General features: G+C 43.3%; 2 protein-coding genes across 2 annotated transcripts in view; both read left to right on the plus strand.

Moving 5' to 3' along the window:
• Window positions 1-28,177: 28,177 nt before the first annotated feature.
• Window positions 28,178-41,497, plus strand: FGF4 (fibroblast growth factor 4). Its single transcript, XM_033173233.1, has 3 exons — window positions 28,178-28,600; window positions 32,728-32,831; window positions 41,295-41,497. The coding sequence occupies exons 1-3, from the start codon at window positions 28,267-28,269 to the stop codon at window positions 41,385-41,387; spliced, it is 531 nt and encodes a 176-aa protein (XP_033029124.1). The 5' UTR covers window positions 28,178-28,266; the 3' UTR covers window positions 41,388-41,497.
• Window positions 41,498-71,229: 29,732 nt separating this feature from the next.
• The window catches only part of FGF19 (fibroblast growth factor 19), a 7,480-nt gene continuing 6,620 nt past the window's right edge, over window positions 71,230-72,089 (plus strand). Inside the window, exons 1-2 of the mRNA XM_033150578.1 lie at window positions 71,230-71,533; window positions 72,057-72,089. The exon at window positions 72,057-72,089 is cut by the window's right edge and continues 71 nt beyond it. Coding sequence (XP_033006469.1) covers window positions 71,299-71,533; window positions 72,057-72,089 — 268 coding nt within the window. The 5' untranslated portion in view covers window positions 71,230-71,298. The remainder of the gene's footprint in view (window positions 71,534-72,056) is intronic.

Here is a 72,089-nt window from a genome sequence, read left to right on the forward strand (position 1 = left end):
TGTTTACTAAGCGCAACTAAGAAGCTCCCTTGTACTCGATTGGGCCATTGGTCCACCTTGCTCAGCATGGCCTCTGCTGATTGGCAGCCATTCTCCAGGGCCACAGGGAGAAAGAGGCATTTCACATCACATCTACTTGAGCCTTTCAACTGGAGATGCCAGGAACTGACTCTCGGGCTCCTGCATGTGTGCTCTGCAGTCTCACACTAGAAGCTTTAGCTGCTTGAACAAATCTCTGCAGCACAGTGGCCACGAGACATCCTTCCCTTCCCTTGCACTCCCTGTCAGTGCATACCTGTGGAGAAACTGGTGGCATGCCAGCTTTTTCGGCTTGCAAACAAACCCTTTCGCTCCTGCAGTACCAGCCAGCAACCACAGAGTGTCTTAGAGCCATATGGTGACACCCTTCCCACCCCCTCTCCCACCCAGCAATCTGCCATCACTCCCCTCTGACCTGAAGTTCTCTAGATTGTTTCCAATCCTGCATTGCTAACCTCACGGAGCCAATAGTATTCCCAGTATTTTGGGGTGGTGACTCACAAGACAGTTATGAGGGCTCCTTAAGGGGCTCTCGGAAGTCTTGGTGTAAGCAACACTCTCTTTTGGCCACAGCTGTAAGCCTGAAACTTTGCACACATTTAAGATCTCTCTCTCTCTCTCTCCCTCTCCCCCTTTCTCACACTTTGAGGGTGTGCAGTTTTTCCCCTCCTTGGTTTTTCTTTCTTTGTGCACAACATCTTCAATCTTGAGGATGTGCATCAAAAACATTTTGAAAGCTGTGGGCAAGGGAAGCATGGAGTGACATTCTTAATTCCCTCCTGCTTATTTAATATACTTAATATTTAATATACTTAATATACTTATTTTTTTTCTTACTTACTTTTCCCTCCTACTTTGTACCCTGAGGATCCAAAAGGTCCACTCCTTTGCTCTCACTGCAACTGCTACTCAGCATAGAGTAACTTCTCTCAGTTAACAATCCCCAACTATTTATATTAATATGAGTTATAGGGTTATATAATTGTATGGGTGGAAGGGATCCTGAGGGTCATCTAGGCAAAGCCCTTGCAACACAGGAATCTCAGCTAAAGCACCCAGTGTTTGTCATGTTCAGAGTAGACTCACTGAAACGAATGGACATGCCTAACTTAGGTGCATTGATTTCAATGGGTCTCCTCTGAGGAAACAACCAAAGCCTCCCTGTGTATGGCTGATATACTAATCGCGGAGTGCTGTGATTGGATGTTATGACATCCCATCCAATACTCTGTCATGGCAAGGTGGGTGGGGCAATCGTCAATTCTGTGTCCCCTCCCCCTCCTCTTCTCATTGAAGTCAGTGGAAAGGAAATGGATTGCAACCCCCAAAAACATACTTAAGGGAAATCACAGGCCAAAAAAAATGCAGATAAATGAATAGTTATTGCAATTTTTAAAAATCTGTAACTCTGTGGTTGATTGTCAAGGGGTTTTTTGTTTTCTTTCTTTCTTTCTTTCTTTCTTTCTTTTTTGTTAAGGATTATTTCCACCATTAGTTGTCAAGAAGGAAATGCATTGCATCAGGTCTGGGGCTGGTGTAAAGTTGCATCATTGATCGGATGTGGATGTGGTTAGAGGCAGTACTGGATAGAGTGCAAGTGTGCTCCCTGCTTATCCAGACGGGTATGCCAGGGTGTCTTTCACCCTGGCGGCATCTCTCGGGTTTCACAAGCTTAATGGGGTTTCTAAACTATAGCCTCTCAGCTGGCAGAACTCAAGTGCAGGACTGAGCTCCTAGCCATTTAGCTCAGGAGTGTGGAATCCTATTTGGACAGCAGGTCACAGAGAACTGGGGCCACATCTGAAAGGAGAGAATGTGCTGCCCACCAGTCAGGGCCTTCTTTAGCATATGCGCCGCTGGGGTGCAAAGATCCGCCCAGCGCCCCCAAATTTAGTTTAGCCCCCAAATTAACTTTTGTTATGCTTACGTCAGACACCACCCTTTTTTAATGATTTCTCTAAATGAATTTGAACTGTAAGTGATGAAATTAAAACGCAATTTGCAATGTTTCACTCGGGGTCAGTGGCACCTTTGACACGACTGATCTCGCGCAGCTTGTATGCAGCCGGCAGGCAGGCGGCGCAAGATCAGCCATGTCAAAGGTGCTGCTGACCCCACTGCCACATAGCAGCTCAATACAATACGTAACATAACGTTCTATAAGAGTTAATTTCGCGTGCATGCCGCCGTTGTGAATGACAAGTGCCGCCACTGGTGCGGCATGTCTTTTTGTAAATGAGCGCACAAAGTCGAAAGTCCTTTAGTGAAACATTAGGTATACATTTCGGTAATACCTAGGTATATATGTATTTTGTTTTTCTAGCTTGATCCAAATTACAGTGGTACCTCGCAAGACAAATGCCTCGCACAACGAAAAACTCGCTAGACGAAAGGCATTCGCTAACGAAAGGGTGACTCACAAGACGAATTTTTCTATGGATGTGCTTCGCAAGACGAAAATTTCAATGCATTCCTATGGGAATTAAATTCCTATGCATTCCTATGCATTCCTATGGTCATGCTTCGCAAGACGAATTTTTCGCAATACGAAACGACTCGCAGAACGAATTAATTTCGTCTTGCGAGGCACCACTGTATTTATTATTTCATAACAGGTAGATAGTAGCTAAGAGCTTAGGCAGCTTCAGCAGCAGGTGCCCAGTGCCTCCCAGAATTTGGTGCCTGGGTGCCCTGCACCCTTTACACCCCTGGATAAAGATGGCCCTCCCACCAGTCAATCACCTGACATCACAAGGCACCAGGTGGATACAACTCCTGGGCTTGCATTTGGGGTCAAATTTCTATGGTATTGAATGGAAGCCACACTTGCTAGGGAACAATCAGGCGTGCCCTTGAAAGCTCCTGGTGGTTCCTTTGTAGCTGCAGCTTCACCTCTCCCACACCTGACATCATAGGACTTCAGGTGAGTGACAGGTGGGCATGAAATGGCCTTGTGGACCAAATTAGGACTCCCATGCCTACAATACTGGGGTCAGATGTAATTGCATGATAGCTGTTGCATTCTTTCTTCTCACGGGTGCAAGAGAAGAAGATGGCGTGGATCTGTTCTGTAACTTCACATTTTTGAAATGCCCAGAAGCTGCATTTGGCAGTTGAACCAGCCTGCCCACAGCTTACAATGATTTATGCTGGTGTATATGAGCCTGCTTTTAATTTGCCAGGGCATAGAGGCCATGCCACGGCAGCCGATCATACACACAATTAATTCCAACAATGACAACAGTCTATATGGAGGAGCTTGACAAATGAGAAATGCCCAACTTTTTTTTTTTTACAGTAGTGCAAATATGATACCTCTGCCTTTATATCTGCTGCATATCAGTATTTGTTCTGTTATAGAGAATGACATAAACAGCTTTTTTTCTCGTTTAAGGGGAAATTATTTGTTTAGCATGGGTTCTGACCACGATGCATTTAAACCGGGGATGGGCAACCCATATCTTGTTGGACTCACATCATTACCTGTCCATTGGCCAGGTTGGCCAAGTTTAATGTTGGAGTCCACAATGTATGGAAGCCCAATAAAACAAGAAACAAGACAACAGGCCAAAGCTCTGGAGGACTCGGTGGCATACATTCAAGATTTGCCTGGCATGGGAATTTCACTTTAGTGTCACCTGAGTGAATTAACTACACAGAAGTCCCACTGCAGCTGCTTAAGGCTGCAATCTTATACTCACTTACCTGGGAGTGAAGTCACTGGAGCTTATTTCAGAACAGGCATGTCTTGGATTGCTCTGTAAAAGTGACTAGGCTTAGGCTAACCACCCTTTTCATTGCTGCCTGGCAATCTGAGGGAATGGAGAGACAACTGGTTGGAGACTAAACATGACTGAATTCCCATGAGGACATCCCACATACTTTGAGCACTGGATCCACTGAATGTATGAAAGGAAAAATATACCTGCTCCATTTCCCCACAGCTCCGAATGTGCCCTCGCTGTGGTCCTAAATCTAATTTAAACAGGAAGATCTTAACATTCATGCGCTCATATAAATGAAGGAATGTAACCATGATGCAATTCCTTTGTGTACGTGTTCTTTACGTTGTTAAACTATCTTTGAAATGGTAGGAAAGCTTCATAACTTGTCATCTGGTGGAGCTAGGGATATCCTGTTGGGAAGCATTGCTGCCGAAGCCCAGGGAGATATGGTTACCAGGAAGGAATCCCTTGGGATTCAGTTACCATGCAGGAATTCTGTAAGACAGTATTATTAAGCAGGAATCTGTCGTGTCCAGTATACCATAAGGCAGTAATATAAGATTTTTAGAATGAAATCCTAGGGTATCTTATTTTATAAGACCTGGCACAGAAGGAACAAAGAAAGAAAAAACCCGCAATGGAAGAAGGCAGATGCTCACTTAAATTATGGAGATGGAAGGCATTCCAAATACTTAATATCCATTTCTGGCACAAAGGGAGGGGGAAAATATTTATTCAAGATCCTTATGTGCTATTTTGTTGAAAGTGAGGTGATGAAAGATAACTAATCTGTGGTCATAATATTTTCCTGGAGTTGTTGTTTCTTTTTGGAGGGATTAGTGAGACATAAAATTGATCTGTAATCATTTAAAAATTTAAAAACAATAGGCAGAGTCCCATTGCTCATCAAACCCTCCTCACTCCACACCCATGCATGTTGTTCCATGGGAAGGGAATTCTTGGTGCTGAAACCATCCCCATAGCATCAGCTCACAGCCCTCCTTCAAGTAGAGAGCAGCAGTTGTTGGCTAGCTGTGCACATCTAAGGGTGTACATAAAGGACCAACTGGATTTTATATTGACATCATCTTAATGGGGCAAAAATATGCTGAAATTGGCGCTTGTACAGAAAGAAAAAAAGAAAAGAAAGCATAACAAAAATACAGTAGAATAAATATATTTATGCACAGACGTCTCCAACTATAAATGCATTTGTCATACGTATAACCTCCAAGTACTAAAACAGGAAGAACTACAATAAAAATTGATTGTAAAAATGCATTTAGAAATTGATGTTGTCATATAAGGAATGCAATTCATACAATATATAATGATAACTTATTTTTATATATTTATACTGAAAACTCAGTAATAGGCTGGTCAGGTCACCTATTTGTATATCTATTTAATGGGATTTGTCCACTGCTTAATCGTAAAATCCTCTAAGTTTTACACAAAATAAAATATATTTTAAAATTATCTATTAAAGTCAGTTAAAAATAAAATAACTTTAAAGTCAACTGTTTAAAATTATAAAATTACATGTTCAAATACATGGCAAGTTTTCGTATCTGGATAGGTTTGCCTATAATACGAAGAAGATTTTAGAAGGCAGTACAGTGAACAACATTCTGCACTAACTGCAGTTTCTGGACCAAGTGCAAGAGAAGTCCCACATAGAGTTCATTGCAGTCCAGTCTTAAAGTCAAATCTGCATGTGATATGTTCAATCAATGCATGTGATGATCATTCCTCAGCTAATATACGAAATGTGTACTTCTTCCAGGTAATTGTTTTATTACCTGGGTGGCGCTGTGGTCTAAACCACAGAGCCTAGGGCTTGCCGATCAGAAGGTTGGCGGTTCGAATCCCTGCGACGGGGTGAGCTCCCATTGTTCCGTCCCAGCTTCTTGCCCACCTAGCAGTTCGAAAGCACGTCAAAGTGCAAATAGATAAATAGGTACCGCTTCAGCGGGAAGGTAAATGACATTTCCATGCGCTGCTCTGGTTCACCAGAAGCGGCTTAGTCATGCTGGCCACATGACCCGGAAGCTGTATGCCGGCTCCCTTGGCCAATAAAGCGAGATGAGCGCCACAACCCCAGAGTCGTCCGCAACTGGACCTAACAGTCAGGAGTACCTTTACCTAATTGTTTACTACCGGTAATTCATACAAGAACATTCACACAGTGCATCACGTAGTCCATACCTCCCCTTTCGAACTGCTAGGTTGGCAGGAGCGGGAACAGAGCAATGGGAGCTCACCACCGTCGCACAGACCCGAACTGCCGACCTTCTGATCAGCAAGTCCAAGAAGCTCAGAGGTTTACACCACAGCACCACCTACTCCCTTGAAAGCATACCAGCGTGAGTAGATAAATCGGTACCGCTGTGGCAGGAAGGTGAATGGCGTTTCCGTGCTCTCTGGCACTTGTCACGATGTCCTGTTGTGCCAGAAGCGGTTTAGTCATGATGGCCACGTGACCCAGAAAGCTGTCTGCAGACAAACGCCAGCTCCCTGGGCCTGCAGCGAGATGAGTGCCACACCCCATATTCAAGTTTGACTGGACTTATCCATCCAGGGATCCTTTACCTTTATCTTTACCTTTACCATACCTTTCCAAGTATAATAATAATTATTATTATTTATACCCCGCCCATCTGGCTGGGTTTCCCCAGCCACTCTTGGCGGCTCCCAACAGAATATTAAGAACACATTAAACACAAGCACTGCTTAAAACACTCGTTCACATGTGCTGTATGCATTTGACATGGCATGTGTGGCACTGCTTAAGTATGAGACGGTGTTGTGTGTATGAATGTGTGTGTCAGAGATGTGGCTCAAGTTTGATGTGCAGGTATGTGAGGAGGGGGAGACCCATGAATTCCACCTTGTGCTCCTTAGAAGGAAAGGGTGGAATATAGATGCCATAAATAATAATCATTAAAAGATTGAAATCCTACTTTCCCAAATTGTTCAGAGCAGAAGACAACATGATAAAAATACAATTTTTTTAAAATGCACTACATTTAGCATAACATCAACAACAGCATCAAAACAGCGGCAGAAAACAATACCAGGAACAGTATTGTCAGCTGAAAGCCCAATGGAGGAGCTCCTTCCAAAAGGCCATCAGAGAGGTCCTTTTCCTCATCTTCTGGCAGGAGACTCCATCCAAACCTGCTGCAAAGATGGCACAGGCAGCAACGCCTGAGGACTAAGGCACAACTGGCAAGTGGAAGAGAAGTCTTTAAGGGATGAGCGTGTTGGACATTGCACAAAATGCCTGTCCCTATTTCAGAACAATTGTTTTGGAAGCAATATATTTATCTGGCAGGGAAAGAAACCAAGGATAAAATATAAGATTTTGACAGACTCTAAGGAAAGAGGTGGATTCTCACTGCCAGATCTTAGGATTTATTTTGAAGCTGCAGCCTTTTGCTGGTTAAAGGATTGGTTTAAGTTAGAAAATTCAGATGTTCTGGACTTGGAAGGACATGACAATGTATTTGGTTGGCATGCTTATCTTTGGTATCATAAAGTTAAGGCCCACAAAGCTTTTAAATCTCACATTATTAGGAACGCATTGTATCAGGTTTGGAATCGGAACAAAGATTTGTTAGAGAGAAAAACTCCCAGATGGATATCACCAGTAGAGGCTAAGGCCTATAAGAGACCTAACATGCCTGCTAATTGGCCGAAATATGCTGATATACTAGAACAAGGTCAGAATTTTAAATTAAAAAGTTATGAACAATTGAAGGAGAAAGTATCTGACTGGCTGCAATATTGCCAGATAAATGAAGTTTTTAAGTTGGATAAGAAACAAGGCTTTCAGTCAGAGAAATCCAAGTTGGAAACGGAGCTGATAGAATCAAATACTAAAAATCTTTCCAGAATGTATAATTTGCTGCTAGAGTGGCATATGAAAGACGAAATGGTTAAATCGGTAATGATTGACTGGGCAAAAGATGTTGGACATAATATAATGTTGGAAGATTGGGAGAAGTTGTGGAAGGAGGGTACTAAGTTTACTGCATGCAATATGTTAAGGGAAAACATTATGAAAATGATTTACAGATGGTATTTAACTCCAGTTAAGTTAGCTAAGATGTATCATGGTTTGTGTAATAAATGCTGGAAGTGTAAGCAAGTAGAAGGTACCTTCTTTCATATGTGGTGGACGTGCCCAAAGGTAAAGGACTTCTGGGAGAAGATTTATAATGAGTTTAAAAAGGTGTTGAAAAACACATTTTGTAAGAAACCAGAGGCCTTTCTGCTGGGCATGACCAACTATGAAATCTCCAACAAAGACAGAACATTTTTTATGTATGCCACAACAGCTGCTAGGATTTTAATAGCTAAAAACTGGAAAACTGAAGAACTACCAACAGTCGAAGACTGGCAGATGAAGTTGATTGAATACATGGAACTCGCAGAACTGACCGCGAAACTCCGAGACCAGAGGGAAGGATTGGAAGAAATTCAAAGACTATTTGAAACAACGTGAAAAGATAGATATTTGAATTTAAAATCAGAGGATATATAAGGCTACAGTAATGTCAGAAATTAGATTAAGATAGGATATAAGAAGTAGATAGAAATATGTTATGTTTATTTTTATTAGGATTAAGATTAGATTAAAATGATGATTATTGTTTATAAAGATTAGGATTAGATGAGAATGATGATTTTATAATGTTATAAAGTTACTAAAGATGATTAGAAATGAACGCAGAAGAGGGGATGTGAGGAGGTCCCAAAACAATGTTAGGAATATTATAAGGATAGTTAAATAAGTGTTTGTTTGTTAAGACTTTTGTATTTTTGTGTTTTGATTTTTATGTTATCTTTTTGTAGTTTTGAGGTATTTTGTAGTGTTTTGTTGTATTTTGTTTTTTGTATGTGTTTTATTGTTAAAATTTAATAAATTCTTATAAAAAAGGAAGCAATATGGAGCATACACATACATTCTAGTAAAGGATAGTGAGGTAACTTATGCAGGACAGTAAAAAAATAGTGTGTAAGGTGGCTTTTATGTCCATCCATTTGAAGGGTGTAGATGAAAAGTTAACATAATATGCCACAGTATTCTGAAACAGAGAAAAGAAAGGCAAGGCAGGTAGCAAAAAGAGCTTTAGCGTATCCCCTCTTTATTCAGTTAGCTTGTTGCCTGAATTGTGTCTGTGTACAACATACCTTTGTTTTCTGCTTCTGAAAGCACTTTTCAAAAAACAAAGCTGAGAGGCATCAAAGGCAGGCGTTGTTGGGCAGCTGCAAAGGCTCGCACCTCTGCAGCAGGTCCTTACTGTCACTATTTGTTCACCTTCCTTCTCTGAGCGTGCAAGCCAGATGCAAGCAGATCATGGGATTGAGCCACTTCCTTTACATGGCTTGCAGTAGTGCAAATTTGGCACAAAAGGAGAAGGAAAGTGAATGGGCAGTGGAGACATCAGTGACCAGGCCATTCTGGGCTTCTTTAAACATTTCACAGGTTTGCCACTGAGCATATTCTCAACATAGATGTATAGCAAAGCCTTCCCCCCACTTTTTTTTTTTTTGGGCAGACACTGGATCATTCCTTTCACAGGAACATGAGAAGCTCCTTAATACAGTGTCAGACAATCTAGCTCACTATTGTTTACACTGACTGGGAGTGGCCCTCCAGGGTCCCGTTCCAGGTGCTCTCCCAGTCCTACCTGGAGATGCCAGGCATAGAACTTGGAACCTTCTGCATGCAAGGCAGATGTTCTAACACTGATTATGTTCCCAGATACAGAATTCAAAATTATTGTACTGTATGAAGAGACCTTCAGCTTCCATAGATTTGACAAGAGTTTGAATGCCGTACTATTCCATGAAATTATATTCCTCCCTGCCTCATACAGAATATTATTTTTTCCTCTGCATATTGGCATTGCCAAGGGGGGGATGCATGAAACAAGCCACAGTTGCAGGTACTGAACATAGTAAATAAAGAAATACAATTTTGTAGGTGAGATTCAATCCCATACCAGCAAATTATGATTGTGCATTTAAAGTGGATTTGGAGCACTTTCATAATAAACCCTAGATAGGTTTTAAAAATAGAATTAGTGGGCTTATAATGTGTGTGTGTGTGTTAGTTATGGTAACAGGTGGATAGCCGTGTTGGTCTGCCATAGTCTAAACAAAATAGAAAATTCTTTCCAGTAGCACCTTAGAGACCAACTGAGTTTGTTCTTGGTATGAGCTTTCGTGTGCATGCACACTTCTTCAGATACCTGAAGAAGTATCTGAAGAAGTATCTGAAGAAGTGTGCATGCACACGAAAGCTCATACCAAGAACAAACTCAGTTGGTCTGTAAGGTGCTACTGGAAAGAATTTTCTATTTAGTTATGGTAGTGTGTGTGTGTGTGTGTGTGTGTGTGTGTTGCTGAGTTGTAAAACCTAGAAACTAGAGCTGCCTGGAGTTACTCAGTCCAACTACTGTGCATTCTGTCTCATTCATACACCACTAACATTGCTTAAAGGGGAAAGATAAAACATGCAGAAGTTCCAATGGTAAAGGGAAAAGAGTTCATTATTTACAGTTACTTCAAGGATGGCTTTGAATTCAAAGTTTACATCACTGGAGGAAGTATCATAGCAATCTTGTGCAAGGAAGGAGAGAGAGAGAGAGAGAGAGAGAGAGAGAGAGAGAGAGAGAGAGAACACAAGAGGAAGAAGCAGAGCTTCAGTATTAGTGGGAAACAGAAACGGTCCTGGAATTTTTTGAGATAAATAAAGTGATGAGAAAATGCACAAGAAAATATAAGATTACAATTGCTTGAGATGTCATATAACCTCTCTGCAAAAACAAATCAGAACGAAAGCCCAAATAGACAGCTGATCTCTCATAGCCTCCTGACAAACTTTGTGCAAACAAACAGGACAAATGCTCACTGAAGAGGTTGCGTTGAAGTTGCCTCACGGTGTTGTAAAAACCTTGTGCAAATACGGGTAGAAAGAAAAAGGTAATGTGCCCCCTAAGTATGAATCAAGTAAGCCTGGTAATGTGCCCCCTAAGTATGAATCATTAAGGGAACAAAGTGAGTGTCTCCGTGCCAGAGGAAAAATAGGTGGGCCTCCCTCCCTGGTTAGTTAGAAAGACAAAAGGCCAGAGTTGAGAGTTGAGTCATGTGAGCTAGAAGCTGAATGCAAAAGCTGAAGACTGGAAAGGCAGAGAGAGAACCAGGCCTGATTTATGCTGGAATCCAAGGTTTGCAGCTATGGGAGAAGCAGGACCTTCTTGGGGTGTTAATGCTGTGAACCCCTCCATCTTAGGCTCAGGTTGTGTACATGTGTAAATAAAACATATATCATAAGGACACCACTGTCTCCACTGTGCCTCATTCCAAAAGGAAACATCAACCCTGGATATGCACATAGAACCCTGGAATCATGCACCAATCGGAGATAGGGGTGAGTGCAGTGCAACAATTCATATACCAGGGATGGGGAACCCATGGCCTTCTAGATGTTGTTTGTCTCCAACTTCCATCATTCCTGAGCACTGGCTGTGCTTCCTGCCTGAGGGTGATGGGAGCTGGGCTCAAGCAACAACTGAAGGGCTGTAGGATCCCCATCCCTGGTCTATACCATCAGATTCTGTTGTGGACAGCTCAGTTCACTTTTCCAGTAGACACCCACCAGAGTTGAACAGCTCTGGGTCCAGATGGGCCAGTAAATCAGGACAGTTTAGCAGGGTTTGGGACAGGGGTCTTTTCCAGACCTTTCTACTTTAGTGCTTTCCCCAGTAAATAATAAATAGCTGAAGTCTGTGGTGTTCAAGGGCAAGGGCCATAGCTCAGTGGGAGAGTACATCCATGTTCTATGTGCAAAAAGTCCCCCATTCAATCCTTGACATCTCCAGGTAAGGCTGAGAGAGACCCCCTGCATGAAACCCTAGACAGCTGTTGCCAGTGCATGCAGACAGTGCTGAAATAAATGGACCAATGAAGTAGGCAATGATCACATCTACCTCCTATGGCAAGGAGTTGATGGTGCAATGACAACAACAATAATACAAAGCAGCCCACTACCTGTGTGCATTAACGTTTGAGCACCTAGATCTTTCTTGATGGAGTAGAAGTCTGCCACAGTCTGTCCACTGCTGACAGATGTTTGGTTCAGCCGTTTCAGACTCACTCGGTTTATGAATTGCTTTCCTTGTTTTGTTTTTCAGATTCCATGGGTCACAAAAATAAAAAGAGCCCTTCTTTTGCAAATAGCAACAGATAGGAGAGAGGGAGATGATATATCAATAGCTCGCAAGCCCAACTCTGAAAGTTCCCAGGAATGAGGAGAATGAAGATTGATCTCCACGTTGGAATAGGCCTGTGTTGTTTAATGAGCAACATCAAAAGTAACCGGGCAGTGCAGAGGGCAGGAGCATTGCTGAGGTTCGAGAGGTTGCACAAGAGGGACAAAAAGCACCATCCCAGTTGCTATTTCACACAGGAAGTTTCTCAGCAACACTATATCAGCAGCCATCAGCGTCATTCCAGGATGATTTATGAAGCTGAATTCTGTCCGCAAGTTACACCTGTGCCACCCTGATGCAGGAATGGGTGGATGGATTCAGCTGACAGCAGAAGTGCGGTTTTAAGATGAACTGTCGGCCTATACATTCAAGACAAACTTTACTGCTAACTTCAGCGGGGACAGAGTTTCATCCTTAATCTTGTAAATATCTAATACTTCTGGCCTTGGGAAATTTGCACAGTATTCATTTTCTCTGTATTGCAATAGTTAGGATTGTGCCCAGATATAGGCACCTCAGCGGATGTGTTACATGTCATGATTGTGAGACAGCGATCTGGGGTTCTGTGGGCAATTTGGAAGAAGAGGAGCCATGAGGTGGTGAAGGGAAAAGTCGGATTTTGGTAGTGAACAGATGTCAGGGAGAATGGCTCCTCAACCATGGGCTAAGGCATGCAAGTCTGAACAAAACAAATCCATAACCATGGAACTTTGTATAACATGTTATTTTTCACAAATAATTATCCAACAGGCTTACCTTTCTAGTGCAGTGTATCCAAAAATTTGAAATCAATCTGAAACATGTTTGAATTGATTTTTGTTTTGTTGAAACCTGCCTTGGGACCTTATGGTAACGGGATGGTAAGAAATTAAATAGCAATAAAAATAACCAGTGCTTTTTTAAAATAGAAAAAGGGTGTTGGTATTCATCATGTAGTTGTTACAGTAAGTGCCACACTTTCAACATTTGCAAACAAACAAACAAATGTATGTGCCGGTACTGTGTATCCTTGAGTACCCTCAGAAAAAGTGTCATGTGCACTGATTAGGTAGCTCTGATGTCACAGGCACCAATTTGATAGTGCTTGTGATGTCATTGGTGACATCGGGTACAATTCTCCCCTTCACCTAATTCTGTTATTTTGTGAGGATTTAGACTTGCAAAAAAGAGAAAACCCCTCCCAAACCCATATCCTTTAGAGGCTGGTTGCATCATGGCTGTAATATTTATACCACACTCATCTGGCTGGGTTTCACCAGCCACCCTGGGTGGCTTACAGCGTATCTAAAAACATAATAAACACATCAAAAACACATAAAAACATCAAGCATTAAAAGCCTCCCGATACAGGGCTGCCTTCAGGTGTCTTATAAAAGTTGTGTATTTCTAAGATTTTTAATACACAGAAATACACAACTTTTAGAAGACACCTGATAGTACGTGCTTGGAAACGCACTGGGAGCTAATGTAGGTCTTTCAAGGCTGGTGTCATGTGGTCTCGGCAGCCACTCCCAGTCACCAGTCTATCTGCCATATTTTGGATTAATTGTAGTTTCCGGGTCACCTTCAAAGGTAGTGCCACATAGAGCGTGTTGCAGTAGTCCAAGTGGGAGATAAGCAGAGCATGCACCACTCTGGTAGGATCTCAGCCGGTGTACCAGGTGAAGCTGGTAGACAGCTGCCCTGGACACAGAATTGAGCCAGGTTATGAAACTTTGATTCCAGTTGTTCATGGTTTCAACTCTTTGTTTTCTCAGCAATAGCATGCTGTACTCCAAGTCTTAAAAGGGACGGTATACAATAATCTGTACCTTGTTCATGCTTGTGCTGCTGCCCATCAGTGCCCATACTTTCCTTACAATCCCACAGTGCACTTAGGTAATTTTTTTATTCTGAACTAAAGGGTCTCAATGGGAGCCTGTTCTTTAGATGGTTGTGTGCATTACTTCACTCACGTCAAAATGTGATAAGCTTGTCCTGCTGAGTTTTGGGACTGTCCTGCTTAGTGAGGCCCTGTCCCGAGTGCACTACTGCTACAGTCTCTTAAAATGATCATAATTTTGTCTGTACCATTTTTCCCCCTGAATGGCAAAGTAAAAGTAGGTAGCCTACTGCAGTTGCTGACACACATGCTTTCAGACTTATCCAGGTTTATTTTGCTGTTGAAATGCACCCTGTGATTTCTAGGAAGCTGAAATAGTTGACTCCTTCCTTCTCCACCCCACCCCAGAATAATCCATAAGAAGGCCTGCCCACTTATCCCATGACATTACAGAGCAGCTTACCCAGTGTTTCCTTTTCTCCTATAGATGGCACCAACATTACTAAAACTTTCGGAAAGATCTGCACATTCAAGAATGCACTGTTCCTCTCAGAATTATTTTCAGCACAATAGTATACAGCAATCTGTGGGGAAATGTGGTCATTGAAACAAGAACAAAGCTGTTGTTTTCATAATGCTTGCTCAACCCCTCCCCAGCCCAAAGGTCATAGAAACTGTAGAAATGCCCAAATGTTGTAATAATAATTTTGTACTTTTCTAAGTGCATCCCCCTGTGTAAATGCGTTGAATCAAATCAAATTCTTAATGTGCTCTACGTAGCTCATCTTTCTTCAGAGGAAATGCATTTCTTTAACAAACCTGAATCAATGGAGCTTGGAATAAGATGCAGATAGCAAGTTCAGGAGACTCTTGAGAGTCCCATGGACTGCAAGAAGATCAAACCTATCCATTCTTAAAGAAATCAGCCCTGAGTGCTCACTGGAAGGGCAGATCCTGAAGTTGAGGCTCCAGTACTTTGGCCACCTCATGAGAAGAGAAGACTCCCTAGAAAAGACCCTGGTGTTGGGAAAGATGGAGGGCACAAGGAGAAGGGGACGACAGAGGATGAGATGGTTGGACAGTGTTCTCGAAGCTACTAACATGAGTTTGGCCAAACTGTGGGAGGCAGTGAAGGATAGGCGTGCCTGGCGTGCTCTGGTCCATGGGGTCACGAAGAGTCGGACACGACTGAACGACTGAACAACAACAAAAGCAAGTTCAGGATCAGGTAAGCCTTCCAGAATCATAGTCAGGTAAGCCTTCCAGAATCATTTAATTTGTTTTCACAGCTACCCCATACAGCAGATCTTTATTGAGTCTTCTGAGCTGGAATTGAGTGTAAACTAGATGGTACTTTAATTTATATAGTCAACGACTATGTTTGTGTGTTGTCGGTTTTTTAAAATAATAATGCTAGTTGCAGGGCGTGATTTCCATTGACTTCCGCTTGTGGGAAGGGGAGGTTTGACCGTTCTCCCCTAGCCATGACAGGGGAGGACTTTGGTCATCTTTGGTAATATGGAACACTGAGCAAGGCCATTTTTTAAAATTGGTATTTATTTCATAGAATTTTTGAGTTGGAAGGGACCACGAGGGTCGTCTAGTCCAACTCCTTGCAATGCAGGAATCTTTTGCCCAACATGGGGCTCGAACCCACAACCTGGTGCCCCAAATGGACCTTTTGAATTATGGGTTTTCTCAATTTTGAGCTCCTTCGGCTCAGTGCCCTGTGTGGGGGAGCCACCCACACTGCCCTAAATCTGGCACTGGCCATGATCCCACACCCAAAGGGGCAGTGAGCTTTAGAAAGAAAGCTCCCAATGGCACAGAAACTGAAAACTGGGAACTTCCCATCCCTAGGATTAGATAAAGAAAATATCCTGATGTGTTTGCCTCTGACCGTGTCCTCCATTTGTGGTCATTGAGCTGAAAAGGTTTCCCCACACCTCTCCTAAACAATAAAAGTTGCAATTGGAAAGTCACCTTTTATATAACAGTCTGTAGTATCATCAAGATCTTAAGTCATCCAACCCTATATTGCCTGAAGTTCCATGCTTGGTTGCATGTGGTTATATGACCACTCAGCACAATATCCCCCCCCTCCCAAATTTACACCACCTTCCAAAACAAAACTCTGTCTTTTGCTTCAATCTTGATATAGCTAAATAAATCCCATGTAATCTGTTCTTTTTCAACAAACTGGGTTACCACTTTGTTTGTTTTCTGGGAGGTAGAGGGAGTGGTACATTTAAGTTATTTAAGACTCTGATGAGACTTTGGGCCTTGAAGTGCTTTTTCTGGCCATGTCTCTGAGTGGAATATTTTGTGCCTGTATATAGCATTCGGGAAATAGCACAGCAGTGACTGCGCAGTCACTGTCTGAATTCCCTAGGCAGGGAAGTTTTGCTTCATTAAAGCATCATTTGCGACGTTAGACAGTGATTTTGTTCCTGTCCTCCTATAAAGAATTGTGTGCAGAGATTTGCCCAAACTAATGCTCACATGTTCACATGTAACACTCACTGGCTCGGGGGCAAATTGCACATTACACTGCAGCCGCCTGTAATAATGCCCTGGCAGCTGCTTCAGAATTTGCATCAGAGGAGGAACAGTACCATAAAGGCTAAGATGGTGCAAACAACAACAGTAAGAATTTTATTATTTATATGCCACACATCTGACTGGGTTTCCCCATCCACTCTGGGAGGCTCCCAACATAATATTAAAAACACAACAAAACATTAAAAACTTCCCTATTCGGGGATGTCTTCAGATCTGGAAAACAGATAGCTGCTGCTCCAAGACCTGTGTATTAAAATTGTATCAGATGCTCTGAGAATGGGCAGAGCCCCTGGGAGCGAGTCATGATCAACATGAAATCTTGATCAGCGTTCTCCTGCCTTTGCTCCACACACAGCAGCCACAGTTCCCAGGCTTTACTGCAGCATGAGTGGCCTTGGATCTGTCAACCCTTTGGGCTATTGCCTGATGGGCAAGATCCAGCACTGAATTATGTAGGGTCAGCTTGTGTGGCAGGAAGGGTCTGCCTTTTAATGATAGACTGGCAAACCCCTAGTATCGTTTTAAACGCTTGCGAAAAACCTTTTTCTTTAGGCAACCCTATCCATATATGAAATGTTATTATGCACATTTGGTGGTGGTGTTTTAATAAAATGTCAATTTTATGTATATGTTGATAATTGTATTATGCCCACTGTTTTTATTGCTGACTTCAATGAATGTATTATACCATTTTATGTAAACAGTGTAGATAGATATAGATATACTAGATATAGATATAGATATAGATATAGATATAGATATAGATATAGATATAGATATACTGTAGCAGAGTCCGTGATAGAGACAGAGATATTGCTTAAGCTGTATAAACATTTTGTGAAATGTAACAATGAATGAATGAATGAATGAATGAATGAATGAATAGACTTCTGGGACCACTATCTGGAAAACAGAGTCCCTGAGAACCCAGCAGTTGGCCATCTCTGTATTACATTGTGGCTTTTCATTTCAGTCCTACATCATATTCATGGCTAATCCTCTGAGACCACTAGAAAATGGATGGGTGGGTGGGTGGATGCATAAATTTAAATGAAAGATAGTTTCATTTCATTCATAGCTGTGGCAAGAAATGTCAGCTGGAAAATCTATACCTATATCTATATTTAGCTATTGGTACTGTTCAAGATGGTTATGATTTCCATAGTTATCTCTGTATGTGTAGAGACAGATTTTACGTTAAGCTACTGTATATGGTGAAGGTTTTTTAAAAACTCAGAAGGACGCGTCATTTGCTTACAACATCAAGGTTGCTGCGTAAGTATATGAAGATGAATCATAAAACAGAGGTCACCCCATGTGGAGAATGCCACTTCTATAAGGAACTGATGCTGTACTGTAAGGTCAATTCATGAAATATTAAGAGTAATAATAAAACGAAAACTCACTGAGCTAACTTTTATTACTGTTTTCCACAACAATAACAGCAACATTCTTTTTCTTTCTTGGTGTAAAAGATCAGCAAGAGAATACATTTTATAGGCTGGCAAGAAAGCAGAATACATATTTTCATTCATTAATTTCTCAAAGAATGAAACACAAACAGTATAAGCATGAGAAATTAAAAAAAGGATCAGTGACAATGATAAAAGGAGCTAGCACATTTTTAATGGAATATGGTAATGAGCTATTGTAAAGAGTTGATGAACAGAACACACAACAAAAACCAAGGGAGGGGCAAAATCTGTCCACCAGACTAGCATTTTATGAAACATTTCCTTATTCACAGACATGGTGCATTGCTAAATATGTAAAAGATTTGGGGTGTAGATCCATAGACCCAAATGTGCGCAGGCACACATTTATAACTTAAATGCCAAAGAAAGTGAGAACCAATTTAGTTCCCATCCAAATCACACAAGATAAATTCTTCACTTACTTTGAATCTTATCCTAAATCAGTTCCTCTTTAATTCATTAGCCACAGTACTGGCAACTTCCCGACTGAACTATTGCAACGCACTCTAAGATGACTTGGAAACTTCCAAAGGACTAAAATGCAGAAACCAGATTCTTGGCTGGAGTTGCTTAGAACTCATATAATCCCTGTTTTAAAGTTGCTGCACTGATTGACAGTTCATTTTTGGACCCAATTCAAGGTGCTTTAGGTTTAAAGCCCTAAATGACTATAGCCCTGAATATCTGAAAGAAGCCCTGAATATCTGAAAGAATGCCTCCTTCTCATCAGACCCTCTTGGATGTTAAGATCAGCAAAGAGCACCCTCGTGGTAATTTTATCACCCCCAATAGTTCAAAATGAAGGCCCAGGAGAGGGCATTCTCTGTGGTGGCCCCTAAATTGTGGAATTCCCTCCCCACAAAGTCTGGCACCTTCATTATGTACAGTAGTTACCATTCTATGCTAAAGTCATGTCTCTTTACCCTGGCCTTTGACACCTGAGATATAGATATTTTAAGACTTGCCCTAATCTTGAAACTGTAATTTGCTTTAATTTGTTTTTAATAGTGTGTTTTTAAATTGCTGTTAACCCACCCTGGGACTTTAGGGTGAAGAGTGGTTAAGAAATTGAATGAATCAATGAATCAATGAATGAATGAATGGCTTAACCTCATTAATCCTGCTCCAAATCAATTCAATCCCCTTTAGATCCTGCTCCAAATCAATTCAATCCCCTTTCGATTACTTCCATTTATTAATCTGTAGTCATCTCAGTTTACTTTGCCAAATTACTATCCTACCCAGTAACACAGATCCTCCTCCCCAGTTAGAAAAAGATGTGGGGTTCATGCTCCTTTGCCCTAACAACACCTCTGACAGTGCGTATATGTCATAAAATGTGGGTCTGGAAGACAAATCCCCACCCACCCCATTTCAACAAAACAATAACAAAGGAGATCTGAAGAGCATTTTGTTTTCAGAAAACCAAACTGACTGAGAGAACAATCCACTGGGAAAGTTTGCCGGTTGAAGCACTGAAATTGTCTAGAAATTGTGCAAGGAAAACCAAGAAAATCCATTTGAATGGAACATCCCAGAGGATTGTGCCCATAATGAAGAGGAACAAACTTTAAAACATCACAGGTCACTTTTGTAGGCCAAAACCAACCAACAAATAATTCAAAAGCCTTAATTCATATTGCCCAGCAACATTTTCCTGAAGTGCTTTAGGAATAGTAGAAGAGTACATTCACATAAATGGATGTTGTGCACCAATAGTACCCATCACTTTGCTTACTTTTTCAAAAACAAGAATAGTAGAAGCCTCCTTACTGCATCTTTAGAGATCCCAGAATAGGAGAGATCTGACCCTTCTTTCAAGGTCAAGAAAAGTAGGAACCACTTTACTTCTTGTTTGAAGAACAAGAATTGATTGATATCTGTTGCCTTTTCTTTAGCCATCATTGGGAACTCAACATTTTTGTTTTTACTATACAATAAGCTGGACAGTGTTCATGGTTGGACAGTGTTCTCGAAGCGACTGGCATGAGTTTGGCCAAAGTGCGGGAGGCAGTGAAAGATAGGCGTGCCTGGCGTTCTCTGGTCCATGGGGTCACGAAGAGTCGGACACGACTGAACGACTGAACAACAATAACAAGCTATAAATTGGTGGTGGTGGTGGTGGTGGTGTGTGTGTGTTTGTATATATATATATATATATATATATATATATATATATATATACACACACACACACACACACACAACAGAATCCAAAAAGATAAACACATTTTTAATTAAAAGGCTTTTAGTTTTCTTAATTTCTTCTTACAACAGAAATGTGGGCTGGAAGGTGTTTTGACAATGACAATATAGAATACACAAGAGTAGTCACAAAACAAGGACAAACGCAGACCACAACACAGAGAATGGTTCCAGGTTAGCTGGCCTCTCCATGTTGCTCTGTCATGCTATTCCTTGCCTAAACAATTCTGTATCTTTTCACAACCTCCCTCTTTGGAGTAGATTGACTGATAGCAATTGAGTAAATATGTTCAAACTGATCTAATGAAAAGCTCACTGTGGAAACCCTTCATTTCTACCTCCCCACCCCGCACCATGTACCTAGGCCAGTGCCCACACCAACAACTTATTTAAAACAAGATCTTGAACATAGCTCACGCTGAAAGTCGGATGAACATAGATTAGAGATCTAGAGACTGCATGGAGAGGGAACCCCAGGATGATCATGTCAGCTAACTTTCCTGACTTTAGATTCAACCTTGTGCACTTACTTGGGAGTAAGCCCCACTGAACTCAGTGAGAGTCACTTCAATCAAACTGTATGGTTTCAAGTGATCCTATGTATTCTTTCTAAGTCAATTGGACTTATTTTTGAGTGTGCACACTCAGGATTAGGCTCCACCATGGTCCAGTACTTTAAACCTGTGATGCTTGGCTGTGCCTTACTTTGGCCTCATTAAGAATATTTACTTTAACTTGCTTTGGCATCATTAATAATATTTAGGATTGCTTGAAAGTCACCTCCCACAGTCCTTTGCACCTCACATATACAGAAGAACATTAGAGTAGCATCCTCCCTAATAAGACTGAAAATGTGGGCAAGGCTTTGAAATCCATTGAGACAGACCAGTCTTCCACAGTGTTGATAACTGATGTCATTTCCACAAGCACAACTTCAGTTTCACCAATGCAGAGAATGAGGTAATAGCTGCTGAGGTTGTCTATATGCATTACAATTTTTTTTATTAAAAAAAAAAGTGTGGGGGGTGGGGAGGCGGGAGAGAAAGTCCCATTAAGGCTTTGTGTATATTTAAGCACATTTTCTCCACCTTACTGCTGCCTGTTTGCTCAATGCCCCATTGTGGCTGGCTCTTGCCATACTCCATTGCCCCTGGCCGACATATTCCAGCGCACTCTCATCTGAAGGAATACGTTTTTGATCAGGGCAAGGCGTGAACAACGGCAGGCAACAAAGAAGCACAGAGATCAAATAGGGCAGTAGCATGAAAGGGAGGAAGAAAGAGAGTTTGTGTGTCCATCGACTCGGATTGTCAGCCTGTGCCTCAATGTGCCTGCGCATTTTGTAGGTGGCGCAGCCTCCTGAGGCCTAGCTGGTGAGGAGTCTCCCAGAGACACTCACTGGCCACTGGGCCCCCCAATACTGGTCTGCATTCCAGCTGGTTCTCCTCTCTCCCAGCCACACACACATCCCTCCGACATAGAGAATCAGCCAGACGTGAACGTGAGAAAGCTTGGGCAGTCGAGTCTCTTCCACTGATTGCTGCTGCTTGGTGGCTTCTGATATGATAATCATCAAAAGAGGCGTGTGCGATGAGGGGCCTGCGAGGAGGCGCAAGCCGAGGAACGGGCCCATTTGTTTGCACTGACCTAGTTACATACAAATACAGGGCGGAGGGGAATCCGTCCAACAATATACTTAACGAAAGGTTGATCTATTTATCCCGCTCGCCCCAATGAGGCAGATCAAAGGGTGGTGGGACAATGCGCTCCTTCAGTCTCGGAGTTTACAAATTGTGCCAATTTAGCATCCATTCAGCGGAGTGAATCATCAATATAAGTTAACTCAAAATATTGTCACTGAAGATAAATGCCTGTTTGTGCAAGGACGGACGGTATACCCAGTCGATACACTGTATGTCTGCATGTGATGAATAGATAGATGGAGCATAGATTAGACCTGTAAGATCAAAGCTCTAGAATAATTTATGGCTTTTATGAACTATACTCATTCTGCTCATCAAGCTCCCAAGTCCTTTTCCACACATTTTGATGGAGATGCCAAAATATTGTTGCACATCAATCTCCGAGCAGTGTGAGGTTCCAGGAGTTCCAGGCTTTCCTTGGAATGAGGGACCGCAGAGACTGTGATGTCTTTATCATATATGGTTTCTTTACACATATATACAACCTGAGTGTACAACGGAGGGGCTCACAGCATTGACACCCCAAGAAGGTCTTGCATCCCTCACAACCACAGCCTTGGATTTAAGGCTTCCGCCAGCAGCCTGCTTCTAAGCCCAGCTCTCTCTTACATAATTCCTCTCTGATTTTGTCCTTCTCAATACCAGACCTGCATTTAGAGCCATCACCAAGGAGCTGGCCTGGCTACTTCAACAATGGAATCTCTCAAATGCACAACAGTATGTAATATGTATTGGAAACACCTCTCTGCTTTGTGAAGGGAAAGGAGGACTTCTGTCCTCAGCTCCTTCTTGCAGGTGATGCCATAGCAGGGGCAGCACCAGACACTGGCAGGACAGGCATTCTCCAGAGCCCCAAGACAGCCAAAGAGAGAATAACACAAACATTTGACAGTTTGCGCACAGGATCCAGGAAGATTGAATGCAACCTAAGAGACTTCTCAGTTTCCATGTCCCACTTTTTCCAGTTTAGGAAGGGCCACTGAGAGTGCCATGTCTGTGGCTGAGCCTCTGAAATTCCCTGCCCAGGGAAACTTGCCTTGCCATTTCCTCCATGGCTTCTGTCGAAGTAGTGCAAAGACCTTTCTCTTTAGGAAGGTTTAGAAACCGAATGGAGCCACCTGACTTTTATGGCTTTTCATACTTGATTCTCTGACTGCCCTGTCAAATCTCCAGTGGTTAACTTTATATAGTGGGCTGCTGTCAGTTTTTGCTTATTGTATTTTATATAGTGGTACCTTGGGTTAAGAGCTTAATTCGTTCTGGAGGTCCGTTCTTAACCTGAAACTGTTCTTAACCTGAAGCACCACTTTAGCTAATGGGGCCTCCTGCTGCCGCCACGCTGCCACGCTGCAATTTCTGTTCTCATCCTGAAGCAAAGTTCTTAACCCGAGGTACTATTTCTGGGTTAGTGGTGTCTGTAACCTGAAGTGTCTGTAACCCGAAGTACCACTGTACTGTCCTGGTTGTTAGCTACCTTGTACTTTTAAACTTTTTTCTTCAAAGGAAAGAAGGGCTCTAATTAATGAGCTTCCTGGAGCTCTGTGTGTATTCAAGTCTCCCAATCTGATATTCAACATGGCACTTACATCAGGCAAACAATATAGAACCTCAGACTTGGTGTTTACTAGAAGCCTGGTCTACTGTGTTAGCCTGATCAACATTCAGCACTTCTAAGGATATAGGAAGCTGCCTTATGCTGAGTCAATCCAATATAGTGCCAGTACATGGTCCTCAGATGTTGCTGGACTACAACTCCCATCATCCCCAGCCAGGTTGAGAAGCTGGCAGATGTAATCCAACAACATCTGAGGCCCCAAAGTTGAAGAATAGTGGTCTGTGGTGACTGGCAACACCTCTCCAGGGTTTCATAGAATAATAGAATGGTAGAGCTGGAAGGGACCACAGGGGTTATCTAGTCCAACATAGCTAGTCAGATTATGGGAGTTGGAGTCCAGAAAACATCACAGGTTGACCATACTTGGTCTTTTCCCACACCCTTGGGGAATTATGGGGATTATGCATGGTGTGTGTGTGTGTGTGTGTGTGTGTGTGTGTGTGTGTTAATTACATTTTATATCTCACATCCCCCCACCTCAAAGGAGCTCAAGCTGGTGTACATGGTTTTCCCCTCCTCAATTTATCCTCACAACAACCCTGTGAGGCTACCTTTGAAGGTGACCCAGAAACTACAACTAATCCAGAATACGGCAGCTAGACTGGTGACCGGGAGTGGCCGCCAGGACCATATAACACTGGTCCTAATGGATCTTCATTGGCTCCCAGTGTGTTTCTGAGCACAATTCAAAGTGTTGGTGCTGACCTTTAAAGCCCTAAACGGCCTCGGCCCAGTATACCTGAAGGAGCATATCCACCCCCATCGTTCAACCCGGACACTGAGGTCCTCCTCCAAGGGTCTTCTTCTGGTTCCCTCACTGCAAGAAGAGATGTTACAGGGAACCAGGCAGAGGGCCTTCTTGGTGGTGGTGCCCGCCCTGTGGAACACCCTTCAGATCTCAAGGAAATGAACAACTATCTGACATTACAATACATTTGAAGGCAGCCCTGTATCAGGAAGTTTTAAATGTTTGATGTTTTATTATGTTCTGATATACAGTATTCTGTGAGCCCCCCAAATTATAAAAATGATGATGATGATGATGATGATGATGATGATGATGATGATGGTGTAGGTTAGATTGAGAGAACCAAACCATGTTTACCTCTTAATATTTAGAATTTCAAAACAGCAGACATATTTTTTCTTTTAAAAAAACCATACAAAGAATAAGAACAAATAAAATTCATCATAGCAACAGAAATAAACTGTGTTGAGATATTTTAAATATATATGCATCATTTTGTGCATGGACATTATTTATATATTCATTTCAGGTATTTATACACTGCGTAATATTTGGAACGTCTAAGCGGTGTACACAAAATGGCTTTTTTTTTAAAAAAAAAACCTATATAAAGAATACAAACAAAATTCATAGCAGAAACAGAAACAATCTGCGTTGGGGGATTTAAATTTTTTAACTCCAATAATTTTGGGTATGGGAATATTTTGGAGAGTATTAATCACCGGTCCTGAATGATGAAGAAAAACAACGTAAATCTGAGACTGAGCTTCATAGCAGTCAGGCTGAGCGAGGGGTGGGAGGTGGGTCGCTTTGTGCTGGGATTTAGCGAAGGTCGGCGATTTTCGCACCTAGGTGAGCTGTCATCTGGCTCTGGGCAATTCGCTTTCTCCTCTCGCATCTGTGCTGGACCAGCGGGGAACCTCGCTGGCGTGAAAGGGAGGAAAGCCTGCGGGAAGCAAGAAAGGCCTGACTCACTCACTCACACCACGCAGCGCAGCGGCCTGTCGTCTGCTGTCCATTCATTCATTCCTTCATTCATTCAGAATCGCAGAGAACACTTCTGACTCTCCCACCTGTTGCTTCTGAAGGACGAGTCCGGGCTCCCTCCCGAGCCATCCTAAGATTACCTGGGAGCAAAAATACCCATTGCTTAATTAATAATCATTATTGAATAAGAAGAAGTAATAATAGCAAAGATATATATAGCTTTAAAACGATCGATTATTATTATTGCATTGCAACAGTTTGCTTGAATGGTATTGAGGCAGACAAATAAAAAATTGAATTTCTCTGAATTTACTCGTCGAAGGTGGCATGCCTCTGAATGCCGGTTGCTGGGGGATCACCAGAGGGGAGACACTTCTTGAATTTAGCTCCTGCTTGTAGGCTTCTCACGGGCATCTGGTTGACCACGGTGAGATCGGGATGCTGGACTAGATGGGCCACTGGCATGGGCGTAGCCAAGGGGCGAGAGGGGGGGGCAGCTGCTCCCCCCCCCAATCAAGATCAAGTAAAACAATAGAAATACTCAACTAACTAATCACTTCAGTTCTGCCCCTGGCTATGCCCATAGCCACTGGGCTCGTTTTATGTACTGTACTCCCGAAAACGCACGACCAAGGAGGCTCCACTGAGTTCAATAGGGCTTACTCCCAGGCCAGGTAAAGGTGGCCTCAGGATTGCAGCCTGAGCCTCATTGAGTGCATGGGGGGGGGGGACGTACCTTCCTAGTAAACACGCCTAGGATTGTTCTAGGTACGCTGCGTTGTAGCCTAGCCCTTGAAACCTAAACACACCTCCTTTTCAGCAGGTGAACATGAAAGAAAGAGCTCGTGCACCTCTTGTTTGCAGTGGAACGTTAATGCCCTTTAGAATGAAATCCCATTGACGGTGTAGATGACGCGCGAAATAATTTGTAGAGGTTAGAATGTTCGCGCACTTGGCACTTACAACAGCCCGGTAAGGTAGGCCCGCATTCTGACGTCCACGCGGCTCGCATCGAAGCCACCTCACCTCACGAGTTCCAGATTGAGGCGGGGATCCGCAACGGTGCCTCCTTTCTGGTCCACAGCTCACTCTCTGAGCTGTACATCTACTGAATTATTTACCTCTCCAAGCCTTGTCTTGCTTCAGAGAGTCCAGGGCTGTAACTTCTACAGAGGGGGGAAGGATTGTGTATTTGTTCATTTATTAAAATCATAATATAATGGGACCACAACACAGGAAAGCCAGCCTAGTCCAAACTCTTAATCACTACTCAATCTATGATCGCACGGGAATATACAAAATCCGGCCTCCAAGAACGCCACGATCAAGGTTACACAATATATATTTTATTATCAAGTCACTCCAGAATTAAAACAGTCCGGCTTGCCCACCAGAAACCAAAGGAGGTTGCTCCGGTAATGATGCTGATGATGTTATTGCGTCATTTTTCGAATATGCTCAGCTCCGGTTTTGGCGGATCTTAGAATTTAGAAGCGCGTAAATGGAAATATAGTAATAAAAGAATGGTTTCTCCAGATATACGTTCCTCATCTTCTCAGCGTCCTGAGCGTCCTTCCTTGGAAGTAAAAACCCTCTGAAATTAAACGGGGATCCCCTTCCAAGGAAAACGTCTTTGGGCTGGTGCTGCCAGAATAGCATATATATCTATATTCTATATATATACATATAGGCAGAAAAATGACTCCGAGGAGCATATATGTAACCAGAGAACAGCTCCTCCATTGGGCTGCCAGCCTGACACTTGAAGAAGCGTCTGTGTAACCTAAAACGACCAGATACCAAAAGTATCTTTAAGATACCATTCCAATGTATCCGGGTGATCGCTCGAGAATTTGCCTCATTGCTCTTGCAAGCTGCTAGAGCGCATTTTTGGGTTCTCAGAGTGCAAGTTTAACCCAAAGTCTGGCCTTCTTCCCCACCCCCTTTCCCCGCTCTTGGTCCTCCCCCCCCCCCCCCCGTTTAAAAGGTCCCGTTCAGATTCTCGTTTTGTCTCCACTGAACCCTTTAATACCTTTTATTTTGTGCGGAGAATTTCCCTTCCTAACTTTTCTCAAGTTTGGTTTTCTCAGTGCTTCCAACGTCTCCTTTCTTGCAACAACTGTTTTGGCCTTTCATGGAGCGTTTTGTTTTATTTTTTGGTGATTGTTGTGTGTTGTTTTTTGCACACTCTAAAGCAATGTTACTTGGAAACAGCCGAAGCTTAAATTCCACAGACTTCCACAAAGTATGACATTGTTGGAAGGGAGACGGAGGCAGGCGTCTTGGGCATTCTTCTGCGCCTTTGGGGACTCGGTCGCGCTTGGCGCGCGCTTGGCAACCAGAAAAGGGAACCGCGGCGGAAAGTGCCCTGTTAACTCTTCTTTCAAAGGGGGTGTGTGGAATCCACTCTTTTTTATTATTATTATTAAAAGTGGACTTCTTCTTTTTTAAATACACTCTGCCCTTCTTCCTCTGCCCAGCTCCGCTTGGAAGTGGCGGGTGATGATCATCTTGGGGTGATCACTTCGCGTTCCGCTCAACTCAGCTGCTGCCTCCAGCGCTCGGTGGTGATGTAATAGGTGCAAGCGAGGCACATGGATCTATAAATGCCGTGGCTTGAGGGGGGTCAAGGGGCTGATGGCTGAGCAGCCGGACCAGAAGATCCCCACTCGACAGGAGCCCTCTGGGACGGAGATCAAGTTCAGAAGGAGCTGGGGCTGAGTCGATCTCCCCAACGCCCCCACCTCTCTCTCTCTCTCTCCACCACGTCGCTTCTGCCGGCGCCCCCTCCCCGGGTCTTCGCCCAGCCCCTTCCCAACGTGGCTTGCTCTCCCGTGCAACCTGACCAGAGTGTCTCCAGTTCCTTGGGGGACTGAGCTGCCTGGACTCCTTTGCCACCCTCTCTCTCTCTCGGCCCCCCCCCCCCACCGCTTTCCTCCTGTGATCTCTCCAGTCCGAAGTGGGAAGCTCTCTCTCTCTCTCTCTCTCTCTCTCTCTCTCTCTCTCTCTCTCTCTCTCTCTCTCCCTCTCTCTCTGGGCGCGCGGAGAGGGTATATTTTTAGAGCCATCGCCTCCCTGTTCGGCACCACGTGTGCTGCCCATGTTGCTCGGAATGACTGGCCCCTCTTCGGCCTGCTTGCCAGTCTTGCTCCTGGGACTGCTGTCGCCTTGGCTGGCCGGGCGCTGCATGCCCGCCTTCGCCCAGCCCCACCAGCAGCCCCAGCACAACGACACCCTGGAGTGGCGCTGGGAGACGCTCTTCTCGCGCTCCATGGCCAGGATCCCCGGGGAAAGGAGGGAGCCCAACCGCGACGGCGACTATCTGCTGGGCATCAAGAGGCTCAGGCGTCTCTATTGCAACGTCGGCATCGGCTTCCACATCCAGGTGCTGCCAGACGGCAGGATCAACGGGATCCACAACGAAAACCGGCACAGTAAGTCGCCACCTGCGCCCACCTGGCCAGAGACTGTGGCACTCTCCACGGGCGAGGGATCTGGTCGCTTTGCAAAGCCCCGCCAGCCCATTCCACAATTGCCTTCTGGGGAGTTTTGACGTTCCTTTAACGACAGGGTTAAATCTTACCACTTCAGAGCTCACCGGGCAGTTTTCTCCTGGGACCCGCTGGAGGGTGTGGGAATAATGATCATCTGATGTCATCAGTCCCTTATGTTCCAGACTGGAGCGCATTTTCTTGCATGCTGGGAGGTGGACTAGAGAGGACCCTTGGGGTCTTTTCCACCAGCTCGACAGTTCTGTAATTCTACCTAGAATCGCCCGAGCAAAGGTGCTTAGTCAAGCAATGCAAGGAAAAGGAAGGGAAAGAGCGCAGGGTCTCGGCAAAGCGGGCCTGCGCTGCTTTCGATTCCACCCAGGTGATCAAGTCCCTTTAGACCAATAATATTGACCCTGCCTCCCCAAAAGCAAATTGCAGATTCGGAAGCCAGCAACTTCGGAGATGCCTCCGTTTAAACTGGTGGAACTATAGGGAGTTTTGTCAGGTTTCTATGGTTAGAAAACACTTCTGCAGACGGAGGAGAAATATGTCAGGTGTGGCGATTTTACTGTGTGTTGCTTCATCGCATTGCGCATATGCAGCAAAATGCATGCATGTGAAGATGATCGCCCCTGTTGATTTGCCATTTTCATGCTGTTTCCCTTATAAATAAGTTTATTCCTTGGGCATTTTGTGTGTTTGGTCCAAGGGAAATTGCAAGTGTGTGAAGAGTCTCTTAATGGGATTTGTTAGGCAATTCTACCTCTATACTCAATTTCGAAGGGAAAAAAATAGTCATATATGGCAGAAGCGTATGATCAAATTATTCCATTTTTAAAGCCATTAGTCCTCATGAATGCATAGGGAGAGTGTTTAAAATACATAATGCAAAGTGCCAACTTGGGAACTATTCATTTTATCTTCTGTACAACAGCCTTCTCCAACCCGATGCCATTCAGATGTTTTGGGCTACAACTGCCACCAGCCCCAGCAAGCTCAGAGTTCGGGGGCTGGGGGGCACCAGGTTGGGGATGACTGCTGTGTAATTTAGGCAGCTATATATTCTGTGGCTGGCTGAGTTACTCTTGCTCTAGAGTGGGATACGTGAGGACTGCAATCTAAAATGTAAAAAAAAAAAAAAAAAAAAAAAAAACGCATTCCAAAATTCTGGGTTTGGTTGCATTAGGTATTTCAAATGGAGTTTAGTCTCAGAAAATAAAGCACTTTGCTCCTCCCCAGCTCTGAGTTCAGGAACTGGTTACACAGAAATAAAAAAGTTGCATCACTCCCACTGTGATCAGTATAAACTGCCTTGAAGCAATTGTTGCATCGGCTTCTAGTAATACTACTGCTGATCAAAAGGAATCAGGTGTTTTTCTCTGTCCCAATGGGAAGCCTCCTGATTTGCATTGAGAGACACTGCTCAAATAGCACCCCCCCTTCCTTTTGCAAGAGGGTTGCAAATAGTTAATTTGGGATTCCAGATCCCGCAGAAGCTCTGCCAAGAAGTTAGGGCAGTCCACTAGGAAAAGCATCTGTTAGTGACTTAACCTCATGGCCCTGTGGCTCTAATTCTAACTACGGTCCAACTGAAACAATAGCACTAAGGAGGAAAGGGTTAGAGACAGCAGCATGACAAATGTTTCACATGTCCTGAAACATATTGTTACTTATTTTAACCTGGACGATGTGGGGGATCACTGCCAACCATTAAAACATGCACACAAACACACACACAAACTCTTTAACCTTATCCGGGTGCTTTTGTGGTGCTCTGCAGTCACCTAATGAATGGGAAAGAGTTTAAAGGAGTTCTGTTCACTTAAGGAATGGAATTGCATAGGACTCCTATACTGTACAGTACACACTTACCTGGGAGCAAATCCATTCATCTCAATGGGACTGACTTCCGAGCCTGCAAGCATTGAGTTGCCAATGTAGACTGATTACTAGGCAGCAAAACTACACACATGACAACTGCCACAGAGAACCACTTTTTAATTTTTTTTATTTTGTTTTGACTATGGCAGACCAACACACGGCTACCTACCTGTCACTTCAAACCAGTCCATGTGCAGTGTTTAGCACATGGAAAGTCATTCAATGTGGCAAACCAGAAGGGGTAGTAGTTTGACCATGTCAACACAGTTCGTTCCTTTTCAGATATCTGGGTGATCGTGGGAAAAATAATAATGGGTGGTGCTGACTGGTGCATGCAGGAATAGGTGTATATGGGGAGAGGAAGACTAAATTGTGCCCCTGAGTAGAGAGTGCCCCTACCCTGCTGAAGCATAGTGCCTTGGTAAGTGTGTGTGTGTGTGTGTGTGTGTGTGTGTGTGTGTGTGTGTTTAAGGCTGCAGAATGAAGCTTGGCACCCAGAGAGTGATTCCTATTGTCCAGTATTATTGTGTCATTAGCTTGCACCCTTGCTAGATGCTGCCAGCTACTTTCTAGGAGCTGAGCCTGTATCATGTAACGGTTCTTTGCTTGCATCACCACAACTTTTCCAGTAATTTTAATATAAGTTACTTTGGCTCACTCAGTGAGAAAAGTTACAGGTGGGTAGCCGTGTTGGTCTGCCATAGTCGAAACAAAATAGAAAATTCTTTCCAGTAGCACCTTAGAGACCAACTGAGTTTGTTCTTGATATGAGCTTTCGTGTGCATGCACACTTCTTCAGAAGAAGTCTGAAGAAGTGTGCATGCACATGAAAGCTCATACCAAGAACAAACTCAGTTGGTCTCTAAGGTGCTACTGGAAATAATTTTCTATTTTGTTCAGTGAGAAAAACAATTTCTTCCTCTTATTATTAGAAGACTGATCAATAAATAGATAGATTAGAGATAGACAGTGCTTTTTTCAGAGGGGTACTCAACAGTATGTAGTACCAGCACTTTTTTTAATGGATATGTTAAAAGTGTGGTACTTACTGTAACAACTTCATGGTGAATACCGGCACCATTTTTTTTCTAGAAAAAAGCACTGGATATATTATTATTTATTAAATTTGTATACCATCCTATACCTGCAGATCTCAGGGCGTTCACAACATGAAACCACAATGTAAAAAAAAACAGAAAATACATAATAAAAACAAAAACAAAGATAACCCAATAATCCCCCTTCCACAACATATTTTTAAAAGGGTATATACAGTGGACATAGAATTATTAACAGTAGGATATCCCTCCAACCTCCTTTATCATACACTGACAGACACCCAGTTGTACATTCAAACGTTCCACCACACACACAACCATAGGAGGAAATCACATCAACCTTGCTCTATGCAGCTTACCACATGAAAGTCACCACCAAGTGGGGCAACTGAAAGTATATTCAACATAGTGGCAGTAATATAGAGAGCAAGCCTACATCTACCCATTAGATTGCCTTAAAGAAACCAAGCCTTTGGATCACAACTCATTAATTCTAGACTATCCCAAAGAGATCAAAGGAATTGCTCTGAAGCTCAGCACCTTGGAGATTGCTGCCCAAAGACATCTGTTCACAGAACATAGGATGTGCTTAGGAGTGGACTATTCCCAAACACTTACTTCTGAGTAGTCCCATTGATGACATCAGAAAATGGATTCAGAATTGTAGCATTGCATCCTCTTATCCTTTTCCAGAGGGATATCTGTGTTAGTCTCTTGGAGCAAAAACAACACAGACTGGTGGCATCTTAAAGACTAATATACAGTATTTATGATGGCATAAGCTTTCATGGACTATGGACTATGGTCTATTATTTCGTCAGATGTATGAAATGTTATTCTCAGTTGCTGGTATTTGTGATTTAAGAGAACAGTTACAGGTAGGTAGCTGTGTTGGTCTGCCATAGTCAAAACAAAATAAAATAAAAATTCCTTCCAGTAGCACCTTAGAGACCAACTAAGTTTGTTCTTGGTATGAGCTTTCGTGTGCACCAAGAACAAACTTAGTTGGTCTCTAAGGTGCTACTGGAAGGAATTTTTTTATTTTGTTTTGTTTTAAGAGAACAGGAATGGCTTACACTCAGATATATCTCTTAGCTGGCTCCCAATGCATTTTTTCCCTTCTTACAGGTTTGCTTGAAATCTCTCCTGTGGAAAGAGGAGTGGTGAGCCTCTTTGGCGTTAAAAGTGGACTCTTTGTAGCCATGAACAGTAAAGGCAAACTCTATGGAGCTGTAAGTAGTCATAAAAGTGCTCAACTACGTGTCTTTAACCCCCCTTTTAAAGTGTTGATGTGTTGTTTTGATGTAAAATGGAGTGCTCCTGAGTCTTGACCCTCTCAAAATATATTAACATGGAAACCAGTGAGAGATACCCAGCTAAGTAATGCTCAGAGTAGAGTAGTCTATTGATTTTAGTAGTTCTGCTCTAAGCAATACTAACATCGGGTATCAAACAATGATATCCCTCCCCTTTTATTTGATGAACAACACTTTAATCTGCAGGAAAATCAGCATAGAAATATTTGAATCAATGCATATTTTAATAGTCAGGTTAGGTTACTGAGCAAGTCCCAGTGGCAGCTGTTCAGTTACAGTATCTTGGATGTGGTCTATGGTAGAGAACTAGAAGTGCTTGGGTACCTCCCTTGCCAATGGAATCATAATGTTCAAGCTTAATGTGCAAAAAATAAAAATAAAAAATACAAGCACCTGGTCATCTTGTTTGGCAAGTTAAAGGGCAATTCAAAATGCATCAGTCTGTTAATATGAGGATTTACACACATTTGTTTTTTCGAGACAATAAAAAATAAATTCCAAGCTGTGTTCCAGGGACTTATTTGTGTGGTGCTATTTGCACAAACATATTTAAATAAAATAAAATAAAATAAAATAAGGATGGAACCCTATATACAGTACGCTTATCTGGGAGCAGTGCAGGTCCAAGAATCTGCCATGGGGACGAAGTAGCGGTAAAGAGAGGAGGCTGCGCTTGCTGTGTCTCAACATCATCTGATGCTCTGGCCTTCCCCCTTTTCAATTAGCCTCTGCTGGAGGCTGCACTGAGTGTGAGGTCCAGTAGAATTATCTGCCCTCTGAGAAAGCCTGTGCAGGGCAGTGACATGTCATTGGACACCAGTTCTGCGGGGAGCCACAAGCTCCCCAAAGCTACTTGATTTAGAGCATCCAAAACATCATAAAATAGCGAGCAAGCTTTTGAGTTCTCCGGAGTTTTTCTTCAACCTGGGTGTTAAGTAAAATGAGCTCAGGGAGGGAAACATGGGAGAACGAGCTGGATATGATGTTGGAGTCCCAAAGCCTGCCACTTTTACTAGTCTGAAGATGGAGTGCCAGAAGATTTTGGGATGGGGAACTTGTTGGACTCTGAACTCCCATCAGCCCCAGCTGGCATGGCAAATGGTCAAGGGGGATGGGAGTTGGAATTCAACAACATCAGGAGGGCCACAGGCTCCCCATCGCTGCTTTAGATAGTCTCAAGGAGCTCCCAGGTCGAAGTTGGTTGTGGAATTGGTGCTGCTCATCCACACCGGTTTTTGCAGGGTCTACTGAACATTGTCACCATCAAATTGCTGGCATTTTAATCTGCATTCCCCCTTACTTCAGAAAATCCAACATGGAAAAACAAGTGTGTGTGTGTATAATGGTTACTGGTGGTATGGAAGCTTATGCGTGCATTATCTCCTCCCCCCCCATAGGTACATTGCCACATGCAGGGGCGTAGCAAGGGGGGCGTAGGGGGCGGTCCGCCCCAGGTTCCATAATGGAGGGGGTGACAAATTATCAAGGAACAATTACTGCCCTACTAGGGCGGTTCATTAAAAAACTTTTTTAAAAAATGCCTGCTCCAAAGTTCTTATCTTACTATACTAGGGATTATAAAGCTATATATGAAATTTCATGCATATCAGTTAATATCTTGACCCTCCTCCACCAAAATAGCTGTTTACTTGGCTGTTTTCCTATGTCGTGAAGGCTGAAATTTCAGTTCAGCGGAGCACTTACTGTTCCCAACCCTGAGCCCAACTTCGGCTGGGGAAGGTGGGATATAAATAAAAGTTTATTATTATTATTATTATTATTATTATTATTATTAGTTGTTGTTATTATTCCTTTTTAAGAAAATATGAAATAACGTAAAACCATTTTTGCAGGGGGGGAATCAATAGGGGGGGGAGTGACAAGAAATTTTCCGCACCGGGTACTACCTGACCTTCCTACGCCTCTGGCCACATGTGGGTGGCCTCTAATGTTACGTCCTTACTTCCATTTCTTCATCATTGAGGTAGCCATTTTGTTTTCAGTGGCCCAAAGGATAGGACCATGCCAGCAATTGCTGGATGCTGAATTCACATTTCAACAAGCTAGTTAGGAAAAGCTGCTCTCTCAAGATCTCCATACAAGACATTACCTAGTAGCTGGTAATGTAGCACATACATCATGCTATAATATAATAATGATAATAATAATAATAATTCTTCAGAATGCTTGAGCAGTCAACATTCTTCAAGCAAACTAACAACGGGAAATGGACATTCTACCCACCATACCTTGACAGCACAAGCCTTAAATTTGTCTATTGTGACACATGATAACTAAGTCAGGTACTATTTGCTCTTGTGCACTAACTGGAATTTGTGGCGCACATTCACAGGTACAGAAATACCTGTGTGCATGCCCAAGATGGCTATGGATACATTGCATTATGGTCTACCCACTAATTTGGATGGCAAGCAGTGGAATAGCAATGAAGATCTATGACTGGAAAAATGGGAATGTGTTGAAGCTAACCAAACACACACAGAGAACAATTGGATCTGAATGATCCAGTTGTAGTCTGGAAGCAATCCCAATGTGGAAGCACCAAGCACCATTAATTAGCTGGGTCCTGGCAAAGTTCAAAAGAGCTTTCCTCTTGCACAGGGAGCTGCTGAAACTAAGAAGCAAGAAGTGCTGCTTCCCATATTTTGAAAATATAAAATCTAGCAATGACTCAAACCTATCTCCAGCACAGTTTCAGTCCCTTGTAAGGTGAAGTTCAGTTTCCAATTTTAATTTAAAAAGAACATGTATTGGAGTTATCTAAAGTGGGGGGGGGGACACAGTGAGCCACAGCCTGGTGAACAATTGCACCATTTGCTTATTGGTCGTTGTTTGATAAAGGGACAAAGCAAATCAGTAAATGATATTCAGACTTCAGATACACAAATATTCATCTGATCTTCTGGAGAAGGAATTAGTTGTTTGTATCTACAATTTTACCAAAAAAAATGTTTTACCAAAAAAAAAAAAACCCCCATACACAATCTTGAGAACAAATAGCCAAAGGCATTTCATTTCTTGAGCCCCACTTGGTTACTAAAAATAATACAAGTCTTGTTTATGGTCATTTCCAGCTGTCCTTCTCTTGTGGCCTCGCTGTTTGTCGAAGCTCGTGTGAGCAGGGCTTTTAGTCCAGTGATTCCGCAACAGGATCACTTTTGCATTGAGTTGTCCTAAAGGGAGCTATGGATGCAGAAAGGCTCAAGGCTTTAACCTTGGACTTCTTCTCACTTTGGGAGATATAATTGAGTGTGACGCTTCCTTTTGTTTTCTGTGTCTATAGAGATTTGTCACCAATTATATTTTCCCTTCTGCAGTATTATAACATTTTGTGTGTTTGAGCAAAGGCTATCCTTTGCTCTACATCTCAGAAAAAGCCCTTAGAGGAGCTCTGCAGCAGCAGCGGTTCAAAAGCCCTTCTATTCCTTCTAGCAGGGCTCAAAGGCAGGAACTCCTTTCCACTGTTGCTCCCCAGCAGCTGGTATTCAGTGGGTTACTGATTCCAGAAATTCCTTATAGCCATCATGGCTTGTGACTATTGAGATAGCCTGGTCTTCCATGACTGTCTCATTCTCCTTTAAAAGCAGTCTAAGCCAGTGGCCTTGTTCACCACGTCTTTGTGCTACTACATGCCATATAAGAACATTTGAATATAAAATGTCCAAACCACGGTCCACAACGCCTTAGTTCCAGTTGGAGAAAGTAGTTTGCGGATTACTGTGGTCAACAAGGGCCCTGAGATTCCACACTTTGCATTTACGTAGCGTATTGAGCGATGGCATATGTAGCCTTTGGGTTGTAGTATAAAAGTCTACATGCAGAGAAGAAGCAGGCCAGTGGAGACTTGGAATAGTGCAAGATCTTTTCTTGCAGTGTCTCTCAGAAAAAGCCAAAGCCGTGGGCTTGTAATGTATCCTCTAGCTGTGACGTTGCTGTTTGCAACATTTGCAAAACTGAAAAAGAGTCAAGAACAGCTCAAAATTAGCAAAGTGGAGGGGAGAACTAGTGAACTTGATGTGAGGGCTCAGAGGGTCTGTGTGCCAGTGACCAGGGATCTTGATTTCCCAGGAGAAGGGGCAAAATCAAACAGTGGACAAGGCTTAGAATTGTGTACCTGTCAGTAACTCTGTCTAACTTCCTGTTTTATTCTATCTTCCCATTAGGTTTAGTCATTTTCCTAATCAATGTGCTGTTCTGAACTTCAACTCTTTGCAATTTGCTTGGAGGATTCCCATCAGTTTCAGAAAATCTGTTTCTAATAAGCCAACAGTTCTGACTTTGACCCTTTGGTGGTGATCAGCATTCTATGACAGAGATACATGGGTGTTTCCCCCCTCCCCCTCCCCCCTCCCCTCCAGCGCTGGCTATTCCATATATGTTTTTTAACCTGGGAAAACACCATTCTCTCTCACTCCCCACCCAAGATAGTGCATCGATACAATAAAGATTGCACTGTGGAATGTGGTAGTGCAGGTATCATTGGGGCACCTATCAGATTTTGCCTGCGATATGTATGGAGATGTGCCCCACGACTCTTTCCCTATGCCATTTTGTAGCTTTGAAACGCCCTAATTCAGCAAGCCACAAAGCGGCTTTATTTAGGAAGAATGCTGGGAAGACAAGCAAAACTCTCCCCGCCCCTCTCCCACCCTTACCTCTTCTTTATACAACCCTTTTAGCTTACCCGGTACTCCTCCGGGGCTGAGAATTTCCCCTCTCTAGTACTAGAGTGCATAGCTCCCCTGATAAAAATCTCCCTTCAAGTCCAATCTCCCTTCTTCGAAACATCCTTAATGTAATGGAAAGATGTCTCCCTCCCACTTCATTTTTAAGGCAGCTGCCTGAGGATTTTCCATGCATGTACAGATCCTAGAGGGTTTACAGCTGCAAGTGTAAGAGGAGACTTTCTCCTGCATTTGAGTGCATGCACCCACATGCTTCAAACAGCCAATTCATTTAGGTGTGTGTGTGTGTGTGTGTAGCATTCAGCTATGCACTACTCAGAGTAGACCCATTTAAATTAATAGACCTAATTTAATCACATTTCGTAATTTCAACACATCACTCAGAGTAAATCTTAGTTGACTTTGACCCATAGATTGCTGAGATGAGGTTGGAGGTCTGACTGGGCCAAACAGTCAGAGAGCAGATTCCGTGGTGGAATCACTGTTGGGGTAGATATCCCTGGAATCATTGTTACGGTGGATTTCTGAGGTGGATACTGAGATCTACCCCCAATGTGGGTCAGAGGATAGCAGAGGCTATTTGCAGTTTGTACCGTGTTGCCGGATAGAGACATGCTACTGGAAAGCATTAGGTACTAGCAGCTGAAAGAGCATGCCAGTATCCTTAACTGCAGGCGGACTTGATGCTGTGTTTGTGCACCAAGCACAGATTAATCATCTTGTAAATCCGTATGAAGCATACAGGTAGGAATGCAGGCACCTGAATATATCCAGGTGCTGAGTCCCAGTGGTGGTGGTTTGTGTGAGCAGGAGGTATGTAAGAAGCATTTCCAGGGGGAGGGAGAAGGGATACATTGCAGTCACTGGGGTGGGCAGCTTCTGCCAACCAATGCTAGTGCTTTGTTAAGGCCAAGTGTCCAGAAATGGATCTCTTAGGCCTGGAGTACCACCAATAAAAAAATGAAAGGTTTGGAGACAATGTAGATTTTTATTTTGCTGCTTCTGACCATTTCAAATAACCAGCGTGAAGTGAGACGCTGGGCTGGGCACCAAACAAAAGATTCAGTACAGCCTCCAGTTTGGCACATTGGAAAACTGCCCAATTTGATCTCAAATGCTTTCGAGGCTGCCCAGTTTGGCTTGGGTCTGAATTTGAATTCCTATTCAGAAAAAAATGAAGTGTCAGGCCTCTCCCATTCACTATTAAGGGGATTTTAAAAAATGGTTGTAGCCTTTCCCTTTTGACAAAATTGGGTGAAAGTTTCATGCACCGTGTGTCCTCCTAAATGGATAAAGCCTTGCAGAAGAAATAGGTCTAAAGGATTGTTTTGTTGTTGTTGTTTTGGACACCTTTACTTTTTGTTTTTAAGGGAACTGTCCATATATCTTGTCTATATTTGTAGGCAGAATTGGGTAAAATTTGCAGGCAAGGTTATAATAATTTAGTAATAATTTATTATTTCTACCCCCAGCCATTCTGGGCAGCTTTCAACAGAACCTTAAAGACAGAATAAAACTTCAAACATAAAAACTTCCCTGAACAGGGCTGCCTTCAGGTGTCTTCTAAAAGTTGGGTAGTTGTTTATTTCCTTGACATCTGATGGAAGGGCGTTCCACAGGGTGGGTGCCACTACTGAGAAGGCCCTCTGCCTGGTTGCACCTTATAGTGGGGTAGGAGAACTGGGGATGGGGGGGGGTGGGAATCCCCTGTTTTGTGGGCAATTTGTGTAAAAGTAACATATGTTATTCAGTGCCATCATATAAGAAACCTACCAAATTACAGGCAAGCAGGTCTGGGGTGCATGTGCTAGGTGCATTTAAAATTGGGGGGGGGGAGGAGAGAACTTGCTTCCCTCCCTGTGGTTTTGTAGGCCACGAGATTAGTATGAAAATGGCATTTATCATAGAGGTGCCACCAGGAAAGTAACATGTAACATTTCAGAAGGATAGGTGCTGGAGGAGCTACAGAGTTACAAGGAATGGGAAGAAAAACAGCTTCAGGTTTGCATTCTTTTTAATCAGCGCCAAAGATCTCAGAAATACACTTCACAACAGATTTGACAGGCATGGATTTTGGACTGTGCCTCTCTCCCAGGCCACACCCCTCGCTTTCCCTGCTTTGTGTTCTCCTTCAGTGCTTTTCCTGGCTGGAATGTTCCCTTAAACTGTGATAATGTGATGGAGAGGTAGGGGTGTGTGTGTGTGTGTTTGTGAGTGTGTGTGTGTGTGTGTGTGTGTGTGAGAGAGAGAGAGAGAGAGAGAGAGAGAGAATCTCTGGTTTTTGTGTGGTTGCAATGTAGCCTAATGTTGCTCCACCCACTTTTGCCTATGACCACACCAACCACTGGCATGCAGCCATGCAACGTGGTTCTTGAAAAAGGTTTCCTGCCCTGGACTGAAGGGAATCCACAGCAGACCTACAGCATTTACCATCCCTGTGCGTGGATTTAGGTACCTATTCAATCAGGCTCAATCCTCTGAGATCCACAAGCCTCTCATGAGCAGCCTGCCCTAATGGCATATTCACCCACATGATAGATCGGAGAAAACAGGATGAAAACGTGTACCTAAATCCATGCACAGGGATGGCAAATGCTGTAGGTCCAAGATACGTCAATAAAATCTCCATGTGGAAGTGCTCCTAATCTGTCCATCTTGACCTGTCCATAGCTTCCCTGAGTAATTCAAGCCCCTTCGCCACGGCAAGGCAGTGATCCATGAAGGGGGCTCCTAATCTAGGCATGGATTATCTGTTTCTGGTCTATGTCAGTTTCATGCGTGTTCATTCATAAGTCTGTTCGGTCCAATTTCCTTGTCAATCTGCATATGTTTTTAAAACTCCTTTTAAAAACTGCATTGTAAAAAGTATTTTTCCCTCAGGACAGTATGTACAATTTTTTTGCACATATTTCATTTGAAAAATACATATTTCATGTATTACAACCTAAATACACATTTTATTTGCTTATTGGTACTTTTTTTTTTTTTTACCCAAGAATTGTTTTGCAAACTTCAGGAAAATGCAGACACCACAGTGCCCCTATCATGTAATGTTTAAAAATGGTGATGGGATGAAATTCTTGAGCAGTCCTCCAAGCATGATTCAAAGCCTGTGGGTTTTTTGTTTTTGTTTTTTTAAATCATGGTCTCTGTCTCTAAAGGCAATTTGAAGCCTCAGTTTTACAGTATGATACACTTGAAAAGAAACGAGAAAAAAGTAAGCTGCTAAGGTGTACCGTCCCTGCACCTGTTCTACAAAACAAACAAACAAATCTTTTCTACATCTAACTCCATGTTCTGCAAGAAAGAGCTGGTGGTCCCTGTGGCTCACGGAAATATTAATGAATGCAAAGTGGAGCATCAAATACCACTTGTGTGAAGTTAATTTTCTGTCTGCTGTGCAGCTATGAGAAGGCACAAGAGTCCTGCCCCCCCCAAAAAAGTTGGCAACCTCTAAATTCGCTTGTTTGTATACTTTGAGAAATATATTATTCTTGAAAAGTGGTATACAGGTGTGCTAAGAGAAATATAATAGCATATTATTTTTTTATATTTATTTAATTTTGTAGACCGCTTTGTTTTTCAGCAGAAATCTCTTGACTTCTGATCCCTAACAGAAAACTTCCATCGTTCTCCCTCCCTCCCTCCCTCTACCCCCAAATTCTCATTTCAGAACCATTTCAATGATGAGTGCAAATTCAAAGAGATCCTGCTCCCCAACAACTACAACGCCTATGAGTCCCAGATCTACCGGGGATGTACATAGCCCTGAGCAAAAACGGACGAACAAAGAAAGGCAACAAAGTCTCTCCCACCATGACGGTGACACATTTTCTTCCTAGGATCTGAGCGCTTGTCCCTTCAGACTTAACCTCAGGGAAGTGGGGAGACCCAAGAGGCGGAGGAGGGGAAACCTATGGTGCACTTTTCTTTTGAGAGTTTATGCAAGAGTAGATGTAAGATATTTAAATTATTTAATTCTGTATATATTGCCAGAAAGTTATTTATAGTTCTGATTTTTTAAAAAGAAATTCCTTTAAAAAAAAGAAAAAGACAAAAAAAGACAGACCCAGCATAAAACAAAATCCTCCGACTTAAGCTATTCATTGCACAATGCAACGACAGAGGACTCTTTTGCATTGTGGCTTATTTTACTTGTTTTGGGTAAGTTATCACAGGTGTGCTGCTATTATGTGTTGTTGTTTTTTAAAACGTGAAATCCGATTCCTATATTACAATGTTTTGCACTGTTCTCTGTGTTGTACAGTGTTGGCTAGTGAACATGATGATTTTTTTTAAAAGAATCCAATGATAACTGCCAGGTAGGTCTTAGTCTTTGAAGAAGGAGTGGGCAAAACCTCCCTCTTGTTCTGATGCCAACTTGTTGCAAGCAATGCACAATGCCTGACCTCCTTTTGTGCAGCATTGCTGTTTCATTGAAATGGTATCAGTTTACTTCTGGTGCAGAAAAGCTGTTTTTAGATCTGCTGCTGCTGAACTCTGAACTTCCCCGCAGTCAATCTCTTCGGAGCCCCTGAGACGCGATTCACCAAGTAATATGGGCGAATGACTCTTTTGAACTAACATGGAGGCTGCTCGGGAGCAGTGCTTGGTGAATTGTGCCCTTAGCAGACAACTCTTAAACATTGTACAATCAATTTCCAGGAATATTATTCTATTTTAACCTTCAAAACAAAAACAAAAAACTGGACAAAAGCAAACCTTTTGACCCATCAGTAACTGTGTGCTCACTTTCTTCCCCCCCACCAAGGTTCACACTATGTGAAACCAGTAGGCCACAATTAATTAGTAGCATTTAATTTTTGTAATGAAAACTACCCGTCTTTTAAATGTGATAACTCTGTTCCTCTTCCCTGCCAAATATCTGGCAATGTCTGAAGAGCATGTCATCAAAAAAAGATCTCTCTCTCTCTCTCTCTCCCTCTTTCTCAGATATGGCCAGATGACTGAAGTTTCTCTAAATCCTTATTGATGTATTGTTCCTCTACTTCCTTATTGATGTATTGTTTTTAATGCAATATTTACAAGGAGAAAATGTGCTGCTGCCTTTAAGGCTGCAATCCATAATCCACTACAGTATGTCTAAGTTACCATAGAGCACATTGTTGTAACAGAAACTGGTTTTGATGCTCTGGTTGGTAGCTGTGCTTGCTGCAAAGTGATCATCTGAGTGATCGCCAGAGATGCACGAGGGCAGTCCCTCGCTGGGAAAGGGCCTGTTAGTGGTATGCTTTGGAGATGAGTCATTCCAGTGACCACTCGTCGCCGGCACTGCTAGCAGCTTGAGATGCAGCTCTCCTACTTTCTGGCATAGCAATAGCTGATTATCCTGCACCTCCGTAATTTTGTGAGAAAGCCTTGCCAGTGGGTGGCAGCTTTCAGAAGCCAGGTTCACAGGGCTGATTCTGGGGAGGCCAAAATCTGCTTAGAGTGCAGTCAGGATATGGCAGCTGAAGGGCTCTGGGATATGGTGGAAGCCTTGCTGCACTAGCAGGACCCGGATTATGTCTTTGCTCCTGGACTCATCTGGTGCAAATGCATGGATATGCTGGCACATCTCAATGCTGGCATATCTGCTTTGCAGGTGCAAGGTCCCAAACAGCATCAAGATGTGGGAAGGGGAATGGGTGGGGCAGAACAGATGCAGACGTGGAGCCAAACTGCCTCAAATGAGGCGGCATAAGGAAAATCCCATACTGAGGATGAAATGGAGAGAGAGAAAACTACCCCCCTGCCCCTGGCATGATGGAGTAAAGGATATGGTGCATTGCTCCAGCATCAGTGCTCCCACAGCATCAGTGGACTAGAGGATTGCTCTGCCTGTTTGTTACATAGGCTTATCCCTGTGCAGTTGACCTACTGTGATGTAAATGGGTTATGGGTTGCAGCCTTAGCATTTCATTCCCTGACATAACTGATTCATGTCTACCTCACTCATTCTTGAAGCCAGTTTCCTAACACAGTCTGCATGGAAGGTGCATACATTTCTCTCTCTCTCTCTCACCCCCTCCCTGTTCATTCAGTGTTGTAATTCCCCTGTGGGAGGCGGCATCCAAAATCCCTACTCCCCCCCCCTTTCCCTATGTAGCCAGAAGTATTCCAGATAGTGTTGGTTGCATCCAATTTGAGCCTTGTCACGTTTGTGCTATCTTTACCCAGTGATTTACTTTTAGTAAGGATAATCACGGTGAAAATATTTGCAGACAGCTGTCAGGCTGCAGCACTATATGGCCATCCAGTAACCCTATATTTTTCTTTATATATTTTGTGAATGTAAACCATGTCTTTAAAGCAAAGAATGAGCAGGCAGGTTTAAGAATGGTGGCAGGGGGGTGGAGTGGCAGGGAAAAGGAAAGACTGAAACTTCTACTAAGTTTTGAGTTGATTGGATGTCTTTTTTAAATAGAAGTGAAACTTTGAAAGCAATAATACAAAGTTCTTGGAAACAACAGCTAGGAAGCCTTAGCAATAGCTCACACGGTTCTGACTTGAGACCTGCAGCCCCAGCAAATCAAGGGTTACGATGAGGCATAATTTTGGTTGCTGCAGAAGAGCAATACAGTGGTACCTCGGGTTACATATGCTTCAGGTTACAGACGCTTCAGGTTACATACCCAGAAATAGTACCTCAGGTTAAGAACTTTGCTTCAGGATAAGAACAGAAATTGTGATCTGGCAGCGCAGCAGCAGCAGGAGGTCCCATTAGCTAAAGTGGTGCTTCAGGTTAAGAACAGTTTCAGGTTAAGAACGGACCTCCAGAACGAATTAAGTTCTTAACCCGAGGTACCACTGTATCACAAATACAATATTATGCTGCTGTTACTGCAGGCAGCCTTGCTGCCACAGAAATTTATGATGGGAGTGGGCAAGCTGATTCCCTCAATCACTTTGTCTCTATAGGGCTGCTTTAGACCTCAATCCAGAAACTATTCCCACTGACTTCAGTGGGGTTTCTTTTGAGTATATATGCAAATTGAGATCGTTATGTCTTTAATCTATTGCCTAGTGCGCTCCTTCAGAGAGCCTAACAAACCTTGAGTCGCCTGCTGTTCAGTCTGCCTCGTTCCGCTTTCCTCTTTATGGCAGGGATATAGGAAGCCAACTTATATCAAATCAAACCATTTGTCCATCCAGCCTAGTATTGTCTCCCTGTGGCTGTCAGTAGTTTTGTAGGGCTTCAGATTGAGGTCTATCCCATCATCTGCTATTCAATCCTTGTAACTGGAAAAAGTCGGGGATTGAACCTGGAACCTTCTGTATGCAAAGCAAGTGATGGTCCTGGCCCACCGAGTCTCAAGGGCGGATCAAAATGGCTGAGCTTGAGGCATTGTCCTCTTTTCGGGTGGCAAATCAGTTGTGGCCATGTTGGGGATATCCGGGGGATTTTTCAAATGGAGGCACTTGTGTTTGGAGGTTTTGCCATTTGACCCATTGTGGACAAGTAGAGTAGCTGACCATGTGGGGTGAGTGAGGTTGTTGTCTCCCCTTGTTTCTTTTGTAACTTTCAAAATCTGCTGCGAGGGAGGGAGGGAGGGAGGGAGGGAGGGAGGGAGGGATGGTGGCAGCCAGAGCCCACAACCTGGCAGAGGTGGTACTGGCTTTAAAAAGTTACAAAAGAAAGGGAGGAAAGCTAAGCAACCACCCTGGTGATCCTCTTGCTCCCCGAAAAAGGTAAAGATGACTCCATGCCTCCCCTTCACATTCTTTCATTTAGCTGTGAGGTTGGCCTTTAAATGCCTCCTCCCCCAAATGAAGTAAAATAAGAATATCCCTTGACCTGGGCTGTGCATGGGAAGGGTAACCGTGCACAGTCAGGCAGGGCAACACTGGCCTAAGAAATGTGATGCCACAGCACACATTTGTTTTCCCAGCTTTCTATTTCCCCAATGGGTGCTAAAGCATTGAACTAGGAACATGGCCCGTCCCTAAGACATGCTGTGCACACGAGCTGTTGGGTTGCAACTTCTTGACTGCTGATGTGGCCGTTATGGCAGCAAAATGGCAAGTGGGACAGCAGGCCAAGGCTAGATTAAGCATCGTTCTCCAGGCTGTGCTTCTTTGAAAGTCTCCACATTGAAGGCTGTTCCAGGGTCCCTCATAGGACAGCAGAAAGATGACCATGGCTATTCCGCAGGGAAATGTGAATAATAATAATAATAATAATAATAATAATAATAATAATAATTTATTATTTATACCCCGCCCATCTGGCCGGGTCTCCCCAGCCACTTCATATAAGGGGCTATTTGAGGTGAGACATGGGAACCTGTCCCTGATTAAGCAGATTAGCAAGAGGAATAGCACCTCTCTCTTTTATGGGATGCAATATGGGTATAGGATTGCATGCATGTGTCTCACGCTTGCACTCTCCTCCCTGTCCTTTCCTCCTCTGATCACGAGGAGATTGACAGCTTTTGTCTTTAAGGTAACCAAGTTTTGTTACCCAAACTTGGTGAAATTCATGGGGAAGGGCTGCAGTTTAACATTCAAACATTTGCTTTGCATGCATAAGGTTCCAGGTTCAGTCCCTGACACTTCCACACAGGGCTGGAAACAGCTCCTGTCTGAAACTCTGGAGAGCTGTTGCCATTCAGGGTAGGCATACCTGAGCTAGATAGACCTTCTTGGCAGAAGAAGATCAGGCAGCTTTCTAGCCAGTTTGTTTAAATGCTGGTTAGACCGAACAAGTCAGTATCAAACCATGTCTGATAAACGTGACTTGCTGACTACTTGTAGTAAGCTAACCAAGTTCAGACACTGCAGGGCATTCTGCTTAGTTTAAAAGTGAAAGCTCCTCCTGTTCTGCTGATAGCCACAGAAAGCAGAGCTGGGAGCCTTGAAGCCTGGGGGCCATATAAACTCATACCCATGCATGTAACAGTGAACTGTAACTGTTTTCATGGGCATAGCCAAGAGGGGAAACTGCTGCCCCCCCCCCATCAATAGAAAATCAATAAAATTACATAGCAAACTGAGGTTCTCCCCCACCCCAACCAAAAAAATCCTGGCTACAACCATGGTGCCACATTAAAAACAAAAACAAAACAAAACCAACACCTTATGTCCTGGAGTCATAAATGTGTGCATCGGCAAAATACCAAGGCTGCAGAAATCCATCTTTCATTTCATTTTTTTTTCATTTTTTTCTACATTCCTGTATTATTACTAGAGTTACACATACATGAAACCATATTGTACTTATGAATGACTTGCATAGATACTGTAATTAATGGATGATCTTGAAGAATAAGCTACTCATAGGTATTGTTGGAAGCTAATTCAGAATTTGGGGGTGTATGGAAGATGAACTTCCCTGGTTTGAAAAACACACACCCCAATTATAAGGTGAGGCCAGACCCCTCCAAAGTTGGGCCTGGCACAACATGGGGTTGCCCCATCCCCATTGCAAGCCAGTTCTCTCCTCAAAATCTGTTACCTCTCAGGTTCCTCTCAAAACAGCCTTACCCTTGGGGAAAGGGGGGGGGGTAACCACAGTGGCAACGGGCAATTATATGTTTTGGACTTAATGCTCTTGCAGGCTCCCCGTGTGTGTTACTTTGCTTCAGAAATGTGGTAAGCCAGCCCTGCTATGTTTGGAAACACTCCTGTTCCATCTGCTGACTTGATCCCTAGACTTTTGTCCCAAAGTCCTGCCCTCATAGCACCACCGAGCTGCAGGGAGGGTCAGTGGAGGCTAGCCCATAATTCCAAATGGAGCACTGCACCCACCAACCTTTGTCTACACTTGGCCAATCCCCAGCTGCCTGCCTTCTTACTTACAACCAGTCCAAGGTGGGTGGCACTGCCTCTGTCAACTTCCTCCTCCTTAGTCTCAGTGTTGCCCTTGTAGAACACAACAGGGGAGGTGATGGCAGAATTGGCTCTGGCTCCACCTACGGATGGCTCTCCTCCTTTCTGCCCTACCAGTGCCAATGAGCACCGTGCTAGAAACGTGAGAGGTCCGTTTGTAGGTCTTGTCCCTAAGTGGAATTGAAACTTGGGGCCATGCTCCATATAATCATTTCCAGAATAGGGTGAGCCCTGCAGGTTGGCTTTTCATGACTCCCTTGAGCCTGCCCCATTTCAACGTTTTCCACTTTGAAAGTTGAGGGGGTGGGTTGGAAGCAAAAGATTGGTTTCCCATTTTTCCCTGGGGATAGCTTGGAAATAACCAAAGGGGCTTCCCCAAGCATTATTTGAGAAAGTTGGGACAAAACCAGCTGATTCGGAACAGAGCCAATGGGAGTCTTCCATCAGTGTGATCAGAATATAGCTGGACCAGGGCTTCTTTAAACAAAGGATGGGGGACCTGTGGCTCTCTTGATGTTGTTGGACCACACTTTCCATCATCTCTGGCCATTTTCCATGCTGGCTGGGGCTGAAAGGAGTCTGACAAAACCTGGAAGAACACAGATTCTCCCATCTATCAAACCATCTTGCTTCTGTTCATTTTATCCTAAGTGAAATAAGCTCTTGGCTCATGGGATGCTAGTGTTTCTGTGCAGTTTGAGGTATTTCAGTATCCTTCCTCTCTCTCTCTCTCTCTCTTCCCCTCTTTCCCTCTCTCTCACATGTGGGTATTTGCATTTGTAACCATCACAACTACTATCTGGAAGCTCAAGTATTTCTGTTTCCAAAGTCAAAGCAACTGGAAGCATTGGCTTTTCCTAAACCCATTGGGTGAAGACAGTTCTCCTTCAGTGTCCCCTTTGACTTCCTTTCAGTGCTCAGCTGACAGCCTCACCCTCGGTGTACTCAGAGGTAGTTTATATTGTAGTGTTCAGATAATGTTGTAAAACTTTGATATCAATGTTACATGGTACAAGCTTTCACCATTTACCAGATCTGTCTGTAGTTTTATACAGGTGTTGTTTAATATTGTGGTGTATGTGCTGTGCACATTTAAATGCATAATAAATAGATAAATGTTTACAACGGGCATGGTGCACTGGTTGAAATTATTTCAAATGCCATTGTGTCCTCAGGTAGAAAACGAAAGTACTATAGCCCTTTTTTAAAGTATAATAAAATGACTGCTTCACTTACAGCACAAGCTGAAGTATTTTTTAATGCAGAATCAAGTCCTGCTGTGTCCATTTGGACTTACTCCCTAATCCTAAACATGCTTACTGAGGATCGCGTTCCGTTGGACATAGTGTGGCTTTCTTTGGAGTAAGCATGCGTAGGCTCGGGTTACTAATCATTTATTAAGTGACTAACAGTGCAGGCCTATGCTTCCTTACACAGAAATAAGTTCCACTCTGTTCAATGGAAGTTTACTTCCTGATAAGTCCCTTTACCAAGAATGGCTGCAATTGCACTCCCCAATGCATGCCTATTCAGCACTGAGTCCTCTTGGCCTGGTTTGCGCATCAGACTAAACCATTATTAAAAACAATCTGTGGTTTAATGTGAACATCTTGCATGCTGGTGCATGCTAATGATAAGTTATTGCTCGTTCCACTCCCAGTCCTGCTGCGGCACCAGGAAACCATTCGGAGTTCGGCTTGTCCTGATATATGTCCAAACCCAAGTTTTGACCCACAAGCAATAACCAAGGTTTGTTCTTTGCTTGCTGCTCATGGTTGAAAGGAGACAACAATAAATGAAACAACAACAACACATAATAATAATAATAATAATAATAATAATAATAATAATAATAATAGTTCACAGCAAAGACCTTCACACAAATGTTTCTTCTTGAACTGTCTGGTCTCTACACTGAATCAGGATTTCTATCTAGACCTCCTTTCTGAGAGGAGAGGAAGACAAAGCAGGGAGAAATGGTCTCTCTTCTGAGCTACTTTGAGTGACAGTAAGCAGATGCAGGCTGCAGGCATGGGATGCGGTGTGGCCCTAGCAGGTTGGATGTACAAAACAGATGCACTGACCTGTTGTAAATATCTGGTGCTGACAAGCATTTCGCCTTTAACCGAATTGTATGAGCGACCGAGCTGGGTTGAGGGTTTTATGTCACATACAGGCCACCCGTGATGAATCCTTGAGGCTTAGGCAAAAATATATGAGCTGTGCTGTAGCCTTCCCATCAGCACAATCCCAGCAGATGCATATGGCCAAGCACTTCACAGAAGAGAGTGACACAAGGCAATTGGTCAATATGTGTCTCAAGTTATCTTGTAAGGGACTCCCATAGCTCCTCTTTTTGTGGACAAGAGTGCAAGAGCTTCCCAATAAAATAAAGCAAAGGAGAAGGAAGACAGAATTGGCCATAGAGTGCAAAGTTGATGATTGCAGTATCAAGTGTGGTATTACATGTGTGCTAAGTCACACTAGATCAAAACACCCCAGAGAATTCAGGTCACCTCAGGCAGGTCACATATTCAACAGCAAATCACTGATTTGACATGATATCACAAGACATATGTGCATGGATAATTTGTCTTTTTCTCATGAAAAGATAGGAAAATCTTCCTGTGTCTCACAAAGTCCAGTACCTCCTCCTAAACAAGCAGATCTTTGGACTGGGACAATGACATGGCTAGATATCTCAGATGGGTTCCCCATTTGTAACACAGGGTACTCTAAAGGCTGTTGTGAAAGAGCAAAACACAGCAGACATAATAAACACTTTTGAGGATCTAGAAGTTGTGGATGAATACGGATGAACAATTAAAGCAAAAAATTGTAAGGAACTCTGTTGATGAGAAATATTTTGAGAATATAAGGAATTTCCTACTCAGTTTTATGATTCCCTCTCCCCCACAAACATCCACAACCACTAGTTACTAAAAAAAAAACGCTAGCCCTCATTCTCTCACCCATTTCCCCCTTGGGCCTTTTGATGAGTCTCTCATGCCTGATGAAGAATGCACCTCAAGGCTTGATCACTAGATTAGGGTGGGGGCAAATGAAAGGACATGGGGGAGATGAGAATATATTTTATAATCAGAATCAAAATCAATAATCAAAATCTTGAACAATATTAGCAAAGTGAAGAAGGCTCCTGGAACGAATTTTTCCAGCTTATTGCAAGAACAATGGTTAGAGAGAGAAAGAGAGTACAAAGACTGGTCCGTAAGAAAACACACACACACACAATCCACAATCCTTTATTGGTGTCAGAAGAATGTGGCAAACTTTTGAGTTCTCTAGATCTCTTCATCAGGCAAGATGTGATACCAAGCAGGGGGTGAGGGGGGTGAGCAATAATGACAACAATAACAATAATGTAGCCATGAAGTCAGCTTGTAGACTCAGTTCCAAGATAGAGTTTGCAGGCTGAATAAGTCATATCAGATTCTACACATAGGACTCTGGAATGAAGAAGCAATGGCTGCTCCTGATCTCTGAAAAAATAAAGTCCGGCTTGCATCCCATATCTAAGTACAAGTAATAAGGGTTCCACAAGGGTTTGTTGAACTTTTATTAAACATGGTGTGCCCGGTCAGTACCTCAGGAGCATTTACACCCACAAACACGTGGAATCTCTATCATTCAGGCCATGGAAAAACATGTTTCTGCTCATAATCTCTTTACAGAGTTTTGCTTTAAACCTAAACATTCTCTAGCCTTCCATCCCCACCCCAAGGGACTGGCATGAGAAGTATTTCTCCAGGTGGGTCTAAAACCCATGCTCTTTCAGGTGACCTGCTGTGCATCATTTGACATTAAGCAGCTGTGTTGATCATCAGCTAACATTCCCAAATACATTTCTTGAAACCACTGGAGACAAAGCGTAGAGTGAATGCAAGAGAGAAGTAAATACTAATAACAGCTTACTGGGAACCATAGTGTTTTACTAAGTGGCTTTGACACTTCTCAGACTCCTTTAAGCTGTTGAAGGACAGATTTGTACTTCAGAGGTAGCCTGATTAACAGGCAGTTTGAACTGGGAGATGCTAATGGAGACAAACATTGTCAAATCACTTTCTTCAACTGCTATGAAACAGTGTAAATGAAGAATCATGATGCTCCATAGGAGTGCAGTGGAAGGACCACAGTGATGCTCAAAGCAACAGTGAGTGATACAAGCTAATACTCTAGTCCTCTATAACTGATAGGAGCAAAATTCCACTTTTTAAATAATCTTTGAGTGTCATATAGAGAGATTATCTTTTCATTTTGACTGGAATTAAGTATTATAATTTGTCTCTACAGTATTGCATTGATTCTTATTCACAAACCAATCATCCAAGCAAAAAGGATTCCCAATACAAAACAAACAACCCTCAGCTTGAATGTCCAATTAGATATCAAAGAAATTTCTGGTCTTGGACACTGTTCTTGGTACTGCCAGATTCAGGATGGACAAAAAAAGAATATTTATTCACACAGTGCATAGCTAAACTATGGAATATGCTCCCACAAGATGTTGTGATGACCACCAACTTGGATGTCTTTAAAATAAAGTTAGATAAATGCACGAGGATCAATGACTACTAGTCACAGTGGCCATATTCTACCTCCACTGTTGGAGGCATTACACCTCTGAATGCCAGTTGCTGAGAATCACAAGCAGTGAGAGTGCTGCTGGACTTTGGTCCTGCTTGTAGGCTTCCCATAAATATCTGGTTGGTCACTGTGAGAACAGGATGCTGGTCTAGGTGGGCCTGATCCTGTAGGAAGGAAAGTTAAGGAAAGTAGGAGAGGATATACGGTATATATGACATGAAAGGAGTCTGCTGGATCCTATCAATGGCCCATCACAGTGGCTGATCAGATGCCTTTGGGATAAGCAGGACCCGAGTGCTCTCTCCTCTTGTGATCCCCGGCAACAACAACAACAACAACAATAATAATTTATTATTTGTACCCCGCCCATCTGGCTGGGTCTCCCCAGCCACTCTGGGCGGCTTCCACCAAACATTAAAATACATTTAAAATATCACAGTTTACAAACTTCCCTAAACAGGGCTGCCTTCAGGTATTTTCTAAAAGTCAGGTAGTTGTCTATTCCCTTGACTTCTGATGGGAGGGCGTTCCACAGGGCGGGCGCCACTACTGAGAAGGCCCTCTGCCTGGTTCCCTGTAGTTTTGCTTCTCGCAGTGAGGGAACCGGACAGAAGGCCCTCGGCGCTGGATCTGCGTCCGGCTGAACGATGGGGTGGAGATGCTCCTTCAGGTATACAGGACCGAGGCCGTTTAGGGCTTTAAAGGTCAGTACAAACACTTTGAATTGTGCTCAGAAACGTACTGGGAGTCAATGTAGATCTCTGGATGGTGTTATGTGGTCCCGGCGGCCACTCCCAGTCAAGTCTAGCTGCCGCATTCTGGATTAATTGCAGTTTCCGGGTCACCTTCAAAGGTAGCCCCACATAGAGCGCATTGCAGTAGTCTAGCATTCAGAACTAGCATTCAGAGGCATACTGCAGGCAGACCATGGACATTGTGGCTAGTAGCGCTGATCGCCACCTTCTCCATGAATTTGTCTAGTCCTCTTTTAAAGCCATCTAAAGGGCCACTATTTGAACAACAGCCATAACCATTTGATCGATCTTTTTACCTACTATTTAATTGTGCATTGTGTATCTTTTGTTGCAATGGCTGTTGGCTATGCGAATAAAGTTTTCAGTTCAGTTAAAGCCATCCACATTGGTTGTTATCCCTTGCTCCTGTGGGTGTGAGCTCCAGAGTTTAAACTAGGCATTGCATGAAGTACTTCTTTGTATCTGTCCTGACATCCACCCTCATTGGGTGTCTCCTGATAGGTCCTGGGTGGGTGTGCTTTGATTTACAGAATAAAAGAGTTTACTCAGTAGTCAGGTGAGACCCCCAGTAATTTTCAAGTGGTACATGAGGTGGGGATGGGGAGTCTGAGAACTACTAGGGTATAACATTAGGGTGAAATGCACAACACTCATTAGTTTAACTCTGATCACAAATAGCTCTCATTCTGTAGAAATATCATAGACTGCTCTGTGTTATCACTGCAGAGTCTGGTTAATTTTAACAGTTTTAACAACATGGAGAACACTTGGTAATAATGTATATAGAGTTTTTCTGTTGACTAAGGTAAAGGCTAAAGATTTGTTTATCCCTTTATGTGCAAATTAAGCCTAATCCTGATAATTGAATTACGTACATCAGTTGCATAGGCAAACAACAGTTATTTCAGACAGAGATGCTAAATTTCACTCATCATTTGTTCTCATCCTTTTAAGCCATGTCATGACATATGTATAGTAAGTGGCAATCTAACACTCTGTTTTCCCACCCATGCAACCATTAACAAAAGCCTTCTACCAGTTTTTCAAATAGAAAACAAAAACGTTCATCTTTGACAGAAATCCTGCACAGAAAAAAGAAATGCAGAGGATTTAGAATAAGAAATTGGTAAATTTGATGTCGAAGAAAAGAATTTATCATACGAAATACATTTATTCATTCAGGACATTTTAAGTTTGCCTCGGCATAATGGGAGTCATTTAATTTCATTCCACAATCTATAATATATTTGTAAGGGCAAGCTAAAATGTCACAAAGCTGACTTTTGAAACCCACTGAATTTCCCCAGTCTTTTAATGCCCCAAACCCTGGAATAGGAGGCAACAACAATTAAAAGGAAAATAGGTGCTTTCAAGTACCAACAAGGAAATCGTGTCTAATGCACAGGGACATTCTCATTGTGCCAAACTCTGCTCTCTGTGGCATTTTACCATGTTCTGGCAATGTGAGTGGAAAATGACTTATGCAGATGAAAAATTATGAGGACGCTAATAACTTATTGCCTATGGGTGAACATTTTTCCCAGCCTAGCCATCACCCCTGGAGCCTCTACTTTCTTGAAAGAAAATGCATTCAATACTTTTAATAACTGTACTGGGAATTGAAGGGCAGGGGTAGTTATCTGCCAGCCCAGTCATTAAGATTGGTGGCTGCCGGCTGGTAGTGGCGTGGGGTCCCTTCCCATAGTCTCACCAACAGGTGCTTCCTGGCTGATGGTGGCTCACAAGAAGGCCTTCTCCATAGTTTCTGTAGAGCATCCTACCCCTGGAATTGCACCAAGCATCTTTGGTGGAGATTTCTTGAGAGCAGCTGAATACGCTCTTACTCAGCCAGGCTTTGGGGACAAATTGACTTCTGCATTGGGTGTTGCGTTGCGTTGATTTTCTGCTGGTACAATTAAAAGAACATTGGTTTGGATACTTGGGTTTCACGGATGGTTAACTGATATTGTTGGTGTTTTGGTGGCATGTGGATTGACAAGCACCCAGATTTTGCTGACTGTGGAAGTCAATAAATAAATAATATGCACTCCAATCTTCCTCATTTTGCAGGAATTTCTGGATCTCTATTATACATGTGGGGAAAGGATGCACTGGGTGGGTGCCACACAACCATATCACGGAAGGGTGTCCCATAAGCACCATTTGTAAATGCTGAGGACGCTGATGCTTGAGCTTTTCAAAAGAACGAAGTTGGTTTGTGATTTCATGTGGTGAAGGAGTCACCCAGAGCAGTGGTGGCCTCTGCCACCCGACATGGGTCAGGATCACAAAGGTTAATACCCTTGTCATGTCAGCGGGGTCAGCATACCACACACCAGTGGCTACTATTATGGTCTGTATTGGGAATTGTGCTTGAGGAAGACAGGTCTGACAGCTGGTTGCCCTAGCAAGTAAGAGTTGTTCAGATTGCACATAGAATATACAAAACATAATCAAAAGGGCCATTTTATTAGTCATTTTGCTCCATTCCATTTTGCGAAGCATATTCACAGCCTGAAGTCATGCTTTCAATACAAACAACTGCAGGCTGTCCAGATAATATACCTTGCCATGGAAGCCAGTTTTAACCAAGATTAATAATTATCTGCTCCATGTTAATTGGCCTATATTCACTCATTCTTTCAGCCATGTCCTGTTTTTCTGCAGATAAGGTAAGGGCGACAATGTGCTCTCCTTAGCAAGCCTTGGCAGAAAAAGGAGGTTTTAACCAGAAGCTTTCTTTATGCCTCTGTTAGTTCCATTTATACCTGGCCTTTTCTCATACAAAAATGCTTAAGGCAGCTATCGGCAATAAAATCCATGATATAAAACAACTAGTTCAAAGGCAAGTAAGCAATATAACAATAAAAATCAGATAAGATACGAGCATATTAAAATGCAGCTGGTTAAAAAACACGAGAGGAATTCAACATAGCACTAAGGAAATTGCCCCACCAGTGCAAGCATTTCTTCTTGCCTAACAGAGGGTCGGGATGTGGGTGGCACTGTGGGTTAAACCACAGAGCTAGGGCTTGCCGATCAGAAGGTTGGTGGTTCAAATCCCCGCTATGGGGTGAGCTCCCATTGCTCAGTCCCTGCTCCTGCCCACCTAGCAGTTCAAAAGCACGTCAAAGTGCAGGTAGATAAACAGGTACCACTCTGGCGGGAAGGTAAACGGCGTTTCCGTGCGCTGCTCTGGTTTGCTAGACGTAGCTTAATCATGCTGGCCACATGACCCGGAAGCTGTATGCCGGTTCCCTCAGCCAGTAAAGCGAGATGCGCGCTGCAACCCCAGAGTCGTCCGTGACTGGACCTAACGGTTAGGGGTCCCTTTACCTTTAACGGAGGGTCCCCCATTCCTTCCCCACGTGTGATCTTAGAACCATAGAATTGCAGAGGTGCAAGGGACCCTCAGGATCATCTAGTCTAACTCCTTGCAATGCAAGAATACGCACCTGTCCCATATGAACCTGTAACCTTGGCATTATTAACACCTTGCTGTAACCAACTGTGCTATCTAGATGGTGATGTTCTAGTGATCTACACACACACACACACACACACACACAGAGAGAGAGAGAGAGAGAGAGAGAGAGAGAGAGAGAGCGAGCGCTAATTTGGGGGTGCTGGGGGATGCAGTGGGAGGAGAGGGGAGAAACCCCATTGTACTAGCGAAAATCTTTGTATGGGCTTCCAGGACCAGTCAGCCGAATCCAGCCACTAACATTCTAACCTGTTATATATAATGCAGCTTTCTATGTGCCTCAAAGTATCTGAGACCATTTAGCGTTTCAGAAATTAACATGAGAGGCAGGCCCTGCAAATTCTGTACAAGGCATGGAGTCTTGGGCTTGCTATCTAACAAACATAGAGAAGGGTCCCTCTTTAAATAGTCCTGGAGACCAAATGAATTTTTATCAGAAAAGGAAGTGTTTTTTAGGGGGACAAATGTAAGAAAACTAACAAGGGGGGGAGCATTAACTGGCTTTAACGCGGACAGAATATGGTAGCTGAGGGGGAGTGTTTGTTTCAGAAAGGTCATTTATCCACTTTGCATCTGCATTCCTTCCCCCCCATTCACACGCCCGCCAACGGTACTCCTCAAAGCTCTTTATTATTCTTGTTTTGGCACACATATAAAACAATCACTTTCACAGGCACTGACATAACCACCCAAAAGGAAAAGATGAAAATGGAAAGTTGTTTACTTCATTTATGCGTTGACTTAAGAGGCATTTGAAGGATGTCACGGGTGTTTTAGCTGAGATTCCTGCATTGCAGGGGGTTGGACTAGATGACCCTTGGAGCCTTTTACCAACTCAACAGTTCTATGATTCTTTGAAGGGGGAAAGTGGTGGGAATTTACACATTATCATCACAACATTCACACTTTCAGGAAAAGGTGTTTCTAGTGTCATTTCAATGTGCCCTTATTTTTCTTCTAATAAACATGTTTGCTTTTGAAAGACATATTTACCTCAGGGGAAGGCCGGGCAGTTATCTAGGTGCTCAGCATGCTGAGTTTTGCACATGGCTGGTACTCCCTCAGCACTGCAGCTGCACCCCAGCATTGCTTAAGAGGGGTGGGGAACCTCAGGCCCAGGGGCTGTCTGTGAACCTCCAAGCCTCTGTAACCCTTGGGGCTCTCCAGGCCATGCCTCCTTCCTAGGCCGCACCTTCCCTCTGCCATGTCCCTGAGGGGTCCTGCTCTACCCAATCCTTGAGTGCTTTTGCCCAGCTGCAATATGTCCTTGAACTGTAAGGATGCCTGTTGATTGCATATAGACGGAGGTACTTACATGTGTGTATGTGGAAACACACTTTTGCACGGCTGGAGTGTAGTCCACTGCAGAAAAAGGAAGAGCCACACTGATTGCTCTGCCCACTTTCCACCTGATGGGGAAAGTGTGGCTCTCCAGAGTTTCAGGCAAGAATCTTGCCCAGGAGATGCCAGGAATCAGATCTCGGACCTACTGCATGCAAAGCAGATGTTCTTCCACTGAGCTGTGGCCCTTCTTCAGGAGTGTGGATGAATACCTCTTGGCTGTGCTCTTTTTCTAGAAAAAGAGGTGCTGCAACTCACCATGAACACCTTCCTCTCCTAGAATGGCACTGGCAGTGCCCACCTGAGAGGTGCTGGAACTGAGTTCCAGTGAGTTCCAGTTTAAAAAAAAGCCCCGCCCCTTCACCACACAAGTGTTCCAAATTTGTCCTGCTATGCTCATGTCAACACACATTTCCACATGACAGGCAACCAATCAGACCCCACAGTTCGCTTTGTAATTCCAATGAGTTCCCCTCCTCAAGACAGAAAAGGAAGAGCTTAGTCCCAGCAGGGTCATATGTGTTTGACCCTAAAATGTTTGGTGAACATCAGAATGTTTATTATCTCCTAACAGGAATAAGAAGGATATTCCATAATGGGCTCCCTTCTTTGGGCAGTGCATGCCTTTCTTTGAAGAAGGCCTCTATGGTAATTGATGTTAATGAGCAACAAGGCGCAGAGAAGCTCTGGGTCACCAGGTACGAAGCCACCAAAGAGATAATCTAATTACTCTCCAAAAACAAATTACTTTCAACCAAAACAAATTACTTTCAATCACTCGGCAGCAGATAAGATCAGCCAAGAGAGCTGAAAACTGATGACAGCTGGAGACTGGGGAAGGCTTGAAGAGTTGATGTGCTGATCGCTTTCCCCTTTGGTCCCATTTGCTGAATGACAATGGAGTGACAGAAGAGGGGAGCCATGAAGTGTGCTTCCCTTTCATATCCTTTGGAGAAATGCTAAAGATCTCACCAGCCCAGGACTGTTGGCAGTGACATACTATGATTGATGAGAGGCCTTGCCGATACTGAAGCCAAAAGATGTGCTACCTTGACACAAGTGACACATTAGAAAAAGAGGAGGGGGACTCTAGGAGGTCCATGGCAGACAGCTGAACGGGAGGCAAGGGAAGATCTGGGGGTGATATGCAGGATATCGGTAAGGGGTTCTCTAACTCCCAAATGTTTATCTAAAGCACATAAAAGGGGGGGGGTGTTACACCATACCCTTAAAGATTAGTCAGCGTGTATTTAAAGCACACAACTTCCTCCAAGAATTCTGGAAACTGTTGTTTGTTAAGGGTGCTGGGAATTGCAGCTCAACTACAGTTCCCTGGGTTCTTTGGGGCAAATTGGGCACTTTAGATGTTTGTTGGGTGTGCTTTAAATATATTGTGTGGGTCTGTCCTAAGAGATTTTCAAAACATTAAGCAGTATATACATGTTTTAAAATCAAATCCAATAATAATAAACTGTAAATAAAAAAACCAATGTCCTGCCAAGGCCTTCTGTTATTTTATCAATTGTTTTCCAGTCTCATTAGAGCAATTGCCTCTGACTTAATTTTTGAGATGTGTTAAGCATCTGATTTATTGTAACTCAGTCATGTCCTTGGCTGCTTATTTTAAGTCAGATGTAGACTGATGTATGCAGGGCACCCCAGTCTTTTTGGGGGGGCAGGGAAATCCCCCCCCCCCGGTTGTATAAGTTCCGCCCCACAACTGCCTCAAGTAAAAAATAGTGTGTTTGTGTCACACCAGTCAGAAAGGAAGATTACCACTTGCTTTTCAGAACAGTATTAATATTGAACTTCTACTTCTGATGAGACCTCCAGAGGATTGGGAATTGTAATTGAATGTAGTCATGGTGAAAATTGAAGCAATGTGGTCTTTTGCCCAAATTAGTTAATCCAGAACACTTCTTGTCTCTGACTCCCTCCATCATTGGCTTTGGTTCTGCCCACTGCCAGCATGTGGCCCCTGATAAATTATTCCTGGATGAATGTGGCCCTCAACTGAAGAACAAGGTGGGCCCCCTTGCAGGAGATAATTGACTTCATTCCCAGAGCATCATTTTTTACCTAGCTTCCTTCTCTCTCTGGCCAGCTACTACCTTGCATTAGGCTCTAATCTGTATATCTTAATATTCCTGGGACAGGGGGGAGATCTCACAAACTTGAAGTCTGGCCACTTCTGATCTAGATTATTGAATGGCTTTAAAAAGTTGGTCTTATTAGAAAAGCCACTTAAATAAATACACTTTATTATGCATTTTGTGTTTTTTTAATTGTGATTTTATGTTGTGAGATCTACAGGGTAGTATGGGCAGTATACAAAATGAATAAAAAATGTTAAAATATTGCAAAATAATGCAAATAGCCTTGATAGCACGTTGCTGAAGAAACTGAACAAAAATAGTGTATAATATGGGGGGAAATGAGCAAACAGAGGTTTTGTCTTTCTTTGTACAGTATAGGGCCTAGGGCTTGCCAATCAGAAGGTTGGTGGTTCGAATCCCCGTGATGGGGTGAGCTCCCGTTGCTTGGTCCCAGCTCCTGCCAACCTAGCAATTCGAAAGCATGCCAAAAAAGTGCAAGTAGATAAATAGGTACCACTCCAGCAGGGAGGTAAATGGCGTTTCCATGCGCAGCTCTAGTTTCAACAGAAGTGGCTTAGTCATGCTGGCCACATGACCCGGAAAAACTGTCTGCAGACAAACGTCGGCTCCCTCGGCCAATAAAGCGAGATGAGCGCCGCAACTCCAGACTCATTCGCGACTGGACTTAACTGTCAGGGGTCCCCTTTACCTTTACCTTTATAGGGCTTGTACATAGGAGGGACCATGCAGATGGGAAACTCCCTCAGAACTACACAACCAATCGGGGATCATGCTATTCTGCCTGGTTGCTAAGCAACACCTCCTCCACCACCACCCCTCTGATTAGTTGGCTTACTGATAGCAGAATTAACCCTTAAGTTACACATGAAATGATCCTTGCTGTTGCACTTCCAGCAGGTCCAATATAAACCCTATAAAGCCTTGCCTCAGGGACCACCTTATCCCATCATCAACCTTCCTGGATCCTGAGCCCTTCGCTATGTGCCTTCTCTAAGGAAGGTGTGGAGCATGGCAACGTGAGAATGGGCTTTTTCAGTGGCGTCTCCCCGTTTGTGGAATGCTCTCCCCAGGAAAGCACACCTAATACAATCATTATAGGCTTTAAGGCATCCGGCTAAGACATTTTTGCCAAGGCTTTGGGCTCTTACTTTTGGATGATGCCTTCATATGATTCTGCCCTCTTATTCGTTGTATGTGGCTTTTCCTCACTGGTTTCAGCTGTTTTGTATTTTATGCTGTTGTAAGTCACTTGGATACAACAACAACAACAACAACAACAACAACAACAACAACAACAACAATTTATTTGTACTCCACCCATATGGCTGGGTCTCCCCAGCCACTCTGGGCGGCTTCCAACAAATATTAAAATACATTTAAATATCACAGAAATAATAATGGTCACAAATAAACAAAAGAAATAATTGTTATAATTATATATCCTTTTTTTTTTAAAGAGGTGTGCTATTTCCTGCCGCCGTCCTGTTCCTTATTCTGCAGCAGATCCTTACACATTGCCAGAGAAATCCCTGAAGAGGTTAAGAGAAACTAAGCTCCCTCAAGCACTTCAGGAACACTTATTTAGCACCTCCTTTGAACTGAACAGAGTTTGTTTTCCAAGGAGTGATATGGACTTCTAATTTGGTAGATGCTGTTCGGAGAAATGCTCTATATTTTTATCAACTACTTTAAACAAAATGAATCAAAGTGTCTGGATCCATTCCTATGATATCATTGGTAAAGCAACACAAGCAGTAAGAGCCTAGGAAGTTTCAGTGCACATACACATTTTCATGCTATTTATAGCCCATCTTTTAGTCAATGGCACCATGCAGTAGACAGCTTATAATGTCATAAAAGATATACTGTAAATAATCATCTAAAAATGGGTCAAATAAAACAGAGGGAATAAATGGCAAGAGCCATGAAACTTACCCACACCACACAATGTGAAGACATATTACTTCACCAGATTGTCCAAAATTGTCTCCAGTATATCTTTGTCTATTTAACCCGGACCTTTCCTCTCCATGAATTATTTTATTACAACTTAAAGTAAAACTATTGAACAAAACACTGACCAGGCATATCTACCACTGGTCCGCTTTCGTACGAGTGTGGAACCTCAGCAGACTCAAATTTAGATGTGAAGCATTTTATTAGTTAAGTTTCTCTGTCTTTTCATTATCCGTTCTGCTCATCTTACTTTCAAATCGCCTTTTAATTGACCATTTAAGCCTGATTACAATCAATCCAGATGCAATGTTCAGATGCAATGTTCAGATGGCCATTTGACTACCATTCTTTCAGATCCCAGGTTACTTCTGTTTTGTCAAATAAAGGTCAATTATAGCTGCCATGGGCAGGATGCTTCCAGTGACCTTTGGCCTTCAATTCTTGACCTCCACTGTGCCTGAGCCATGACTCATGGCGACAAAAACCTCCCAACATGATTAGTTAAGAAACTGTCATGAGGGCAGGGGGCGGTGCACATCACAACAAATTATTTATAAAACATACTGTGGAAATGTTAAATGATTCGCCAGTGGATGTATGGCTCTCCTTTTTGAATTAAAATAATTTCAAAAGCTTCTGGAGTCAACTCAATTTAAATAACCTTCAGCGAATGTCATTTGGCCCAAAATATAAAGACTATAAATGATTGCATACAGGGCCTGATGATGATGATGATGATGATGATGTGGAAAAGGATAACGTTCAAAAATACTTTTCTCTATTTTACTTCCAAAAGAAAGCATATGCAATAAAATTAAGATTTCTATTAGTATACTAATACTGATACTGTTTTGAGTCTCTCCGTGCTCATGCTTATGTGGCAAAAAGTGCGCCCTTCACCACAACAGAGGCAAAGGTGGGTAAATGACCCCATGATGGTTAAGTCCAGTCAAAGGCGACTATGGGGTTTCGGCGCTCATCTTGCTTTCAGGCCAAGGGAGCCAGCGTTTGTCCACAAACAGCTTTCCGGGTCATGCAGCGAGCATGACTAAACCACCTCTGGCACAACGGGACACTGTGGCGAGTGCCAGAGTGCACGGAAGTGCTGTTTACCTTCCTGCCACTGCGGTACCTATTTACTTGCACTGGTGTGTTTTCGAACTGCTAGGTTGGCAGGAGGTGGGACAGAGCACCGGGAGCTCACCCCATCACAGGGATTTAAATCAGCAAGCCCAAGAGGCTCAGTGGTTTAGACTACAGCACTACCCACATCCCTACCCAGAAAGAAGGACTATCAGGCTCAGGGTACACACAAGTATGAAAAGCCTGAAGGAACAAAAACCAAGGTAGTACATAGTGGGAATGCCAAAGTATTAGAGGGTTGGTGGTCTGCAAGCCCAACTGAGAACAAATCTCATCCATACTAGCTAATGGAATGGTTGCAGCCAGGGAGATCAACCATGTGGATCTTCTCAACATTATTAGCTACTTGTGCGAAACAGCACCCATGTTTCTCAGGCAAGTCCCACCCAAATGAGAGGGTTTTTCAATATGGTGCTAACTACCCTGAACTACATAAGGTTCATTTCCAGGTGCAGCTAACGTCTGAAATAACTGATTGAGTGGAAAGGCTATAGCTTGGTGGGAAACCATTCACCTTGCATGTAGAAGGTTCCAGGTTCAGAAGGCCCACATCTCTAGCTTTGGAATGTCCTCTGCTTAAAACCCTGAAGACCTGCCCCCGACCCCATCAGAACAGGCAATACTGAGCTTGATGGATCAATAGTCAGACCCAGTATAAGACAGCTTTCTCTATTTGTATAATCCTGAGTTAACCTTAGAACCAGGCTACACATGTAGAAATCAGCCCAGTGGTGTCTGTTTAGAGCAGGGGTGGGACACCTGCAGCCCTCCAGATGCTGGTGGACTACAACTCCCATCATTTCTCACCACTGGCAGTGCTGGGTGGGGCTGCTGGGAGTTGGAGGCCAACATCTGGAGTGCCACAGGTTCCACCCCCTGCTCTGGGGCAATATGAAATCTCAAGATATACAGTAGTATACCAAACTTCTGGCCAGCTCAACTAAGAATTCTATTGAAAACAAGCAAGATTCATCTTACCATAGGAGTGGAAAAACGAAACAAGACAAAACATTGATTTGGTCTACGAGCATTCCCAGCATGCCAAACCCAGGATGCCTGGAATGTAATGTGTGAAGAAAGCCCTAGTAAACAATGTCAACAACCCTGATTTACCCTTCTCAGGAGTGCTAGAAAATGTGTTTCCCCCCTTTTATTTCTTTTTCCAGAAAAGAGTTGCGTAAACTCTACCTGGGGTCATTAACCCATAGTTCAACTGAAAAGAACAGATGTAAGCCAAAGTGTTTGGCAAGTAAACTTACAAACAGAAATCAGTTTTCGAACACTGAGAGCAAATAATCTGAAAATGGAACAGAAGTGAAGGGTTATTTCCTTCTAAACCAGAGGTCAAGTTACATACGGCCGAAAACACTGGGATAGTAGCTTTGCCCACAATCACACATAGGTCATTCACATTGTGACTAATGGGACATAAATGTGGACAGGTATGCAGCAATAGATTCTATCTATTTTAATTATGCAGAATTTCTTCTAAAGAAATATATTCCAGAGAAGAACTTGGATTGCATGCTTAGATTTGAAACATGATAGAAGTTTGTAGTGGGATTCAGTGCCACACATACACAAGGAAACTTTGCTGGGCAGGGAGCCTGGCTGTCATTTACATTTCCCACAGTGTTCCAGAGCAACATCAGAGGCATTCTGGGAAATTTAAATGGTGACTCCAAGTCATCTTGGAGTCACTGTTGTGTTGCTGCTGTTCTCCAGCACCACGAAGGAAGCCCACCGACAGGAGGACACTTTGCTGACAGCTCCTTAAACCTGGAGCCAGCCATAGTGCTGGGCAAGGAACATATGTTGCACATAAAATATTTAGTATACAAAAAAGGAATCCATCTATCTCATGTCCAGAACCAGGAGGAACTGCCTAGAGAAGAGCTGCCTAGATTCACAAAGGGGATTACACCAACCTTATTCAACCATGAGTTTCCAGATGTTGTTGAACTACGACTCCCCTCACCCCTTACAATTGGCTAAACTGGGTGAGGATGATGGGAGTTGTAATTTAACATCATCTGGTGACCCAAGGTTGAGAAGAAGTAGCCTGAGGGACTTTGAACAACTAGTCCTCGTATCCTATCACTCTATCATCTATCTATCTATCTATCTATCTATCTATCTATCTATCTATCTATCATCTATCTATCTATCTATCTACCTATCTATCTATCTATCTATCTATATCTATCATCTATCAGATCTAATCCCTTCATTTTCAAGAGTAGCTTGCCATGAGGTATAGCAGAGGTATATGAGGGGAGCTGTTGTTTGAGGAAATAAGTCTAAACACCAGTAGACTTATGGAACTGCTTTCATGAAACATGGAATCTTGGCCAGTGTATTTATAATATTGGAAAGTAATTTTGTCAAATGGTTCCAGCGACTTTTTAAAAAAATGAAGTGACACAACAGTGCAGCTGTTTGTTCTTTGTGTTTCTTTCTCTGTAGCAAGAGAGATCCCAACCAAGGAATGTTTTTTACAGAAAGTTTTCGCAGGGTTTTTTCTTGGTCAACCTACAATTAAAAGATGATGAAACGAACAAACCAAAAAATCAGCTGATTCTTTGAAAGCTGATTTAATATATATATATATGTATTTCAGAGTTGTCCACGATGTGTGTGTGTGTGTGTGTAGGGAGGGGGTACAAGATCTCAAAAATAAATTTGCATCACTTTTGTATGCATTCCTCAAGATTGCATCATCTTGAAGGTAATTGTATCTACAGTAGGAATGAATGGTGAGTGGGCAAGCAAACAGCAACATGGGAAACTGTCTTACACTGAGTCATACCATTAATCCATCCATCTGCTCTGCAATGGCTGACAGCATCTCTCCAGGGATTTCCAGCCCTACCTGGATGTTCTCACAAGAACCCAGTGAGGTAAGTCAGGCTAAAAGACACATAGTCAGCCACTGAGCTATGGTTCTCTCCCAAATCATGTTTGACCTTGTGAAATTTGTATCAATTAAGCCTCGCTTTCAAAACACCCGAAAGAAAATGAAAATAGTCCCAATGACTTCTGAAACTGATTGCTTGGGGAAAGCTGCTCCCTTTCTTTTTAATTAGAGGAGTTTCTGATAAGTCTGAAGAACTGTGCGTCTCTTATGAATATATTCACTACCAGCAGTGATTAAGAATCCATTACGTAAAATATCTGTCAGTGCCTTTTCATCAGCTGCGCTTAAAATTAGCTTTCTAATTGTATTGATTTTTTAAAGACACCTGTAACTAGAGATTGAAATGCCATCCTGGTCTGTAGTCAGAGCAGAATATTACTTTTATTATTGTTAGAACATAGAATGGAATCCTTTATATCCTTGCAGTGTGGCATCCAGAACTGGACACAGTATTCCAGGTGTGGTTTGACCAAGGCAGAATAGAGTGATACTATTACTTCCCTTGATCAGGACCCTATACTTCTGTTGATGCAGCCAAGAATAACATTAGTTTTTTGCTGCTGCATCACACTATTGGCTCATGTTAAGCTTGTTGTCAACTAAGACCCTTAGATCATTTTCACATGTACTGTTGCCAATACAGGTCCCCCATCTTATATTTGTGCAGCTGGTCCTTCCTGCCTAAGTCTCTTTTAGCCTAAATTCATTGTTTCACCTTTAATAAACTCCCATTATCTGGGATTTCCAAGTTCCACTGGTCAGCTTTTTCTGGACAGGGGTGGTGGGACCTGTGGTCCACTTTGAGGGGGTTTTATGCTCAAAGGTGTACAGGTATATATTTTAATTAATAAATAGTCCATCAACATCTGGGGCACTGCAGGTTCCCCACCCCTGACTTCAGTTAATGGAAACTTTTGTGAATGAAATTGATGCCCCGAGAACCAGGCCATTTGTGAATGAAGCAGCTCTAACATAGCTGTCTTAATGGACTTTGTCTTGCCTAAAGCAGAGGCAATGATAGTGTCCACAGCTTCTGCTACACAAAACATAAAGCCAAGTATTTGAGAAGGCAGCCGCAATAAGCTTACAGGGCACTTTCAAAACTGGCACTGCTTTCTATAGAATCAGAGAGAAGGAGAGAGAAGTCTTATGGTTTAAAGCGCCATCTAGTGGCCAAACAAAGAATTAAGGTTAGCTGCAGAATTTGAGCATGGCTCTGCCAGATGGGTCCCAAAATACCAATAAAATGAGAGTCAAAATAAATCCATTCCCAAAATAAATCCATTCATCATAGATGAATCTAATTTCAGAGCCTTCCTATAAAGCCAAAGAATCTCTGTACTGTCATTCTCTAAGCACTTGATTCTCCCCTCGTAACACTTGATCTGCAGTTCCCCCCAAATGCAGATTCATTAATTCTCATGGGGAAGTTTAGGGGCTCAATCCCCAATGCAGCAAAGCATTCTGTCTTGCTACAAGTATTCTAATGTATCCACCTGGTATTAGTAATCAAATCAAGACTTGCACAACACTCTGTATGTGACAGCACCAGGTGCTTATATGTACACTGTTTCCTATGCAAGCAGGCCAGACAGGTAAAAGTCAATGTAACTAGGAAGCAGCCCTTGTACAATTAACGAACTGGATCTCTAAAGGGTAAGAGGTACAGAACACTTCTCAGTGTTTTCTCAAAAATAAGCTCCACTGAATTCACCAGGATATGGTCTCACACAAGTGCATTATTTTATTTTATATATTAAATTTCTGTACCACCCTTCCACCAAAGATCTCAGGGCAGTTCACAGCATCAGCATCAACATTAGCATCATCAACAACAACAACTTTATTATTTATGCCCCACCCACCTGGCTGGGTTTTCCCACTCTGGGCAGCTTACAACATACCTAAAAACATAATAAAAATATCAAACATTAAAAACCTCCTGATACAGGGCTGCCTTCAGATGTCTTCTAAAAGTCAGATAGTTGTTTATTTCCTTGACACCTGAAGGTAGGGTGTTCCACAGGGAGGGAGCCACTACCAAGAAGGCCCTCTGCCTGGTTCCCTGTAACCTCACTTCTCACAGTGAGGGAACCAGAAGAAGACCCTTGGAGCTGGACCTCAGTGTCCGGGCTGAATGATGAGGGTGGAGACACTCCTTCAGGTACACTGGGCCAAGGTCGTTTAGGCCGGGCTTCAAAGACCAGCACCAAAATACATTAAAAAAACAAAAACAAAACAGTAAGGGTGTAACTCTACAGGTCGTCTTCAAACATTTATTGGCGGCTTCCAATCATTGCAAATAGCAAAACAATTTGCTCAAAAAATTGCCAGGAACTCATGTATTTTGTACTCATTTTATGAGATTGATGTTGATATTATGCTGTTCTTAATGTTGGAGATATAAACATTTTTGCATATAAATATGTGAAAGTCAAGTACTGTACTGAAATGTTTCAAGCACAGTTTTATTTAGGAAAACTATAAGACCAGTGTTCTCGAAGCTACTAACATGAGTTTGGCCAAACTGCGAGAGGCAGTGAAGGATGGGCGTGCCTGGCGTGCTCTGGTCCATGGGGTCACGAAGAGTCGGACACGACTGAACGACTGAACAACAACAACAATAAGACCAGGACAGTCATTGCAGCATATTTGTCGGGAAGTAAGTCCCACTGAAATCAACAGAACTCATTAGTGAACAGAGAGCTGTATCCAAGGAATTCCTCCTCAGAGCAGGCCGACTGAAGTCCATGGACTTCCTCTTGGGGTTTACTCCCAGGTAAAGAGCTTTAGCACTGAGCGAAAAGTGACATTAGAAGCTTTGAAGAAAGTCTCCTGAATGTACATCATTTGGAAACGACATGCACTATCCTTTGTCAGGACAAGGGAGTTGGGCACATGATACCAGGAAGCCCAACAACTGCGTGGCTCCAAGAGCAGGGAATCTAACTAGGAAAAAGACAAAGGTAATCAGCACTTCCACCTCTGTTTTGACAGTCCAGCCTAGGAACTTTGGGAATGGGTGAAATGCTAAATTAATCAAAGATGGTCTGAGAGGTCCTTGCCTATTGGCCTTGGAGTGCCACCTAGAGGTTTACAATGTAACTTTTACCTAACAGTTTTACACGCACATCACTGTGTATGCTTGTACCATATGCATATGCATTTATGGAGGCACACATTCTATATACATCCAGAGTATGCTAACCAATGGCAAAAATAATAATAATCAGAGACTCTTGTGGTACCTTCAAGACTAACAAATTTATAATCGCATATGCTTTGCACAAACTCAAACCCACTTTGTCAGATCGTTATCACACTGACTGCAAAATTGCATCTCATTACCTTCCAGCTCCCACCTTCCCATTCTCTCCTTTATTAATTTACCTGCCAACTACGATTGCACTTCACCCATATCCCATGAAGCGGGCTTGAGCCCATGAATACAATGTGTTCATCTTTTCAGGTGCTGTGAGACTCTGATTGCTTTTGTTTACACTAACTTGTTAACTGTTTTATTACTGAATTCCCAGTTTTATCTGTTTTTACAATACTGGTTTGCTGGTTTTTATGTTGCATCTCTGTTTTTATGAAACTTTTAAAAAATTGTCTTTAATGCTGTATTTTTTGTATACAGCTTAGAGATTTTTAAATATTAAGCGGTTTAGAAATGCTTTTAGATAAATATGTAAAAAAATAACAATATAAACTAGACAGATAGATGTGGTGTTGTGCTATTATTTATAATGTATTAATAAAAAGCATATTAATGAAAATATTTCTTTAAAGCAGGGTAGCGTTGGACCTGGAGGGCCACAGTTCAAATCTCTCCTCAGCCATGATGCTCACTGAGAGTGACTTTGGACCAGTCACTAGTTGGGCCTGTTGTAGTTGTTTAGTCGCCAGGCACTCCTGTCTTCCACTGCCTCCCGCAGTTTGGTCAGACTCATGTTAGTAGCTTCGAGAACACTGTCCAACCATCTCGTCTTCTGTCGTCCCCTTCTCCTTGTGCCCTCAATCTTTCCCAGCATCAGGGTCTTTTCCAGGGAGTCTTCTCTTCTTATGAGGTGGCCAAAGTACTGGAGCCTCAGCTTCAGGATCTGTCCTTCCAGTGAGCACTCAGGGCTGATTTGCTTCAGAATGGATACGTTTGATCTTCTTGCAGACCATGGGACTCTCAAGAGTCTCCTCCAGCACCATAGTTGGGCCTAGCCTACCACATAGGGTTGTTGTAAATTGGGAGGAGAGGGGTCCTTTGAGGAAAAGTGGGATATGAACGTAATAAAGGAAGAAAAGAATGCAATAAAGAAAGGAAGAAAAGAAAGGAAGTTAGACATCTTTACAAATAAGTGCTGCTTGCTCTTTCCTTCACCCCTGATGAGAGGCATGGAGATGAGGGTGGGGGCCAGGCTGCATGTAAGGATTCCTTTGCTTTGCAATCTTGGGAGGCGTTGCATCAGCCAACGCGCTTCTGGCCACCTTGTGGAACAAAGGCGAGGCAACCTCCCCGCCCCCTAAGTGGGCGATTTTCCGGGTCATTAGTAAATTCCATTGAGATTTAGACTTTCTCCAGCCGGCCTTTTTTCAAGCTCTGTGGTCTCTGGCGGGATACAATGAGCGACCGGGCCAGCCTCGCTCACGCCACTTCCAGAGATGCCAATGGGGAAAGGGTGGTCTGCTGTTGCCTTAGCAGCACGGGGAAGGGGTATTTTTTTAAAAAAGCGCTGGGGCTCTCGTCAATAAAAGGGGCGAAATTCAAAGCAACCCTTTCTCAACACATATGAAATTGCTTGCATTTTTGCAAGGAGTGGGTCGTGGGAATATGTTTTGGCGAAAGCAAACAGATTGAGGGGGAGGGAGGGTCAACGCCCCCCACCCAAACCCTCCTCCCGGAAAGAATTTGGAACGTCTCGGGTGAATTCTGCTGCCTTTGATCTCTCCTCTCACTTCCATTTCTCCATTGATTTCCTCGCTCTTCCTATTCTTCGCACCTCCTGGTGAACTCGGCTTTTCAAGGTTTTCTTTCTCGCTTCCCGCGCACCACGCACCCATTTCTCCTCCCTCTGATCCTAGCTTTGGAAGCGCGCTTGCTAGTCTTCCGACAACTTTTCTCGTCGTGCGCGTTTTTCTGCCACGCTGGAAGAGCGGTCAGCGAATTGCTTTGGGAATAAAATAAAGCGCGCGGGAGATATGCAACCCGAAGGGGTGTCCCGGAGCTTGTGATGTAATCCTTATCGATCCAGCGGGGCGGGTATTGGCCCTAGTTCAGCGATGGAGCAGTGTCTATATTGGAATTAGCCTTATCGATTGGACTGATAAGGAGACCTATAAAAGGCCGCGGATTGGCTTTGCCTCTCCTGCAATCGTTTCTGAAGCAAGTCGGTCCCAAAGCCCTGAGCTTCTCCACCCCCCCCCCCCCCGCCCTGTCTTTTTTGGCCACCTCGGTCTTATTCTTATTCTCCGCGGGAACCTTTGCGCCTCTGCCTGCGTTTGCGCTGCGGTGGAACTCCTCTCCTTGGCGAAGGATGTGGCCGACGCTGCGCAAAGCTGGCGCGCCCCTGGCTCTGGTGGGGCTTTGCTTGGTCACGCTCGCCCGGTCCCTGCCCCTCACCGATGCTGGACCACATGTCAACTATGGCTGGGGAGAGGCCATAAGATTGAGGCACCTCTACACCGCCGGCAGACACAGCACGTTCAGCTATTTCTTGAGGATCAACAGCGACGGCCGAGTGGACGGCGCCAGCGCCCAGAATCTGCATAGTAAGTAACCGGGCTCGCCAAAGCGCCGCGCAATCTTGCGGGGCCACTTCTCTTCTTCGGTTCCTGAGCCATGGGCGGAGGGGAGGGGGGCTGACCCCGCTAAATCAAATAAATAAATAAATACTTAACTAAATGTAAAAAAATATTGTAGAAAGATTTTGACACATTTTTCTGAGCACTTGGGGACAGAAGAAAAGAATTTTAAACAATGGCTATTGAGATATTTCATTCCGAATCTGCTAGACAGAGCCGGACAGCGGATGGTGACAGGTGGGTGTCGTCCCCCCTCCCCCATAAATCCTGGCTATGCCAATGTGCCGGTCCGGTCCTTGACGTGTATGGGGGGGGGTAGGTGAATGCAGGTTGGGACAGCCTAGGGTTCTAAATAAAACACTGACGGTCTTGCAAAGCAGCGCGCTAGAGAGGGAGAGAGGGGGGTTGTTCCCCGCAGAGCCAACTTTCCCGTCTCCACCTCCTCGTCCGCGGACTGTGTACTAACGCTGCGTTTTGTTTCGCTGCGCAGGTTTGCTGGAGATCCGAGCCGTGTCCGTTCGTA

The sequence above is a fragment of the Lacerta agilis genome, chromosome 1 (genome assembly GCF_009819535.1).
Source record: "Lacerta agilis isolate rLacAgi1 chromosome 1, rLacAgi1.pri, whole genome shotgun sequence".
Lineage (NCBI taxonomy): Eukaryota > Metazoa > Chordata > Lepidosauria > Squamata > Lacertidae > Lacerta > Lacerta agilis.

Coding starts and splice junctions, on each gene's coding strand:
- FGF4 (XM_033173233.1), top strand. CDS start 28,267: ATGTTGCTCGGAATGACTGGCCCCTCTTCGGCCTGCTTGCCAGTCTTG. Junction 28,601..32,727: donor CCACAACGAAAACCGGCACA/GTAAGTCGCCAC, acceptor CCCTTCTTACAG/GTTTGCTTGAAATCTCTCCT. Junction 32,832..41,294: donor AAGGCAAACTCTATGGAGCT/GTAAGTAGTCAT, acceptor TTCTCATTTCAG/AACCATTTCAATGATGAGTG.